General features: G+C 41.6%; 1 long non-coding RNA gene across 4 annotated transcripts; it reads right to left on the reverse strand.

Annotated features, from left to right (window-relative positions):
* Window positions 1-33,362: 33,362 nt before the first annotated feature.
* Window positions 33,363-57,819, reverse strand: LOC135313524 (uncharacterized). Of its 4 annotated transcripts, XR_010373162.1 has the most exons (8): window positions 57,652-57,819; window positions 54,734-55,005; window positions 53,087-53,227; window positions 51,260-51,888; window positions 46,629-46,778; window positions 42,487-42,643; window positions 36,038-36,216; window positions 33,363-34,500 (listed from the first exon to the last, which is right to left on the reverse strand). It is a non-coding gene; the product is annotated as an uncharacterized LOC135313524 (long non-coding RNA). The 4 variants fall into 4 exon arrangements; XR_010373160.1 differs by lacking the exon at window positions 33,363-34,500 and having other exon boundaries at window positions 34,520-36,216; XR_010373163.1 differs by lacking the exons at window positions 33,363-34,500; window positions 51,260-51,888 and having other exon boundaries at window positions 34,520-36,216; window positions 46,629-46,774.
* Between the last annotated feature and the right edge of the window lie 14,270 nt (window positions 57,820-72,089).

Genomic DNA, 72,089 nt, shown 5'->3' on the forward strand with positions numbered 1-72,089 from the left:
CTGCGCCGCCTCTGTTCCCAGGCAGGATTTCAGCCCATTAAGAGGACTGGTCCAGGTCCCGCCTCTATTGTTTTAATCTGCTTGAAAACTCAGACATCGATAAAACCATTAGGGCAGGTGACACCTTCAGGCATTATTTGCCTGTGAGGGTTAAGGTATGTCTTGCTTTTACGTGAAAATCAGACTCCTGATGCCAGCATGTGGCTTTGGGAGCTGTGATTATAGCGAGGGACCTATAATACACGTGCTTTTATCTTGTTATTTTTTTGTACAAAGCTCTTGCAGATATCTAGCATGCATAGATACAGTGTTTCAGTACTAATTTATAATTCATTTTATACACAGTAGTAATGTCAACAACCAAACTGAAATCAAAGACCAGTAAGAATTTGACTTTAGACTGCCAGCCATCTCAAAGCTCATTCAGAATAAATTGAAGGTTATAACAATGATTAATCAAATAATATTATATCTTTTCCGAGGACACAGGCTCCCAGTTTCTATGAAAACTGCTCTGCAGCCAGCTGCTCCTGCAGCTGACATTTGCTTATTGAGCCAAATCCATATCTCAGGGCAGACCAGAGGGAATGTGTCTATTCTGGTTCCTGAGAAACAAAGCAGACGAGGGCTATTTCTAGTGGCCTTTCAGGTCCAGTGTGGGTGGCTGAGAACTTTGAATCAAAGTCCTCCCTTTCAAAATTAAACCCAGTGATATGAATTTTGAACAGGGCTCACAGACTTAAACCCAGTACAGGAGGAGAATGAGACAGTTTGTGATGAAACAAACAACTTCTCCGCTTCTTGGAATGAGAGTATTATCTTCAAGAAATGGGAAAAAGCGATAAATAAGAAGCAAACTCAGAAGAATGAATTTAGATATTAGAGGGCACTAAAATCTAGGGAAAATGTCCTGGCTTGTTTTCTTCAAAATATTTTGTTGAACTTGAACATTCTGATAAACTAGGAAACACAAGAAAAGCTGTCAGTTTGGGCCAACAAACAAAAAAATGCTGGCAGATGTGTGGAACGCTCACTGGTTTTTTTTTTTCTTTACAAAGTTATACAATAAAATCCAGCCAGTGTCTGTGACTATGGTATGGGGGAGGAGGGAAGGAGGGAAGGCAGGGAAGAAGGTTAAAGACTTTCAAACCTGGATGCTTAATTCCAGTTATCTAATTTTATATTTCTTATACAAATGATTCTGAGAAGTGCTTATACATCTCAGAACTTCCCCCCGATAACTTAAGATTGAATTTGTCTCCTTAAAATGAGCTTATCCAGTGTTCTGTATTCAGGAAAGGGAAGCATCTCTAAACAATTTCTTTTTTGAATGGCTTTATCTCTGAATCCTCCCTATTCTAAATAAGATCTGAAATGGTTTCTCCTGAACATTAGAGAGAAGGAGTAGAGCGTATATTGTGTTTCTAAAAGGCAGTCTAATGATAAACGTCGATACGTGTTTTCAATGCTAAAAGTGATATCATGTTCCAGTTTGAAAGCATTTTTAAAATATATACAGTCTACAAAGGAAGAGAGGGAAACTTGTAAGTATTTCATTTTTTATCAAAGACTAGCCATTCATAAATTGCTGAACAATGGCAACTGCATGCAGAGGTAGCCCCTGGACTTAGAGTGAACCATAGCATTTCATAAACTTGTAGAGCTAGGCATAAAGTGCTACCGTTGGGAGTCTGCATCACTGAGTATTTGCTCACTTAAACCCCAGGGTAGAGGAGAAATTTTCATGGAGCTTATAGTGATTTATAATGGGAAGCATAGGCTTTTTCATAGACATTGTTCTCAGTGACAGTGTAAAGAAAGAGAGCACTAAATCTCTTCTCATCATAACTAATGATTAAGTCAGCAGCTTTTTTGGCGAATACAGAATGCCCTTCTACAAAAACAAAGTATTCTATTGTGATGTATTACATTTAAAAAACCCATAAGTATCCCATAAGGCTACTGCAATATTTTTAACTAGATCTTCCCTCTTTGTCACCATATTGAAATAAATGGAATGTGTCAGACTGAGTAATGCTCTTTCAATAAGTTTTTAGGAGCTCACTTAGAAGTTTGGCAAAATATAAAGAAACAAGGAAAACTTTCTCAGGATCCTCTATGGCCTGAATGAAAGATCGGTCCATTAAGGAGAAAGGCTTATGCTGATGCTGACACTAATAAATGGGACAGGGAAGGATACTTCTGCCTAGCTTGGGCTACCTTGCTCCAAGTTTGCTGCCTCAAGTTGCCCTGTGAAATAAATCAGCCAGCTGAAGATGATTCATTGCACTACAAAGTTCCCATCAATATAATGGGGAGATCAGTTTTGTGCGAGTGTTCAAATATGAACCCACCCTCAACTATTAGGAGTCAAAGGGCCAGCAGTTGGTGAAAAATTGACTCCCCTGCATCCGCTTTTCAGACCTGGGCTTGAACCGTGGCATTAGGAATGCCTTTTGCTTCAGAGGGTATTTCTGTTATTCAGTCTGGATACTGAACCTGCTTTAGCAACATATGGTTTTTGGAAGAAAAATATCATTATTTTGTTAGGCTGTTCCTTCTCCAGTGCTTTCACTTCAGATGCGATCTCGGCCCTGTTGAAGGCAGCGATAACACTCCTACAGCCATCGCCAGGGCCAGGCTTTTACTCTCTCTTTTGATTCTTGAGGCAAATTTTTAGAAGGGGATCTTCAGAGTTAGATCTAGCTTGGATTTTAAGTCCCTCTTGTAGGGAATATAAATACATCCTCTTTTATAAATAAGTTCCCTAAAATATTTTATACATCAAAACACTTACAAAAATACCTTCTCAGTGCTCCTCAGATGGGAAAAACTGCAGTGGACCTCATGGACAGCGTGAAAGACTTGTGTTTAACCATGACGCTGTCCCTTGGCAATGGTCAGACTTTAGGACTCCATTCACATCCATGTTGCAAGTGCTGTATTTTAATACCATCCGTCTTTCATTCTTTAGAAAAAAAAAGAGATTAATGAGAATCCTTTTTCAAGAGATTCTTCTGGCGTCACACTGGTCCTACAGTGTGTTCTTATATTAGATATTTTAAACATTTCTGAAATGTTAGGGAATCTTGCCTAGTAAGTCCTTTTTTACATCTCTGTAATACAGACTTTCCTGAGCATCGTGTCTGGAATCCTAGCCACAGTTCACAAAAGTTACGGCTGGGTAAAGTGGGCCCTCCTCAGACTTAAGAATCCTTCAGGTTTCCTTCCCCCCGCCTTTGCCTCACAAAGGTCCTACTCAAAAGTAGGATAGAAGGAAATCCCATTAGAGCCTAATAATGCTGCTTCTTTCCAGAGGGAGTCACTAGAAAGTAATTTATTTCTTCAGTGCGCAACTGGAGGTACTCATTTGTCAAAGGCTCGTGCATGCTGCTGCTATGGCCTTCGTTATCCCAGGAACAAGGGACTGGGGTTGCGACCCAAAAAGCCTGTCCTGGCCAGACCAGCCCTGTTTGTTCCTTACTTGCTCAAACATCACGTACAAGCCTTCTGGACATATAAGGCTGTGCTCATAGCTGGAATTTGTACAGTATGTATAAGGTATGAAAAGCTACAATTCTGCCGCCTTCCCATATTAGCACCAATAAGACGCTACAGGCGAGAGTACTGCTATCAGCTGCATTCCTTCATCTCCTGCGCCATGGGCAGCTCTAATTTTCAGACATGCTTTCCTTCCCAGCCCCCCCCCCCCGCCCCGCTCAGCTTTTCTCTATTGTTATGTCTTTCCCATCAAGGGAATTCGCCCTCAAGTTCAGATCACACACACTTAGGAGATGAGATGGAGAATCGGCCCTTTGTGAGCGTGTGAAGGATGCTTTCCTTGACCTGTCTGAGAACATATTTTACTTGATGAGAAAGAATGCTTTGCCAAATTCCTCCCTACTGTAAGCAGGCTGCTAGAAATGGACTTATATTAGGGCTGAGCATGGCCTACTTTGGTTGGCAGAAGGTCTCCTAAGCAGATGACACTTACTCTTTACAATGTATTGGATGCTTTTACTGCTCTTTTAAGTGATGGTGGGTGTTTATACTGAGCAATGCAAATAGGAAGTCATTTGTTTGTGAGGGACTAATCCTGAAGCCCTTATTTGGTGTTTACTGAAGGTAAATTCTGCCTTTACTCCAGTTGAATTCACAAGGAGTTTGCCACAGGGAGGGCAAGAGGACTGTGGGAGTGTGCGGCTTGCTTTTGGCCAAAGCACAAAGATACTTTACATTAAAAACACATACTGAAGAAAATAGAGGCACACACAATTACTGCCTATATGCATGCGGCACTGTACGTGTACACACGAACACAACTGCACACTAATCTAATCAATACATTCAGTTCTTATTAGAACATAATTACACATCCCAGGAGGCTGGAACAGAAAAGTCCCATTAACCCCTCATGCCCTTTTCAGCTTTCCTCTGCCTTTCCATCTAACAGACCTCTGTGTCACTCCACTCATTAGCAGTTACTGTCTATGACATTGTTACATAAATAAGGATGCCGACCTGTCAGAATGGGTCACCCAATTCAAGGTTGATGATAAATATCTGTCCCTCTGAATTAGGCCAAAGACACCAGAGTACAGGACAGCTACTGTTGATTATTGGATAGTTAATGTATAGAGGACAAAAGGTGCTGAGGCCTGGTCACTTTTTGGATCATTAATATGGATTTAGGCCTATTGTTAAAAAAAAAAGCACACGCACACAAAAAACTAGGTTAGCAAGAACATGCGTAACTTTCAATTCGGGATAGGATGTATAGATGGCGGGTAGATTCACGGGGTTGAAGGTGTGGCTTTTACATGAAATTGATGGTGCTTTTAGATACGCAAACAAAATATTTTGGGGTTAGGCTGAAAACAGTTCATGCTCCCCCATGCTTACAAATGCGATGTAAGTAAAAGGCACAGTGGATGCCTTTAAATAAGCAGAAATGACTCCAGGAAGGGGAACATGCAGTAAAGCAGTATTTGGTTCAGAGGCAGCTAGAGAGCTGCTGCTGAGGCATTTCACATGGTTTGCCCTGAAAACCATCAATTATTGCCAAGACTCTCTTCTGAAACTCTGCTTTATTTTCAAAACACCTTTTTCTACTTAAATAATGAAAGGACTGGAGAGTATCTGTAACCCCAATTCCTTCATTTATGTGATTACTATCTTCTTGCTTTAGTGACAGATTATTCCTTGCAGGTAGCACTTAAGTGTGATGCAACACACTGCTTTGATTTTAATAGCAGATAATGTAAAAAATACCAAGGCAGTTTTGTAGACAGAGGCTCTTGCCATTCCAAATACGAATGAATTAAGACCCTTTTCCAAAAGACTCAATGCTGTAACTCACTGAAAATGTTAAGTGCTGGGCAGGAACATCCTTTAGGTTTTGTTTATTTAAAAGTCTAATCACAGCACCCACAACTTTCCCTGAATCCAGTGTCCCACGGGACCTGGCTGTCGTATCACTCTCTAGAATTTATTACAGCAGTTTGCTCTGCGTGGAAGATCCAGTCTGGCAGGGAGCTAAGTGTCCTGTCAAGAAGTCAGGGTTAAGTTCAGCATGTCTTTGCAGAGTCAGGCCCCACAGTTAGTTTTACTGCACTCATCCCTACCTCTGTGCATTGTTACACCCTTTGCAGTCTTGCCACTGAGCTATGAGAGATGGGCAACAGCGTTCTTCTAGAGGAGGGCTCTGCCAGACGATGATACCAACACGTGTGCCAATTCAGTCGTGCAAGGTAGCTGCAATTCTCTCCGTGTTTCCCTCTTCCTCATTTCCTCCACCCTCAGGGAAGCAACTGTTGCAAGGAGTATCCCTGTTTTCCTGGCACGCTGGCATATGGAAAAGTTCTGCTGGTTATTGTAGTCAGAAATCTCAGTCTCGCTGGTGATGCCAGGCAGCAATCTTATGAGTGACGGAGGATCAACAAGTCAACTCTAGTTTGCTGAGACACTGCACCATACTGAAGTGCTGATTTGAGTAGGGACTGTGAGTGCTGGCTTAGTGGAGTACATTCACGTCTTTATCCACATCCAGCTATGCAGATCTGGAAAAAGAAAATGCAGGCTGATCAGAAATAGGGATACCTACGGCTCATGAATTTCCCTTGCTGGGGTGAGACTCAGGAGACTTACGGGACAAACTCTGGAGCTGGTCTACAGTGGCAGATTTATATCCTCAGTGGATGAGAACCAGAAGAGAATGTTTGATGTATCCTGCACACAAATTGTGTATCAGCAAAAGATACAGAAAAGATTTAGAAGCATACTGTTCCCAAGTCTATTTGTTCCCATTCAAACTGCAGTCACACATACCATTTTATTTAACTGCACTAGATTCTACTGCTTTATAATTATTATTGGTAAGGTTCATACTCCTCCATGAAATCAAGTTTTAGAATTGATTTTTCAGAAGAGATTTGTCTGTGCATGAATCTGCAGATGTGTTTCTGCTGGTATATAAAACATTTTCTCTGAGACTGAAGCCTTTGGGGTCTGAAAGTTGTACAAAAAAAAAAAAAAAAGAGTCAACCTTTTCGTATCACTGTAACAACTAAAGTTTGAAGATGTTTCGATCTGAGATTTCCTCAATGTATTTTCTAATATACATTGAAGATGATGTTATAGGAAAGGCAAGGTTATGGCATGGCTTGGAAGTGCACAGTGTACTAAGATTGCTCGCTAATGCCTCTATTTCTTAAAGGTGTAGACCCGTCAGCGTTCTGACTGATATCATCAGGCATCCTCAGGTGTCTACACTATTCCATTGTAATGGCAGATTTGATAGTCTGTGGGAAATAGGTAAAAACCATAATTCAGAAAAATACACTAAATGACATTCTTTCTTTGTATTTGGTTATTTCCTAAATATTTCCTAAATATTTCACAGGACTAGCATGGCTATATTAGCTTGATGCCTATCAGAAACCGGGGGGAACCACGTCAAAATGCAAGTTAAAAAAATGAAAATATATTTCTTTCCTGTTTAAGGCTGATTGTAAAAAACCTTGTGCATACACACATCCTACAGTTATAAAAATAATTCCTAACACCCTCTAAAAAAGTCTAATCATAATATCTCAAATATGTGGCCAATATATATGGGATTATTTTGCAGCAGTGGGCTAAGCATATTGCTGGCAAAGAACTCCAGGACACGATGATATAAATTCACAGAAATGGTGCTTGCTAATGCAGTAAATGACGACAGCTGCTGTAACTGCTGAACTGAAAGGGAGCTCTATCCAAGAATAATGAATATTTCCCATTGCATTTCAGACGTGCATGCTCTGCACATGTGAGTTTGGGTCATAACTCAGTCAGCCCTATGTATCCCTCCATTTACTGCATGGTAGCATTTCAATGAATTAATTAAAGTTAATTGGGCACATACTCAGAGTGAGAATTCCAGCAAGGCAGCCCCTGGTAGCCACGTCCTCAGCACAGTCATGGGCCAGCAACCGCCCGGCCCGCTCAGAGTCCCTTGCAATGCCTGACCCCAGCCTGCTGAAGGCAACGGCACTCCTGCCGTAAACCGCCAGGGCGAGGGAGCCATTTGGCTTCCTCTTGCAGCCCGGTAACAATCTGCCCGTTTGTGCTGGTGGTTTTTGTGCTGTGACTACCTTTCCAACAGGAACTGGACTGAGATCACTGGAGTATTCCAGTCTAGCCACTGAAAGGCTGCCTGTTTATTAAAACCATACTCTCTGTGAAATGCATCTTTGTCTATGAAATGGCATGGCCATTACATAATAAGTTTGTGACTTATGGTTGTCAGATAGCGTGTTTGCAGCAAGCAAAGCAGGAGGCCTTGAGGCAGCAGGATATGCTAGCCCAAGGCTGTCCCTCTCCAGGTGCTTTCATGCTTGCTTGCTTCATTGAAACGTAATAATCGATGGGACTTAGCTTCTTGAAGAATGAACAGCACTACTTCTACCATTGGATGAGGCAAACCCAAACCAGCAGCTGTAGTGTAAAATGTATCAGGAGCATCTGAAGCACCTGGACACCTGCCAGGGTGACCTGGAAAGCTACCTGGGTTTTCTCTAGAGCTCAGGTATTGGTAGCAGTCTAGCTCTGGTATGTTGGAGCACCATGAATATTAATTTACCCAGCTGAGAAGTGCTTGAAGCTGTGGATCCACAAACATTTTTCTCTGTGGCAATTTTGGCTCCAGCAGGTCATGCTGCCACCACCCAGGGCTGTTTGTGGCAGTCCCTACACTGCCCTCTTTGTTCTGCACAGAGGGGTGGCAGGAGCATGGCAGCAGGCAGCAGCAAGCCAGAATGGACATCGCCTGCTGACGCTGACTCTGTGTCCTGGAGAAATGTGTGTGTAACCACAACCCGAAGGGCAGGATGAATAAGCTTATGTGGAAGCCTGTGACTAAATCATTCTGGAAAATAGGCTTTAGGCTCTTTTGAAAGGCATCTTGAAAATGTTACCCATTGCTAGTAGGGACTAGATGTCTTAAAGTAAAGGCAAAAGGCCATTGAGTCTATTCTTTAAGCACATAGCGTCATGTATAAAAGAAATCACCAGCACAGCTAGCATTAGCTGGGAGATGTGAATTTTCTCTGCAAGTAATTGATGGCCATAAAGATTACGCTGCCCTCTCTAAAGTGGTTCCTGGTGTTAATCTAATCAGTGCCAAGTACAGTAGTTCTTGATCTGTGCCAAGAACCTCTCTCTTCTATTACCTGGTTTAAGCCTGTTCCCGGGATGCAAAAGTAACATTTCATAAGTATTGAAGCCAAAGCAAGATAGGAAAAAGCGGGTATCTTTTACAGGGAGATAGGAGAGAGGTCTGTTGTGTCTGTTGTATCAGTTTATCTGAAAATTCTGGCGGTGAAATGTTCCTTGCTCATTTGATTGTATGTTATCAAAGGGTGTGTACAATGTCTAAGAGCCGCAAACAAAGCTAAATTCCTGTGAGTAAATTATCCACCATGAATTACTCAACAGCTCCATACCAGTCAAGTTACAAATATTAGTATACATTGGCATGCACGTTACCAGTGTGATATCAGCTGATGTTGTTACGGTGCGATGCAAGAAATTGCCTAAATGATTCCATGTACCATTATATGGTAAGTGTGCAAGACCCGCTCTGCCTCCTACAGGTGCCCACCCAGCTCCATGCGTTAGGCCTTGAAAACATGCATTTGCAAGTTTGCCCCTAAGTGGTGCGGCACAAAAACTTCCACTCTGGCACTAAATCCTGGAAATTAGGTATGGAAGAAAGCAAAGACCTCCTGCCTCCTACAGTCGGTTTGGCAAAAGCAGGTGACAAGAGGCTGATACTTTTTACATCACTAAATCGGCCCTTCATCACGGTCCCTATGACAAGAATGTTATTTGCCTGCATGACTCTGCCAGCAAGTGTGTCTTGGGCAGGTACGGCCATGCACTGCGGTGGTGAACAGGGTCAGCAACATCAGTCAGGAGTTACTTGCAAGCTGTCTTTTACCAAAAAAAGCAAGCTGAACTGTTGACAGAGAGATGCCGAAGCCTTTGTAATGCCTACAGCCAAGCATGCCCCATGCTGTGATCTCATCAGATGTCATGTGCTAACTCGGTACTTCATGGAAGGCTTTTATAGGGTGTATGGGAGGCACTGTTGGGGAATAAGTGGCATGCTTTCTTCTGAATCTGGCTTAAACTCAGTATTAGTGGACACTGTCAGTGCTTACTCCAGTGTCAGTCTTGCTGTTAACCTCTTCTGTTGCTGTGGCCATTTTTCCATCATTTTTGCAAAAGTGCATGTGATAATGTAATTAATGCTTCTCAAGGTAGTGGAAGCAGACAAGTGCTTCAGGGTGGATCCCACATCTAACCATACAGGACAGGTGTGCGGTCAGGAAACAGAGGAAACATCAGGCGGTCCTCATTTTTGGCTGGGGGTATGGGGAGTGTGACATGAAAGGGGCAAAGGTGATGAGAGAAGAAAGTAGGAGCAACAGGCGTGTCCTGAAGCTGCAGTGAAGACTGGGTGAACACAGAATGACTGATGCTCACTGTACAAAATCCGTGTGATAGGAGTAAAGGGGATTGGCGATTAGAAAATAAGCAAAAACAGAATCTGAGAAATCACCCTTTTCCAGGCTATAGAGCCAAGTTCAGATTCTTTCAGGAACGGATTCCATTTATATCACTGAGAGGATAAAATACCTGCTCACACTGAAATGTGAGATTTCCATTGCTGAATTACAGTTTTATGCACTCAAACATGTGGCCCATGTCCCCCTGACCCCACCAGGAACACAGTTGCACAGCCTCTGTCATAGCTGGCTTGACGTGTTGGGTTGGCGGGATTTCCAGGTTTGGGATAGAAAGTTTCTGCTCTGTGACCCCACCTTTTTGCAGCCCTTCTGGCGCGTACAGAAGGGCATCCTTTCCCAGCACCCGTGGCACACCGATGGAACGCTCACTAATGTAGCAGTGAGCAGATTGGCTCCGTAGACTTCGGTTTGTCTGCGTTAGTTTTCATGGTCACAGCATACACCTTTTGCCAACAGGTGGGATGCACAGACTTGCAGAGTGTGCGCATTCATTGCTTGCATGGGCTTGCATCCTATTGCATGAACTTGGCTAAACAGCAGCATTTTAGATTTAGCTTAACTGTCAGTAGCACCTTTAACTCTGTCATAATAGAAAGTGTACAGCTCCATCCGTTAGCATCCTTCTGGATCACCGTAGAAATATTTGAAACAAAAGATGTTATTTTAATTAAGTGAAGTATCATACCCAGTTATTAAAAAATAGCATCTTTAATTCAAACTTTATTAATATTTTACTCTAATATGTACACATAGACGTGCACACACACAGTCACAGATTGCTATATGTGTGCATATGTAAAAATATATATATGTATGGGTGTGTTCTATATATATCCACACATGTATGTTTGACTGGAATATATATGAATTCTCAGTGTGTTTATAGAATGTTCTCTAAGACGTTTTGGAGTTCACCAGTGATATGTCATTATTGATGATTTATTCATATTACCGAAGTGCCTACAGAACCGAGCCAAAACAGGGATCAGACTGTGTTAAGCAGACTCTGAATGGTTCCTGCTTTGATGCAAATGTTTTAGAGAGGAGGTGAAGAGGAAGAAAGATGTAAGAACTACAAAGCAGACTAGTGGTTTAGCTGGAAATAAATTCTGGTGTCCTGACTAACACCTTTCGATTCTCACTGGCTTCACGTATTGCAGTGTAATGAACCATGTATCAGCAGCAGAATTTGTCTGAATGAATATTATCACGGATTTCTCTGATGCTGAGCTCTGCAGGGCTCCAAGCACTTGACGGCAGCCTTCAGAAGCTCCTCCTGCTCTACTGGATTTCAGAGTCCTGACACTGAATTTACTCTGCTCGTGCTGTGATCAGATCGGGCTAAGGCCGTGCTTTGCCCTCAGCACTCAGTCCAAGGTCCCTCTGAAGTTCCAAAGATGTGAGTTGCATTTTATCCCCATTATTCCTCATTTTCACATGCTTGTTCACATCCAGGTTCCGGAAGAAACTTCAAGAGGAAGTGCCAGAATCCTATTAGGGAAAGATTGTTGTGTTTTTACTCCCTGAGGAGGCCTGGCAAGATTATAAAGACAGCAGCGTGCTCCTGCAGAAGGCTGAGAGGTGAAGGAAGCAGCCAAGATGGAAAAGTTAATAGGAAGAGGGAAAAGTGTGAGAGTGGTACAGTGCCTGGGAACACGAAGAGAAGGGAAATGACTGATGAGGGAGAATGTGAGTCTTCTCTGGTTCACAGTGTTACAATATCACTGTCTGCATTTGTCACATCATTTAACAGTCACCTGCAAATGATTATTTTTATTGCATTTATGCTTTTCATCGCTTCTTGATGATTTACAATGAAAGCTTGAAAGAGTTCACAGCTTGATTTTTTTTAATATACTCGTTGTTGTTCTTCTGTATCTCAAGCTTTTTGTATACACAAAATTCTTGCCAGCACAAGTAAATTAGTTTGGATTGATTTTGATACATCAATGTACAATCCTTCTCCTACAGACACCCGAACGCTCATCAGCATCTGGGGCACACACTTCGGTTGGTGCAGTCATTTTCAGTAGCTCTAGTTTCTGTCCATAAGGAATGCTCAAACTGGCACAGCTTTTGCTGGCAGACAGGCTTTCAAAATGTCAGGAAGACAGAGATGAGGGAAGGAGGAGAGAGTGGAATTTTACAGGCGGTACTTGCATGTGCTAAATAAAAAATGGGGAGAGGCTTTATTTCCCTGCCTCAATTCCCTTTGCAGTTCACCTTTAAAGGAAAATATTTTTTTAATGCACATGCATTAAATGTGCTCATGTTCAGTTATGATTGTTGTTTAATGAATAGGATATTCGTTACACTGAAGCATATTGAACTTACAGAAACAGCTGGAAAAATATTGTACGCATTCATTACACACAAGTGAAGAAACAAGCATGTATGTGTATGTGTTTATGTGTATGTGCACACGTATATTAAACACCACAGAGCACGTTATCTGAGAGAGGGCCCTTACAAGGACATGGATGACATAAAATAACAGAGCAAGAGGTGAAAATAAATCCAAAGATCAAACAAAAACAGAATAGAAGAGAAAAACAGAGAACGAACTGAGAGGCAGCTATGCTAAAACCTGGCTGTGTCCCACATTAGTTAATTCAGATTTCCAGATTAAGACAAACCAATTTTTTTATTGCTTTCTTTCTGCTCTTTCATTGAAAACAGATACACCCCAACTCAAGGAGATATTTAAACATGTGCTTAACTTTAAGCATACAAGTAATCCCAGTGAAGTTGTTTTACTCAGTATTCAGAAAAGCCGGGATTAATAAAGACATTCACTGTAGCTAAAAACGTCAACAAGTTCCAGGTTAGTGAAGAGGGGGAAAACCTATTACTTTTATATATATTTAATTGTATATGTGAAGAAGAGGAAGCTTGTAGCAATACATACGAGTGAGAAGCCTAAAACTGCGGAAGAATAAGATGAGAAACATGAGGAGAGCAGGCAGATCTGTATCCACCAGGCTCATTTTTTTGATATATTAAGAAGAAAACCTGAACAATGCTAATCTTTTTCACTAGCTTAAGATAGTAGAACAATAAGGTAAAAGGGATAGAACTGGCTTTATTGTGGAAAAAAATCCATACCGTGTAACGAGTATAGGGATCATTAAATGTTTTCCTTTCCAACAGTAACTTTAATAATTTACAACAGGAGCTTATTAAACACAAACTACTGAAATCAGAGTTAAGATCAAAATGTCCATATATCTGTACCCAGGCATTTTAAAGGAGCTCCGTGGGTTTCTGGAGTGCCAGTGCGTGCGATCCATACCGGCTGGGTACAGGCTTCCAGAATCACTAAGCAGAAAATACCATCTATGAAAGGAAGCTGTCAAATAGGGATGTAAAAGGCATATTGCGTCTGCATTTCTCTAGAATAACATAGCGAAGATTAAGGTGGGTTCTATATTGCTGCAAATTTTGAAATCAGAGTATAGATGTTCTGAAATATGTGCTCTAGTATGAGTAAGAGTCCATTTAGGAAACCCCACAGTATACATTATATTGGGAGTAGAATTATGGGACAAATGCACACGCACTTACATCTAACTTTCTATTCACCAAGCCTGACTATGTGAAGTGGCTTCATACTCAATACGCTGGACTTCGTATTTTTAAACACATATATTAGACGTATCTTTCTTTATGCCTTGCATTGCAAAGCCGAGGTCCTAACCCAGGGCTTTCGCTGCACCTCCAGCAGCACACCTCAGAGTGACCGGCTGTAACTTGAGCTGAAGTCTCCTTTGCAAATTTTGTCTTGGATGAGCCAAATGCAGGCTCCTGTATGAATCTATAAAAATAAACATATCGCCTCTGATCTAAACCAATACAAGCTCAGGAAAGAGCAACAGCGTGACAAGCTGTGTCACGGTGGAATAGATGCTGGATGCTCATTTCTTTTGTTCCCTGTTTCGATGCAACACCAATGCATCTATTATTTTATTAAAAAATCATGTGCCACAAAAGCTGGTTGTCTATGAAGCACTTGCTGGTGTCCCCTGGAGAACCGATTAGCAAACAATATTTTTTACATGTATACACCGTATTGCTTTATTACCTCAATACCTTCTAATTTTTAAGTAACTGCCCTTATTCTGGCAACAGCACGGTGAGAGGAGGTTTTGTTACAGTACTCTTAGATCCTGATAGCAGGATTCTTACTGGAGATAATTACCAAAACCTCCTTCAGCCCCAGAGGTCACCATTTGTAATGAATAATCAAAAGGATGTTGCATCCAGAGGACACCATGCTTGAGCTTATGTGGAGTATCAAAGCTGAGACTGATACCGGACTGGTCCTTACCTACCAGTGCAGGCAGCTACCAAGAGACATGCATTTAATTGCTCTTTGTTTTCTCTCAGCTGCACCATGACTTGTTCAAGCTAACAATCATGATATGTAGAACAACACTGATACTCCTTCACTTGCAAGCTTCAGTGAGGCTGAAGGCATTAACACTTGGTCAGACCTTCAGGAGCTACAATATTTTTCTCCTTCATGCTAAAAAGGAGATGAATGAGCCAAAAGCTAATGGTATCTTTATTCGTTGGTCCTTCCCGAAGTCTGATAATCTGAACATGTTTCTCAACTCCTTGCTCCTGTCCTTGAATGAAACAGTATTGGTTTATAAGCTGCTGAAATATAAATGTATTATATGGAGACATCAGAAAAATGGGGATCAGACTGGGTAGGTAGAGAGCTATGTAACATGGATGTTATTGGTTTAATTGCATGAATGAAGGTTTCTAAGGAGGCTTCTGTTATCTTCTGGAGAAAGGGGAAAGAAAAGCAAAAGTACTGCTACACGGACATAAATTTAAAAGAGCAACAGCAAAGAAAATAAATATTGTCATTTTTAGTGGCCTCTTCATTGATTATATGAATTTGGGTTCAACAGAGAATGTTTATAAAATTAGAGCTTTTCCTTTTTATCTGCACAGTCAGAGATTGGCTCTAGGTTGCCAGGTAAATTAAATGGCTGTTGAAAAAGCTTTCTGTGGATGTAGACAGCTCACATCAGGTCCATCCTTAATTTTTTTCAGAACCTACTGTCTGTCAAAAACTGAGGAATTACAAAAACCCACAACAAACCCAAAGGTTCAGTGTAAGAATTACAGTTGGCTGTTTGGGCCTCTAATTGCCTGGTGTCCTTGGCAAGAACAGAGTGCCGTATCATTTGATGTCTTGAACCATAGCCTGCAATAATCCATACTCTTTAATCCTTCATATAGCTGTTGCTATGTCATCACAATTTATTTTAAAATGGTATTCTTTAGTACTAATCTCATTCCTAATCATTCATATTAATGTTAGCATTAGAGTGAATTAGGGCATTATTTGCCTAATATGTGCCATATGTGACACTTAAGTACTTGTAAGTAATTGCATATCAGAGAAGACAGCATTAAAGTGAATAGCACAGACAGTATGAAAAATGAAAAAGACTAATATTAAACTTTTAATAGAAATAACTTCAGCAAAACTTTCCCACAGGCAACAGTACTCTGATATTTTTAGCTGGTTGGGGCCAATGTATGTTAAGAATAGCATTCACTGCAGTGGGAAAATACACAATTTCTATTACGGGGCAGTCAGAATAACAACATACTGATGAAACACTGGTATAAAATATGTAATTATCTAGCATGCAAAAGAATAAATCACATAAACTGTTTACAGTAGGAATTGTGGAAGGACAATGACACATTGTTGTCTTCTTTGTGTAGCAAGGATAAAGTTTGGCTTCTAAAATTGCAAGATCTAATTCATGGTGTTTATGTGATGCTTCCTGCAAGAAGAGTCTGATAAGATTTTTTTTAATTTCTAATAAATTAGGTTAGATATTAGCTTGGTTAAAATGGAAGATAGAACTGGATAAAATTAGAAAGATGTTAGCTCGGATGACATCTTGCGTTTCTTCACATTGTACCATTAGACTAAAATTACACAGAATGGTCCTCCTTTCCCATGCCGCTGCAGCTAACTGCAATTTTGCTTCTAGAACCATTACAGTGTTGTAATTCATAGGGTGCAAAATTCATAATCATACCACAAGTGAAGTCGCACTCTTTGAGCACTCTGCGTGGAATGATTATTCTTATTACAGAACGACTAGTCCATCATATTAATAGTTATTAGTAATGCAGAGAACAAAGCCATTGTGTGTCCTCACCTATCATCATATACAAAAATAACCCCGTCTGTTCTGTGTGCCATTGTTGTATCACTGTAAGTTGTAAAAATAGGGTGAAATCAATATTTTTTGTCTGTCCTCCTTGGTAGCAAAGAAAGACCTAAGCTTCAGGATTAGTGGGCAGATATGAGGAGGATTTCTTTCTTTGTGATACAAATCTGTATTAATTGATTTTTCTTGATGTGGATTAATTGCAGCTCTTTATTAGGAATAATATCACAAATAAACTATAGACAAGTATAGATTGCTAAGCCTAGATTTCAACCGAATGAGGCTAATCAATATCTAAGTCTGTAACTTAAAGCAATTTATTAAGGCCTCAGGAAAAGCTAAATAATATACGTGAGAAATGTCTCATCTGGAGCCTTCAAGGAGTTTCTCCCTAAACAGAATAAATACATTTGTAATATATAATTATTGCAGATTAAGCTTGCTCAAATGCTTTTCATTTGCCAGCTATTAGGCTGAGGGTGCGGAGGAACACCTCAGCAGCTCAGCTGTGGTAGCAACACCCTGATGGGCCAGACCCCCCTCTCTGCGTTTATCATCAGGATTTCAGTTCAGGAGAGGAGGACAGCTGTCACGCTTTGCAATACCTCAAGTTTCTTTTTACCTTTTTGGTAATGAAAGTGTTCGTATTCTCATTTTAAGGAAGTGTAATGTGTTGTATACTCGCTGTTGTTTCTGATGGCCTACACTAGACAAGAGACATATACTTCAGTTGTGGCCAAGGCATTTAAGCACAAATGAGAGCCACCAAGCACAGCCCACAAACTGCTGCTGTGCCAACACGTAGGGAGGAGCGTTTCCCATGGGGATACCAGTCTCTGGTCCCACCCTGAAGGATGGCTCAGCCAGGGCCAGCTGGCCATGCCTTCTGCTGGGGGCTTGCTCACTGTCTTCGGGTACCGGTTCTTTGCCATCACCCCGTACCTGTGTGCTGTGCGTTGGAGGTGCCCAGAACGCAGCTGGGACTCTCAGAATCACTGGTACCTAAAAAGTACACCCACACAGGGTTAATTTTCATCAGTATTGTACGGTAGATACATTTTGTGTCTTATAGGTCATCAAGAACTTTCCTTGGCTATTTTATATGTTGCGTGATTTCAGATAGATGGTAATTAGACAATAGATTCTGTACGATTTGAGGTTGAAGTTAGCCAACAGTTACAAAAAAACCCAGGAGAGCTTAGTGCTTCTGTTAATTTACATTCTTCATGTACAGCCACAGAACACATATAGCAACGCTTGTATTACCATTGTTTTAGACAACATTTTGGGTGTCTGTAGCAACTTTGGCGCCATTCAGTCTCTGATTGGATTGGTGCGTCATTCTTGCTCTTGGTTCAGTCAAATGTACTGTTCAGGTTCTGATCTCAAGCATCCATTTAAAGTTAAATACACGAGCAAACATAATTAAAATTGCTACTAATATGTAGCCTTCAGGAAATTATTTTAGCGACTTGCAGTGAGTGTATAATGCAAAGTGAATTTCAGGGTTCTGTGACTTAACAGCTTTCAGAATATAAACTTATCATAAAAGAAGGGGAGTGGCTGTAGCCATGATTAATGATATAGCCATGATTAACACGATTGCTATAATACTTGAGGCAGATCCTAGGTTTAGAAGCACTAAATGTAAAACCTAGCATAAAACGCCTAAGTCAGCGCAACAGCAATGAACAAAAAAGATGTATTTCAAAATAATGTTGTAATAAGTATATTTTGAAAATGCTTCGACATATTGGCATATGATCTTCCTGGACATGTGGGTGGATAAGACAGAAACAGACTTAAAGCATAAACTAGTCGTTTGACCAGTTCAAATTTTAGCACTTACCAAATTCGCAAACTTCTCTGAGGTTGCAAAGGAGATGCATTTGCCTTAGTAGTTCCACAAGTGCTGCACTTAACTAAAAGTTTCATTTGTGTTGCTTAAGAAACATGGGCTTAGAGCTGGAAATCTCAGATTTGTAGTGCAAGTCCCAGGTGTCAGAGGGGCTACAGCAGGCATAAGTGCAAACAATTTCTGTCTGGAAGACCATGAACAGTGGGATAAGCCAGGCAAAACATTCTGTCAACTCTCCGATGGGCACATACTGGTAACCAATGCTGTTACTGCTCTAAGCTTTGACCTCTTTTTTCTTGACCTAGGCTAGTACTGGCCCTCTGGTTACCACCTTAACTTCCAGTGCTGGAGCCTGTATTTTCCTCCAGTGGAGCTGATAGAACTTGACTCTCCCTATGAAGTTACCATACAGTATTAATTCACGCAGAGTGAAGATAAGCTAACCAGGTATTTAACTTGGTTAAATGACTTGACTTTGACTTCTGGCTCCCATATACACTAGTTTGTCCTTGTCCTTTTATTAAGTATTGTTTTGGCAGCTGAATTATCTAATTCAAAGTAGCTAGTACCTGACCTAGCTAGCCACTTCTTGCAGGAAAGGCTTAGCATGATGTGGGGCTCATTTTTCTGCATGCTATGGTTCCTTTACACTACCATATGGGAAATATTTATACTAAGTATATTTAAGTGCTATAGAAATAATGCCCTACATAATTACATCATGAAAGATGGCAGAGGACAGAAATTTCTTGCTTTTTCTCATTCGTTTATATTTCTTAGACCCTTTCTCAATTCCCTATTGCTTCTAGGGCAGCACCACAGACCAAAGCCTAAATCTGAAGATGTGTGGAAATGGTAGGGCATAAGTGCATCCAGGATAGACTGCTCCTGCGTTTGATAGCTAACAAAGCCAAGAGAATAAACATCATAGTAAGTCGGTGTGCCCTCTATCTGGCTTAGATTATCTGGAGGCCATCTGAATAAACTCTCAGCTGAAACAGGAAGCCCTGGGACTAGATCTTTCACCTTCCTTTGATTGTCATTTTCCAATTGTTTTCATTTTTCAGTGACGCCAGCACACTTGTTCATTGATGTTCCATTTTGGCCTTGGCTGTGCCAGATCCACCCAGAGAAGTCAGAAGCCAAGAACAAATTGGGCCTAAATTAAGGGTGGGCTTTTCTTGAGGCATCTTTACATGTAAGCTCCTGAAGTAAGATGCAGACAATGCTGAAGTTTTGTATAAGTGGTGTTAAGACAAGGTACTTCCAGATCATCAGGCTTCTTAAATAAGGGGAAATATCAAAATCATGGATACCAATGGCAGAAATATTACTGTGAAAATACAATAAAATGTGTCCATGGTTTTTTTCCAAACTAGAAAGCTATCACAACTAGATAGGGAGAGATTTTGCTCATTTTCTCGTCTCTGATGTTAGCCTGGTAATGCAAAGGAAACAGTACCACAAAAAGGTGGCACAGCAAGTTCAGGTATCCTCTCCTCCTCCTCTCCCTCTTCCTCTCCTCCTTCTCTCCTCCTTCTCCCCCCCTCCTCTCCTCCTCTCCTCTCCTCTTATGGTTTATAAGCACTTATGGTTTATGGGATATATTGCCCAGGTATGGAAGTCTACCACCGATTAAAGACAGACACAACATGCTAGCAAGTTCAGCACAGTGATTTCCCATCTCTTCTGTTTTGTTTTGGATCACTGCCAGCCCCAAGACGAAGCGCTACGCTGTCTTGGTGAGAGTGGTTTGCTCGTGTGTGACAACGGAGAGAGAGATCTGGGTCTTTTATGCACATCACTCGTATTTATGGAGTCCTTGTCATCTGACCAAAACTCATAATTCTTTGGGAACAAGAGAGGGAGTGGGGATGAGTGTTGAGAAGGCTGGGTTTTCTTAATCTTATGTGTGGCCTGTCCATTTTAAGCCTGGGACTGGTTGGCAAGGAAAGCAAACCAATGTCCACGCACGCATCTGTTTTTCTTGTGCAAAACATTTCAGTTGTACAGGGGTTGTCAGTTTGGCACTCATCGTTAACACTAAAGTTTAGAGGGGAAAGGCTGCTCTGGAATGGTCAAACAGAGAAAGTCATCCATGTATTTGCATTTTAGTGCTATTAGCGGTGCCTCATTCAGAGCAGCTCTCTGGTCTGAGGACGGATTTGCAGGGTAACTGCATTTTTGTAGGTTTCCTTTGAAACAGAAACAAAACAGAAAAAGAAGCACCAAAACACAATTTTAAAAATAGGATGCTTTAAGATGCCTCCTGAAAGTCACAGGCTGTCCTTATATCGTTCAATTTTTTGAATTCTTCAGGAGTGAGAACAGACTCGGTTGTCAACAGAGTGCTGTTCACAGAAACTAGGCAGGAAAATGAAAGAAGGCTCGCTATTGTTCAGCGATGTGGTGTAGGCTGCAAGAATGCGTTGGGAATGCAGCGCCTGCATGTCAGGCAGAGAGAGAGGTCTTTGTGTGAAAACACTGAAGCAGAATGTCAATCATATAAATAGCTACTATCTCATTTTTTTATCTTGATCATTGCTATCGTGCTTCTTCAATTGGAGGCCATAAGGATAGTTATCAATTTCCTGGAACATACTGGTGTCTAATCGAAGCAGTCCAGATACCGCATGCAGGGGAGCTGACCTACCATGAAGTGGGGAACAGTGTTGGAAGCGTCAAACCTCTCATGTGCCCTCTGCTTTATACCACTTTCTGACATAGTCTTGATCATAATTTACGGATAGGTAACATAAAACCACCCTGCCCTGGTGTCACTTAGAAGCAACATAGTTTTTCCTAAAATACAGATATCTTTATCATTCCCCAGAAGAATGAACGTGATTTGAAATATTCATAATTGAAAAGGAAAGTGTTGGCTTATAGAAAGGAAAGCTGCACACTTATGCAAATGTAAAAAAACCATGTTTTATCTCACAATGGTTGACATTGTGTCCGGGTGCAATGATGTAAGAGCACTGTACAAAATTCCTCAAAATTCTGAACAAAATAGAGACAGCGTGCCTGAAAAGGGTGCATTTGTGATTAAAATAATTCTACTCTTCAAGCGAATTAATGCTTGAAACAGAAGCTTGCAGAGCTGGGAATAACATACCTGTTATGACCTGAATTAAACTGACCTCCTCTGAAGTCCCGCTTCTCCTGGGTTGGTGTTACTTTGTGATGCTTAAGGCAGATCCGCCTCCGAGGTAACATCACTGTTTTGCTTGCCAGTAATGGGAAGAGATCACATACTGAAAAGATCCACCCCACTGGGAGAAGCTGAGTCAGTATTTTATTAGCCTGTAGAACCATGTGCTCTGTAGCAATCATAAGGGATCTGCTTCGGCAGAGTCATTTAGGGCCAGGAGGAGAAAATCCTGCAAGCTGCATTGACCACGTGTGCAGATTTGATGTGGCACTCAGAGGTAAGAGCTGCCGGGTGTATAAGTGGGAGGTAAGCGGTCCTGAGCGGTGCAGGGGACCTACTTCTGCACCATCAAAACCAGGGAGAACGTTGCCAAGAAGTTACCTTTAATCACTGTGTCGCTGGGCACTGGCCACATTATTATTCCCGTGTACCAAGGCCCACATGGGATGGCCTTATCTCAGAAACACTTTTTCCTGACGTGGTAAGTGACTAATCTAGGGAGCAAGGAGTAGAGCAGGAAAGCTAATAATAAATACCTCTTAAGTCATGCTTCCTTAGGCTCCTAGCATACTCCTTTCCATTTTATCCTGAGTATTGACAAGCAAGAGAACATGGGATTTCGTCTTCCTCAGGTATAACTCTTGGAAACCCTTGAAGTACTGGTGTTCCCGCCACGGGAACCTGTCCTAGGTGCCACCACACCACCCCTAACCATTTGCCAGCAGAGGTGAGAACTGAATCAGGAAGCTGACCCATGTTAAAACCACCTGTTCTCCCACCAAGTTAGTTTTAACCCTACACAGGTTTTTTGGGGCTGAGTGACCATCTAGCTGCACAAACAGATATATTAACAAGAGAGGAGGCAGCATGGACAGGAGGAGGCAATGAGCAGCCAGGAGCTAGGGGAGGGCAGGACAGCTTGTGCTTCAGCTCCCTCCCAAGCTAGCAATCGGTACCTGCTCCAGCACACGGTGGCTTACATTTCTAGTGATTCATATCTGTCTCCTCTGATGCACCCTTTAGCCACCATACCTTCTACGCCGTACCTCATGCTCGAGAAGGCCTTCTTGAAGAGAGCCTTAAGAGCGTGGATCTCGGGGCAAACCATGTTACTCCACCACCCAGTACTATTATTCAGTATAGTGAATATTATTATTCAGTATAGTGAATAAACTATAGGCTATATCAAAATCTCAGTTCATTTCAATCAATGTAGCCCTCTTCAGTAGGGCTGTGCTGATTTGTGCCAGCTGAAGATTCATTTCACTGCCGCCTTCTTCGTTTTTACAGCAACTGTAGCTGTACAGCACTTAATAACAGCACACTATTATGTTAGAGTTTTCCATGATTCATTTCAGGAATTCAAAGTACACATAACCATTTGTACTTGCTGCTTAAATGCTTTGCAGAAAATAATCTTGATTGTAGAAGCAAATCTTATTTGTGTGCAAAAATACTATTTGGCCAAAAACTGGCAATTGCCAAAGTGACCAGAACACAGAAATGTACAGGAGGGATGTACCGTTGTGAATGGCCAATAACTGAAGAAAGCCATGTATTGTTTCACTAAAATTTTAAAATGTTTTTCAGACTAACCCATGAAAAATATTCAGTTTCATTCTAGAGGGTAAAAACCTCCTGAGAAAGATTTTACATCTGTTCTATTTTGGTTGCAAAAATCTAATTTATTTTTTTCCCCATTAAAACACAATTCGGAATATATTTTAATATCAAATCCTGCAAAGTGTTACTGAAAAAATGTTACAGTTCCTTAGGGAAGAGGGAAGGGTTATTTCTTTTGCATTTGTCTTGTGTTGTGAGGGCGTAAAAAGGAAAATTTCTTCTAATAGCGATAGTTTAGTCAAAAGCTGTTTAGAAAGAAATATGATTTGACCGAGATAGTGGCCAATTCTTGATTTAGATCTTTTTTTTTAGCTTTTATTAGCACTGTACAAAGCAAACACTCCAGTTGGGGTTCCAAACTACAACTACCAAAAATCTCTGATGACTAATGCTTCCTGGCTGTACTTCATGCTGGCTTGAAAAGAACAAGACTACTTTTTGTCTAAGCCTGTACTAATGTTATATAAAAGGATGTGAAAAAGGTTGTGTAGGTCCATCCACAAACATCCGTCTTTTGCATATGCTTGTGGTGTTTTTGCTAGTGCTTTTGGGGAGAGTTAATCTAATGTTTAATTAAATCATTTAGCTTTATTCAAAGCATACTTTTTTCCCTAGCTGACAGTATTTTTCGTGCAGGGATTTGCTGCAGTCCCCAAAGAAGAATGAATAATGTTTCCTATTTTGACCACAGAGTGATCTGATCATGCATGCTGTCAGTGGACATTGCTACTGACTGGCTTCCAGGGAGAAATAACATCCGTCGTCCACTCTGTCCCAGCCACAAGGTCATGTGGCGGCGGGGTGCCCTGCTGGTGGGGAGAGCATGTGATGGCGAGTTGGGATTCTGGATTCTTTCCTTGCCCTGATACTGAGTCAGGCTGTGACTCTGGACGAGTCAGGCAGGCGGTAATTAAAAAGAAGGAGATAATACCCACATCTCCCAACCATTATGAAGGTCATTTCTGTGTATTTAGGAGGCCCTTTGACCCTCGAATGAAACTGTTGGATGACCATAAATCAAAAATAACAGCTCAAAGTAGGTGCAGGACTGAGCACACGTCTGATTTTCGGTAGGAATCTGGGACCACCAACCCATAGATTCAGAAGCATCGTATAAACTCCTCAAGAAATAAAGACTGAGGAAGATCTGCATGAGAATCCTCTTTTTGCTCAGAAGATACACTGCCTTCCCACTCCTGATCCCTCCCTTCCATCAAGTAAGGACCTTTCATCTAGCTGCTTAATCCCTGCTAGCACCCACCCTCATGCCTTGTTCCTCCCTCGCTCTTCATTAAGCCCGACAAAACATATTTCCAGTTGAGACGGACTGGAAATTTAATAATCCCAAGTGCGCTGCCAGCAATACTCCCAGTCCTTTCCTCTGCTGGCCTCAGCTGCTGTTGCAGTCCAGCTCCCCCAGTTACCCTTCCACGCTGGGGAAAGGCTAGAACTGGTGGGAGGCTCCAGCAAGACCAGGAACACCCAGGGCTCAGGAGAAGGCTGGAAGCGGAGGCTGGAGGGGGTGGGCTGGGTCAGAGTTTCTCCCACCTCTAAAGTGGTCTCAACGTCCTGTGACTAAACTCTCCCCCTCCCCCTGCCACAGCACCCTCCTGTGGATGCTCTCAGATACAAAATTATTACCTGCTGTCCTACGGGGAATTGCAGTTTGTAGGAAACGCACTGGCCAGAAGAGCTGAACTTCTGCTTGGGCACCTTATAATCGCCAGATTTTTAGTCATGTTCAGCACTTTACATTCGTTTGCCAGATACACTCTTGAGAAGTTCACTTATAGTAGCCAGAAAGACAAAGCTTTATGAAAGGAATAAATAACTGGAGAAAGAACTTGTTCAAAAAATCAACATCGTATCCAAAGGTCCAATTCCTATGCGCACTTCAAGATCCTGTGAAAAAGTCACTGATGCTTAGTGAAACACTTTTTTTAACATTCATATCATTTTTGTGTAGTTATATTTCTGTATTGTAGTCTGTCCTTTGGTTGCTGTTTGTACATTAAAACATGGGATCTGCATTTGAAGAGGATCTTTGATCCTTGCACTGTTTTCAGCTAGCAGTTTTGTGGTTATCTTCATTCTTATGCTTCAGATAACTGACAGTTTCTGCAGGCTCCCTTCTTGTTTCTCCCTCAATTTTCATTCTCTCTCAGGTCGGACTTTTGTTTAGACAGGTTATTCTCAAAGCAGAAACTTAACGGAGTCGTATTAGCCTAACGCACGTTAAATTTTCACTTCCCCAGCCCGTACGGCTTGGGCAGGGCTGTACCAAGGCTCACCAGGAGGAACACTCCTACGGAGAGCTGTGGCTGCTGGGAACCGAGACAGCGATTCAGCCTCACAGGACCTGACAGCACTGCCTCTAAACCACAGATCCCCTAGGTCAGGGAAACCTTTGGACGTACATCCTGGGACTAGCTTAACCCTTTGGCACCCCAGAACACGCTCAGGATGCTCAAGCGGGGGGTTATGCTACATCTTAGTTACAGCTGTGTAGTGCGTACACATTTCTTGACACAAAGAGGTTGCTATAAAATGACTGCTCTGTTCTAAACTGTTGCTAGCAAATTGTTGCGAACATGGGAAAGAAATGAGTGTTGAGAGCTGGGCATCATTGAAATATTTCAATATTATGTACGGTGACGCCTGTAATTCAACATTTGCTGTGGTAAACACAGCAGAAATGACTGTAGCATAATGTTATTCCATATTCTAAGCCAGATTCTTGAGGTTTGTTTTATTTATATCACATGTGGCTGGGAGAAATAATTCTAGGAAGGCTCATACCATATATTTTCTTTTCAAGTTGCCAAAATATCTCAGAGAAATCAATGGCTGGGGTCTCTGCTGTGTGGCTAAAGATTTATTTTCAACCTCTCGGTGCGCCAAAATCAGGAACAATTATTCATCTGTCCTGAAACTGCCGATACAACCTGCTAGCAACAGATGGTGTGAATGAAAAGCCAGAAGTGACCATTTTTAATATTCAATAGATTAAAAAAACTTAGTTCTTTAATCTTATCTCGCCTCTTGTGACCGAGGGTCTAAGGTATTGACTTAAAGACAATATCAATAGCCTTGATTTGAACCTGAATCAACCAGGGAACTGGATCTTCTGAGATACTTTGTACCTCTACATGATGCTGCGTGTTCCTAGTCTCTGTTGACCTTGGTGTGAGATGAGCACTATGGGCTGCTCTTCGGCAGCTTAAAAGCTCAGGCCCCGTCGGAGCAGCGAGTGCTGCAGGTACGGTGTGGCTGCTCTCCGGGGGTTCTCGTTTAGGTCTGAACTTGTACAGTAGTTAAGAACCAACTCCTGTCAATGCCTAGGGATGGAAAAATATTACATTACTAGATATTATCTCAGTCTTGCTGTATTTATACATCTCAATTACAAAATCGGGAAGTGTTGCCAGCCATCGTTTGGATACAGCTGGCATAAACACACGCGCACACACACAGAGAACAAAACAAAAAGATCCCAAACTGCAAGCCTGCTTTATTTTTCAATTAGTTAAGGAGTATGGAAATCCGAGTTTTGCAGCCTTGCGGGGTGCCTGGTGCCTAGTTCAGGTACCGTGCAATGGCTGGGTGCAAGTTTAACTGGCTAGCCTTTCCAAAAAAAACTAATCCCAGGTACCGAGCGGGGTGGTGCTATGCTTCCAGTGAGACTGGGTTTTGCCAGTGTGCCACTGCTGGGGGGGGCAGACCATCAGCAGCACGGACACAGAATTCCACAGCTTCCCATGAGAGGTGGATCCCAACCATAGATTCACACTCACCTCACCTATGGGAAAGGCTGTATCTGAATTTCAGGGTTGGGATTGCTCGTTATTTTCCCTAATACCTCTGCAGCCCAGATTTATTTGTGAGAAACGGGCAGGGGGGACACGAAACCACAACAGCAGCTCGTATATAAAGGCAGTGCTATTAACACGGTGCAGGTGAGAAATAGCCTAAAGTTTTTACACTAATACTTTGCCAGGCCCTGTATCCTGTCACTATGTACTTGCCAAGTAACTGCAGCAGATGTGGACAGATGACAAACTTTGCACGCGTGACTCTGGGACAGACACAACCTCTTTCTGCAAACCAAGGGCTGCAATTTGAGAAGCCGTTACTTTCTCTATTTTTAATGCCTTTATTGATACTTGTCTGCATAGACCCCGCAGCCTGGCAGGCCAGCAGCTCCTCACCCGCAAATCCCAGTTCTGGTCCAGGCCTCCCTCCTGCAGTTGTTCTGCTCTACTTGAGTGTGGACCCTCTGCCCCTTTCCGCCTACGTGTCCGCACACAGAAACCACTGACCACGGTCAGGCGGTCCCCTGACAATACAGCATGTGGGAAAGCTCTTCCAGGGTGAACAGCAGCCTTTCAAGAGCTCAGGCCAGAGAGTAAAGGCCGATGCACCATGGGAGAGTACTGGAAGGACGTGAAGTTTTCTGACGAAGGGAAAAGGAGCTCTCCCCTGTGGGTTTTTCTCTGGAGGCTACAAGAGGGAGATTTCTGAGTTGGAGGAGTGCAAGAAAAAGGAAGAAAAACATTAAAAAATAGCCAGCTAGAAAGATGTAACTTTAATTTAGCACATTATCATAGTGATGCTAGGTGCTGCTATGAAACAGAAGACGCTGGGAGGGAAAGATGCACTTAAATATGAAATTATCTTGGACAGCAAAATTTAGTGTGCCCAACAGTGAGACAAAGACCTAATGAACGAGGGCACGGCTAATCTCACATAAAATCACCTCAGTGTTATGTCAGCCTAAGCTGTTGCTGACAGCGGCGGCCCCAGCACACCCCAGCACACCCCAGGGAGTCCATTCCTGCCGCTCGATCGGGCAGTCCCGCGGGGTGACGGGGCGCTGACCCAGCGATGGGCACGAATCGCTCCGCTGTCGGTGTCATGGCAGGGAGAGCAGGCGACGTGGTAACTAACTCACGAACAAGCAACTAGACGTGTAGCGGGCGTTTGTGGGGAAGCAGGGGGCAGTGACAGGCCTATGCGTTGTGTTGGCATTGTGGATTTCTGCTGGAGCGAAACGTCTGTGTAACTGTGGCCTGGGAGGTCTCACCTAATGGTCTGAGTAGAAATCAGCACAGCATTCTTCATGTCTACTTATAGATGAGAGATGGATTCTCTTCTCAACTTTGGATAGGTCTTGCACCTAGAATGTATTCACTCACCTGAAAATGGGGTTGTAAAGTGATTATTTGGGTTTGTAACATTTTTTTTGTCTTTCTGGTAACTCCATTTATGACAGAAAAATATTAAAATGTCTGCCTGTGAAAACTACTTTCTGCCAGGCTCTGAGATGCGGTCCTAAATGTTCTGCGCTGCAGTAATTCCAGATGCCCAGTGATATCTTGCCACGCAGGACATAGGGAGTTGAAGGATGTTGAACACTGAGAATTCTTCCACTGCACGATGATAACAGAAGCGTTTGTTCTCAGTAACCCTCGGCTGATCACCTGTAAAAATGAAATGATTAATAGTCCCCAATATTTCCCATTTTTAGCAGGCATGAATCTGAACAGTCTGAACTTCAGACGAGCCTTCCTTACAAACCGCTTTCCTTACATAGGCCTGAAATGCTCGTACAGCCCCTGCCTTTGTATCAGCGCGTTACAAACGCTCACGGTGTTTTGCAGCGTTCGACTCTGCGCGGTCAGACTCCTTATCCGAACTTGGAGTGTTTCATCTTTCATGTTCTGGATTTTATGATTTGAGTTTATCTCCGATTTCTAACCTGTAGTGAGAAGACCAGACTGCTGCCTGAAAGTGGTGCTGAATGCAAAGAGCATCATTGCACTGTCAAAGTCTCTTTCATGAAGCTGTTTCATTTTGAAGTTGCATAACAAAGTCAGGAGAAACCACTCCTCATGAGCACGTGCAATGACATCTTCAGCATTTCTTACTATCAAGACATACTTTTTGTCATGATTGTGTTGCAAGTCTCTCTGTCTCCCTGGCTTCCAGCAGAACTTCTGCACTATCACCAATGAATGAAGTCTGGCTATCAGAGTATGTATCTCTGCATGTGCCCACAAAACATAGGGTTCCTTAATACAAAAATGGTCTGTGTCCATGCAGAAAATAGCTTCAGCGCTTCTGCGAATGATACAGTCTCCAAAGCACAACCAGCTCTTGTAATCACAACAAGGCGATGCAGAAAAATAAGTGAGGGGTCAAAGACTTGATACGAGAGCACTCAGATCTTTGCAGAAGTGGAACTAGGATTACTTTGTTTGTTTTGTTCTCAGAGAAGAGAGCTTTCCAGCCGATATTAGCATTCTAAAAGAGAAAAGTCTCCAACCAAATACGCCCTTAGAGCTCAAGGGGGACATCTCCAGTACTATCTGCAGAAGAAACAGGAATCTCACGGGGTTCCAGGTGCTGCCCCACCTTTCCCATGCCTAGTTCTGCTGCAAACACGAGAAGCCAGTGCCAGTAAATATCTCTCGCTGCAACGCAGTATGGGACCCAACACTGGGAATGAGCTTGCGCCAGCCGTGGCACAAGTAACTCTGATATGAGTTTAGCAGAGATGAAAGGCCCTTGAACCAATGGGTGACGACTTATGAGCACCAAGGGAGGAAATCAGCCCGCCACGAGCAAATTTTTCTGCTGTCTAAATGTACTAAAGAAACACTGCAAAAACAAAGAAAAAGCCAGAGAATTGGAAATTATTTCTTGGGGCTTTTTTTTTTAAGATCATGTTTCAGTCCACTCTTTTTTGGTTTTATTATTTAAAGAAAAAACCCAAAACAGTTTCCTTTTTCTTTTAGTCTATATATTGAACAATGCCAGGTATGCATTATACAGAATAGCCCAGCCCCAGTTTGGAGTAAAAGGAGAGAAAGGTCAGCACTTTACAAGACTGAATCCCAAGTACTGCCAGAGTGCCTGACATCACGTAAACTGAAGAAAAGTCTGCAATAACTTAACTTCTTTTTTTGAACGAGTGCCTGGTGCTGGAAGGTATCTAGAGCCATTGACAAGAAAGGCATCTGAGGACACTTAGCATTATCCAGGCAATATTCAACGTCTTCCAAGATTCAGTGCCTCAGCAGGCAGGAGCAGAGATGCGGATTTTTTAGCATCCAAAAAAAGAAAGGTGAAGGGTTCATCCTAGTTCTAGGTGGTATTTTAAAGCTAGCATGGTTAAGGCATGCCCAGTGCTGTTGCCAGCAGCTTGCAAACCATTTACTTTTGACTTTTCATGTGTGAAGGACCAGATCAGAGTTGGAGTTGGCATCTAGCACGAGTGCAGAGCAAGCGTTGAGTCTACGCCTCATTTGTTTCCTCATGAGACCATTCGTATTTTCTATGTATCTTGAAAACAAAGTCTTCCATACCTCAGTTCATGCAGATGGCTCTGTAGTGCTCTCGATACAGGTGACGACTGACATCAGCTGACGATCTGTTCTTCCATTTGTAATTCGAGATTTAACCTTTTTGCAACAAAATCACAGAGAATTAAGCCATTTGTGGCAATGACTGTAGTCAAAGACTAGGAAATAAAACTAGGAGCATATATAAAATAAAAGTATCCATGATATGATCACGTATACATGTATATAATTATAAAAATTTCAGCAGCCCACTTGCCAGAATTCTAAAACTGGTGATGAGGTGACAGACAGGTGAGCTATATGAAACTTTCCAGTCAGAGATATTTTTCTGGTTATCGTTCATGTGATTTTATTTGAAAAGCGATTTCTATGGAAATGGGGAAAGTTGAGTCACTCTTGATTCATGCCCCCCAAAAAAGAGGCATATGTATATATGCATAAATATAAATAGGAGTGGGGGACGTGTGCATATATATATAAAAAATATAGATATTAATATCTATAAATAGGAGTGGGGTGTGTGTGTATATATATATAAAAATATATATATAAGACAGCAAGACAGACCATTATGGAAGAAAAACTATATGTATGACTGATGATCCTAATGACCATTAGCACTAAATCCCTTAATGCCTCAGAGAATTCAGACAGAGCTAGTCCTAAATAACAATAAATCTGCTTTTTGTTGGAACTTCAACTTTGTTATTTTCTCTACTATGTTGCTTTGAAAATCACAGTGTTTTCACTGCTCTGCCTTAAACAAAGTTTAGTTGCAATTTAAGTGATGTGATTTACACTCCATTAGTTTGAACTTTCCTGGTAGAATAACAGAAAAATAGAGTGTGATATCCTGGCATTATTTGATTCTGTCTGTACTGAAGCAACGGAGTCATTTCAATTCCAAGCACTGAGCTGGTAGAAATCATTTTAGTAGGAGATGAAACTAAAGATAGCGTGAAACCTGCATTTATAAAACAGAAGTTTTCGGCACACACAAACCCACATTTGCATGCGTAATATAAGTTGATTCTTGCTCAGGTAACATTTTGCCAGTGTAAGCATGCAAGAGTACTGGGTTGGGTGTTAAAATGGTGCCTACGCGTAACTTGCAAATTCTATTTGATCTGTTGTGTGCACGTGTGTGAATCTGAACAGCGGCAAACGGCTGCAGGTCACGAGAGGGAGGTAGAGAAGCAAACCACGATAATAAAATATCTCCATCATTCTTAAATTCTGAAAGGTCTGAGGCAGTTTTGGACCTCTTGCACACCTTTCTATAGTAACCATGCATTTTAACGGGACTTCTTGTATGTGGAATGACATTCCCATTTCCCCTTATTTGGAAGATGTTTGCCCATTCTTTTTTATACGTTGTTAATACACTAAAATTGTAGAGACTTACAGAATAGTTATTGAGAATCTAGACTAAGCATGCCCTAACAGCAGAATACAAACCGGCTTATTTCTATTTTGCAGTTTATGAGAAAACATTCATGCGCAATGCCTGCCCCATTGGCAGGCGCAATACTGCGATGAATGCTACTGATGCCATGGTCAGTAAATGTACTCTGTTGCCAAGAAAACAGACGATTGTTTCTCGGTGCTGTATAATACTCAGGAAATGCACTCGGCAACCAAGAGAATTCAGTTGGTTCTGCCATAGTAAAAGACTGGTGTAGACTCGTCCTTTCCATTAGACAGAAAAGCATCGTACTGAAGTTGAAACGCTTCATTTGTAATGACTAGTGAAAGAGTACAGTGGCTGCGCAGTAAGCCTTATCACACAGGCACTCGTCTGGAAGAATCCACTGTAATCCTACTAGGAGACCCTCCGCCATTGAGCTGCTGGGGGTACCTGAGTTTTCCCTGTATGTAGAGTGAGAATAGTGATATTTACTGTCCTTTGCGGGGTGCTTGTTTATGTATTACAGCAATAGGTATTACTGGATGTATTAATAAGCCTATTTCCAACTGACTAAAAAATTACTTCTTTATTTTTTATCAGTGAATACGGTCAGTCATCCAACAATTTGCTTCTTTGGCACACCCTCTGCTCGCTCTAATGAGGAATAGCCAAGAGTATATCTCAAGAAATATATGGTTAGAAACAATGCTTTTATGTTTTCCATATTTTGTTATTTTTGCCTCAAATCACAGTTCAGTTCAGTGTGATCTGACATGGCTGAAATACTGAAACCCCCACTCCTCCAAAGCAGTGTTTATTATAGAAACCCACAAACTTAACCTAACCTAGAGCAGCTTTTCCAGCAGTGATATAATTACAGTAGTTATTGTTGCAATAAACCAGATGTTCCTGGGCTGGAATGAAAGCTCTTGCCCCCGCATTACATTTGTTACGTTGCCTCTTTTCAAGTTTCACATCAGCTGTTCGGAAAGCTCTGTCTTGGTTGAGTGTCACTTACAGATTCTTGCTGCATGAGTCTTTTAGCATAAAAGAATGAAATACTGGCAGGCTTCGAATTTTCATTGCTTTCCTTAAAACCTCAAACATGACAGTTCTCAATGTCACTAATTCTTGCCCTGGTTTAAAGCCATTTTTGTCCTTTAAGACACTTTTACTTGGCTAAAAAAGCCACTTTGAAAAAACCTACTTATCTTTCAGATTGAATGAGTACATTGTTCTGTAGGAAAAGAAATGTTCTGCTCCTAGAAAATCGATGAAGTTTGCCACAGACTTTGGCGAAGCCGTCGTCCTACCCCGCCATTTTGAGCAACTTAGTTGTTGGGCAATATCCGTAGCTTTGGACAACAGCATCTTTTTTTAACCGCTGCGTCAGCTGTGGTTGCAACTGTGACCCATGAAAAACCATTCAACCTGCGCCATGAATATCTATCATTATTTAAACATAACACATCTTATATTTTTAACAGCGTGTTAGTCAGCATATTTCTAATATTTCCCAGCGCAATCGAGTTCTAACTGTAAGAATATGTTGCCAATAAAGAAATGGAGTCTGTTTGAACTACTAGGACCTTAGACATGAAAGCTGTCGTATATATTTTACATGTGCAAGAAAACCCGTCTAGGAGCAATGAATATGAAAAGCCAAGGAGAATTCAACAGATTGCTTTATTGCACTTACTGTGCCATATAATAATACAATAAAGAAGCATAAACTAGACTTTGGGTTTTGTTTACTGGTAGGTAAGTTCTCATGAAAATACGGGAACAGTAAGAATTAATTATCTTATCAACTAGCTGAACACGTCATGGCAATCCTGGAAGAAACCTTTGTAATGTTCAGTTACACGTGCTGCTCGATTTTCTGTTCGCTAATGGTAAACTATTAGTCAACCCATCCCCGTGGTAACTGCAGCGTAATGAGGGAGGCGAACCAGGGACGCATTTACCCCGTGAAGTGGTCTGCTAAATTTACACTTTGTAAAGTGTAAATATTTCTTATAGAAGGCATTTACATGGCTCTGAAACGGGGTCCAATTTTTCACTGATGTGGTAGGGGATGCAGACATTGTTGGCCTGATTTTACAGAAATCTTTGAAAATGGGCCATAAAATAGCTGAGGAAACCCAAGAGGCACCCACACGTTTGGAAGCAGATTACAAGACAGCTCTGTTGCTCAGCCACAATCAGCTCCCTGCTTTCAAAAGGAATGGTATCGATTTCACTTTTTTTCCCTGCTTTCCTAATGAGAATGTGTCGGAGCTGAAATAAATAAACAAATAAGACCCATGTCCAGGGAGCCTTGACGTCTTTCCCATCACGGAGGCTGGGAGGCCCCTGCGCTTCCTCCCCTGGCCGTGACATGCCCGGTGAATATTTCCACCACCCACACTTCATTCATTCTTAACTCTCCTCACCCACTCATCATTACAGCTGTGCAAAGCATCCATTACAAACCCTGAAGCCATCTGAAACCTACCTTTATAACTTTGTTAGGTGCTTCACACACAGCTGGGATTGGTTGAACTTCTGGTAAATTAGCTTTTGAGACCATCGACCCCCAGCTCCGTGCAAATTTGGGCTCAGGTTAAGGTGAATGATTTATGGGTTGCATATTTTGAAAATCTCTGAGAGAGTTTCATATCACTGCATCATGCCTCACTGCGTAGATCTCTGTCATGTTCATGGAAATCAAAAAAGGTATATATAGAGTACACTGCAAAAGAGAATAACAATAGCAGGCAGATCCCAAATGTGCGCCGTGCATTGCAAACAGTTCCTGGCCTGAAGGACCTGGGGGGAAAAAAAAGAGTTCTTTTTAACTCTTTAACACTTTATTGCTTCAAAGTGTAACTAACTCATAAATTTTTATTACATTCCTTCATTTAGCACATATGCATGCCACTAGCGTTTCAATTAGATAGGAACTCGTGCAAGTAGTTGCTGTAACGATGCTCTCAGACAGGAAGCAGAGGGAAAGCCAGACTACAAAATTCTGATTCAAAGCTAGATTTTCCATAGTCACAATGAGAGATTTAGTTCATTGGTGATAAAAGTTTCAATTTGCAAAATTTGGATTTGGATCCTCACTGAGCTGAGGTTTGGGTCAGCCCGGTTAGCGAAATTAAGTGGCGTCTTGCTAAACAGAGACCCGATAACGCCAGCCCCGCTGAGCGCCGTCTTGCTCAGCCAGTTTTCAGAACCGTGAGGCAATTTGCTCTAAAAACACTGACTGAAATTGCAGATAAATAAGGTTTTTTAAAAAAAGCAATTCAAAGGACAGGATTCAATATAAGAGGCTCTGTGGCTTCTTAGTCAGACAGTATTGAAGAAAATACTTTCACATTTTAATTTTTAAAGGAAGCCCAGACTACTTAAGGCAGGACGACCAACTATGTCACTGAACCTCTTAACTCGTAACAAAACAACTTGGTTCCAGCTCGTAGCGTGACGACATTTTATCTCCAAAACAGTCTCTTTTGTCATGAACGAGTCCATGCAGAAGATTGTAAACGCCTCACCAGATCCCGACTGTGGACAACCGCTTCCTCCTGACACCGAAATATTACTGTAAGTGAAAGCCAGAGGGACAGTTTAGTGTGTGCCGAACATTGCTTTGTCAGGTGACTTCAGTTATTTTTTTGAAATCCTGTAATGTGCCCATTTATCAAAGCACCTTCAAGACAAGCGGGGAAAAGGCTTGAAAAGTTTGTATAAATCCCAAAAACGCCTTGAAGTGCAGTTATCTTGGACTGAAGGTCATATTAAGAAGAGTATCAAGGCACGGGCTTCAGCTGAGCAAAGGTAGATACGCGCAGGGTGAACAACAGTATCCGAACTAGTCGCTGTGGCGTGAGGCACCGTTGGGTCTCAATTCACATTCCACTAAATGTCCGAGATGGGTAAGATGAACCACAGCCTACAGGTGTCTGTTTCGTCCCATCAGCTACGAGGAGAACGTGAGTGAGCAGCTGATGCGTAGCTAAATGTCTGTCTCCGTCCACGTCAGGTGAGATGAGCGCCGTTGCTGGTGTCTGCTGAGTGCCCGCCGCAAGGCAAAATTTGGTGGGGGAGGAGGGGAGGCGGGGCAACCACTCACCGCTGCACCGGTCAGTGCTTAATCCTCTGCCACTAAAAGCAGAATTCTTCCCTTGGCCAAGGATTGTTAAATGAAAATAATACATAAAGGATCGGCATGGAAACATTAACAATAAACGACGGGACTATCAGAGGTACTTTGTGAAGAAATGAGTCACAAAAATAACAGAGAAGCAGCCTAGGATTGCAACATCAGAACCCCAAAGCGTATTTGTAACAGTTTAATCACCACCTTCACCTTGTGCAGTTGTAACTCGTGCCTGTTGGAACATTACATTCGCCTTTTGCTGAGGGCCTGGTTTCGTGAACTGCCGAGCATCCTCATCCCACAGCTGCCACACGTTGCAGACTTACACCCAGGGAGGGATAAAAGATGGCACGTAAAGTTTCGTATCGCGTGTGTGTGGATGGCTGTGAATCAAGGAAACAGTTGCTTTTAAATGAATGACATGAAACTAGAAAAGTGGTAACGAAACGCATGATTTGAGAGCAAAAACCCAGCCCCTTGTAACTCATTTCAATAACAGGGACAAGTGGTGCCACTCACAGTGCTGTTCTGAGCAGTCAGCTGGCATTTCCACTGTATAATCTTGATGCGGGGGGTTGGTATCTCTGTCATGTCAGGCCATGCTGAGCTGTAACTTAGTGTGGAAAAAAAAATTAAATTGCTGAAATGATGGGATTTCTCTCTCCCCCTCTCTCTGCATCACAAAAAATTAAAACAGAATTTACATTTTATGAACTATTTGCCAAACCTCACATCATAAACACTTTCCTTTTAAATGCATAGATAATAAAAAGGAAGACAGAGGCAATAAACAAGTTCAGTATTTAAAAGATTTGCTCAACAGAGACAGTCCTTCCTTGCCACGAGTTTTTTTGTTAAAAAGTGAGAAATACGAGTCTCATTTAACAATAACATGAACAAAAAAAAAATGCAAGCAATTAGTAATGACTGCTCAAGTAAATGTATCTGTTCCAAAAAGAGGTGTCATAAAAAATGTTAGAACTGATATTTACTACCACTGAAGTCAGCAATCGCATTTCCATTGCCTCCAGCTGGAGGAGGGCTTGGTTCCCAGGAAGTTCACTTCAAAGATGATTATCTTTATATCAGCCAGTCTAGGAGCGAGGGCTCCATGGCCTTCTACATGAATGCTAAAGGGCAGAAAGTGCTATAAATCCCTGTTTCTGCAACGATAAGGCCTCTGGCCCCAGTTGAAATATATAAAGTACAGTTATATGGGTTTAAAAATCTTACCAAAACCTCTGAGTAACCACACCTGCAGTCCTACCACAGGTAAATCTTCCAAGGCTCTTGTTACAACTGCGGCTTAAATAAGCAGTCCAGGGCCTGTTTCAGTGTTTGTTGTGATTGTTCAAATATTTCAGTTACGTTTAGTAACTAAAGAAGGTCTCGGACTCTGTTTCGGCTGTATACAGAATTTACCAAACTCACTGTTCATAATCAACAAGTAGAGACTGAATTATCCGGGAATTTTCAAATAATTTTGTTCAGACTGTGACTGTCAGTTAATATAAAACTAGACCTGTAAGGCCTCCCGTAGGTTGACTCCGTTTTGGTATAATAAATAACCAGTCTTTCAAAATTCTCTAATGGTTAAAGGTAGTGGCGAGGTATTTTGACTGTACATTTCAAGAACATAGGTAAGACAATTTCTTCATTCTTCTTCCTCTCTTGTGTGTTTATTCACAATTTTTTGTTACTTGGGATGACTACAGTTGTGTGCAGCTCTGAATGGGACTGAATATATGGTCGCCCGCTTTTGAACCTCTACTAAATCATATATCCTGACTCATATAATGGGAGAAGGATTCCTTGTTCATGTTCCCAAGCTCTTTCCAGCAAACCTCAGGCCTGAAATCCCTCTCTCCAGGCTCCTCCCAAACCTGTGCCCCATAGCTCCTGCAGACAGCCCCCCTCTCCTCTCAGTCTGTTTCTGCGCTCCATCTCTGCTGCTCAACCTGCTCTCTTTTCCACACACATCCCTGCCCAAAACAAACTCAACACGGCTCCCCACCCAGATCTTTTAAATTCCTGGGCAACCTTACATTTGCCTTTGTTTTGGGCAGAAACGTGTGCAGAACTGTCTCCTATGGCTCAGAAGAGAAGGGCGGTGGTTAAACCTACCATTTTCAACAAGGCTTAACCCAACCTATAACAAAACCCTCGGTAAAGATGTAACCACTTCACAACCCTGTGTGTTGTGCAGTATGCGGAAAGGAATTTGCAGATGAAATGGCCATCTTTCCCCAAATTTCCAGCTGGGCAGGAGCCACAATCAGGACCAGGACTCAGGCAGTTCAGTTCATCTGAGAGCTGCCTGTAGGGAAAAATGTTTAATTCCGAGCATTTTGCTCCTGCTGGGACCAGAGATGCTGGCGCCCTTATGGTTTCTGCTTCAGACATGAGAGGACGAGACAGATGTACAGGCAGCCCCACCTTTTTTATTCTGAGCTGACTTGATCTGAGCACCAGTTTGGGAGCCAGGGGGGGCCACACTCAGCATGAAGTTTGGGCACTCACAGGCCTTCTGGGCTGGGACCAGCCTCCGCCAGACCAGCTCGGAGGACGCAGAAGAGCATCACATGGTCTGCCCTTGTCCAAGCTCACAAGCCAACCTGTGTTAGTGAGCCCCTGCCTTCCTGAGACCACGGGATTCAGAACAGCTGAACCACCCGCGGGGAGTGGGTCTCTACCGCTGCTTTGCCACAGAAACTCAGTAGTGCTTATTGAACTTGTGTGTTCCCTGAATTTCCAGCTGTCAAGCCCAAATAACACTGATGATGACGGTCTTAATACGACAGCGCTTTATAGCCCGAGAAGGCTCGTCCGTAGGATGTTCAGGCGTCACTTGGCGGCAGGAGGAGTTCTCTGAAGCAGCGCAGTGGCCATTGGCAATGAAAGGGAACAGGAAGGAGGCGTTCCGTAACTTGGCATCTTCTTACAGAGTTTATGTTAAGGTGGGTTATCACACATAACCAACCCTAATCCCTTTTAAATTAAGGTTCTGTTTATAGCATATCAAGGTCAGGATTACAAATCACCAGGTATAATTAAAAGAAATAACGCCAATTATGTTTTCCAGTCATTTTCAGTACTTGAAACGTGGTCTCTGTACTCCTTGGACTTCTCACAGGTAAGTACAGATGGTACCTTTGCGAGCTCATAGTAACCTGTTTGTTATAGTTCCTTTGTTTTTACCGCTAGCTTGAAATACATACCAGTATTAAACATTGTATATGGCACAACAAACCAGGTAATGCTTTCAGTTTCTCAGCGGTATGTTCAGCAGGGCTTTAGAAGTATTTCCAAAGAAACTTCCAACCTTTATGTACCCTTTGTAGATAAATTCACTTTGCTTTTTTTGTGGTCAATTTCTAGCAGTCATCCCCAGTTCACCAATGAGGATTTCACAGGAATAGAGGGTTTTCTCTACATGTCACAGAATATTTCAAAAACCAGAACGTCTTTAATCTTTTATCACATAACTTTGCAACACAAAGCCAATTCCGAGAGATGAAGTACTTCCATCAAGTAAAGACAACAAAACAAAACATGATACAAAAGTAGCACATGAACTAATCTACCTCTTAAAAAGGTAACGTCTTCATATTAAGTTGAATACTTGAATTAAATGGTTTTTTTTTTAAAAAAATATCTGAGTTAAATAAAAAATCCAAAAGTTTAATGACAAGAAAAAGAGAAAAAAAAGTTGGGGTTTTAGTATTGTTACCTAGAATGTATGCATTCTATTCGTACAGGTAATTATTGTAGTTAGTGCAGCCAGCGGTAGGTAACCAGCAAAAATTCTGCACAGCTAAAGCCTTGGCTTTGTGACAGAACACGCATAAAGCACAGTAGATAGTAGTACTATGTACAGAAATCTTTCATTCTTTCAATTACAGAGGTTTATCAAGCCCAGTATATAACCTTGGGTCGGGAAAATTATAAAGATGCTCTGCAGGTAGAGAGCAGCTTCTGGCCAGGATCCCAAGTCATACTAATATAACGGGGGTACTTTTTTTCCCCTATTTTCCACTGAAGGTGTAGGGGAAAAAATAACAGAGTTGGTTTTTTCCTCATTGTTTGGTGGTCCTTCCTTGAAACTTTCCAAACCAAAGCCATTTCTCACATCTGGTTGGAACACAGATCTTTAAGACATTCAAGTAATTCAAATCAGATGTAAGCTACGCTATATGAAATTCAATCACAGTATAGTTACAGGGCTAGAAAAGTCTGCAATATGGCACCTCTTTTAATCAATAACAGCCTCAGTTTCAGTTTGTCTGTAAATACAAGACTATAATTAAGCATGATCTACTGCATTAATTATTCCAATAGCCAGTATAGCAAGTTGCCAGATTAGTGACACTTTACATCTATAATATTATTAACAACTTCTTGTCCCTGTACGCTCAATGAAGGCCACAGCAATATGGTCTCTATTAGATTATGGTTCCAATGGAAAATATTGAAGATCACTAATATCAATACGTACTTCCTTATCTCAACCATTTGTAACTGCTTGTATTGACTTTCGTTACATTCCAGCAGTTCTGCTTATACCCAAATGGTAGTCGTTAATTTCCATTAACTAAATCACAACTATACATAACTTAAATTATTTCCAATACATGTTCAGTTAATGCCTGTTATCCGCATTTAATTCCCATTGATTCCAAAAAGCTACCGTTGAGCTTAATTGCCGCCGTAATAGAAACAGTTTACCACGGGCATCAGTGGGTCTCCATTAACACCAATGGACAGCTACAGGGAGGGATTTTTCTCTTACCATCAAGCAGTAGGGAGCAGTGCTACACAGAGACTGCGACGCAAATCAATGGCTCAAAATGCAAACAGCTGCAGCTGGACTTGACCAGAGAACGGTATTTATCTCATCAACAAATGCGTGCTCGTTTAGGATACCATTTCAGTTGGCCAGAAAATATTTTAGAGGTTTCCTTAGACTTAGCATGTGAAAATAAAAGTGAACTACAACAGACTGTTGACAGTAACACAGTGTTATGGCTTGTTCTGTTTGCATTAAGAAACGACATCTGATAAAGAGAAGTTCTAGACCAAGACAAAAATCAGTGTAACTTGTCTGATTCTTTTGTTTTCCTTATAATAATTTTGTCCATACATATACTCTGGCTGCCCAAGGAAAAAATCCCAAACCCTTATCGGTGGGCTATTTCATATCTATTTGGATATAGGTTGTTAGCAATGCTTTAAACTCACCGAGATTTGAGCACCATTTTAACGTATTGTTAGGTACTTTACATAGAAGTCAGTTACATTTAGATGCTCAGAAACTGCCAATTCATGAAAACAAAACACCTGCATCAGAGTGATGATCTTGACTAATGTTGAAGAGAAAAGCAAGAGAATCAGCTCGCAGAAAATTAAATGTTACTGTATTTTCAAAATAACTTTTTCAATTTTGCATTGCAATTTTTTTTCCTATTTTCCATACTATTTTGAGTTGAGATCTAAATGAAATATTTTGCATTTAATCAAACAAATCACTTGATTGACCAACAATTGGTCGACTGGTGACAAAGTCTTGGGAAATAGTTACAAGCTTTGCATTTGAAAGAAAAGTGACACCTCTAAGAACCAAACCCAGATGTTGAGGGTTATGGGCTACAGGGTAAGAGGCAGCTGAGCCTCTCAGGCAACCCGGATGTGCAAACCTGCATAACAAGGAGCTGATGCACACGCCCTGTAGAGGACTGATGCTCTCCAAGAGCTCATGTAAATAACTGAACAAAGGAACCCATTTGCAGTGCACAAAAAAGAAGGAATTTTATTGGTCTTAGAGAACTTACCTCCTGGAACCTTATCTATTAACTATTTACACAGCCACAGACATCAGTGGTGATAGATATTATCTGCACTTCCTTTTGGTTGCTTCCCTTTCATGCCAACACTGTCTCCGCCTGGCCAGGTCTGAGCCTCTCCAGCCAGCCCTCACTCAAGAGCCGGTCTCAGCGAGGCTCCTGTAAAGCACCCTCCAGCAATTTAGCACAGAAGACTGGGGCAGGGTGGTTCCTGGGACATCAGCGTTTACACCTACTCTCTAATCATCCAGGTATTCCTGAGCACATTTAGTAGGGGGTCTCACAGCTGACAGTACTTAGAGATGTTCACCATTTCACCCTAGGATCTCTCACAAAGGAACAGAGGCACCTCTTAGCAATGGCATTTATCCCAAGTACAGGTTGAAAATGTGCCACCCATATTTCACGGAAATCTGATTTAATAATCAGAGAAGATATAAAGCAAGTAAGGCTTAATTTATTTCTAGTTTTTCTAGGGCCTTTGTTTTGTGTTGTGGTTTTTGGTGGGTTTTTTTTTGGTGGAACAGAGGTTTATCTCACCCTGCAGCCATTTTTCAACCCAAGCTTCTCAATGGAAACCTCTCTTCATATTCTTGAATCCCAACCATCTTCTTTTAGGAATAAGATTCACAGAGTCCCTCATCCTCCACATGTAACAAAGATGAGATTTCTGTCTCTTTTTAACCTGACAGTACAGCTGAGTCTAACCTTATCCACAAAAGCATGGGGAAGAGCATATTACCGACAAGCACCACAAATTTAAAGCAAAATATGACAGATATTAAAGGAAAGTCAGCTTGATGTCACACTTACCACTTGCTCCAGTTGGTGAAACCCATCCTGTGCTCTGACACAGCGCAAAAGCACTTCTTGTAAGAGCCACTTCTTTATTCAAGGACCCACGGTCAGAAAAATGCACACCATTCAGTACGCCGCTTACCACCTGTGGTAGCCACATGGAGAGCTGTCGCTGTGAAGAGACAGAATTGTAGTCACGTTCAGGTATTTTTTTGCCTACTTCAAACAAAAGCAAAGTTCTACCAGGCTGGAGGTAGGTCATATAAGGAATGAACTGGTAGTCTCCAAAGAGAGCTGCACAGCAGCTCATCCATCCTCAGAATAATGCTGGTAAATAGCAACGTGTAGACACACACAGTGAGTGTGACTAGCTGTTCCTGACTCCCAGTTTATGACAATATAACATACATAGCATCTCCTACTAGTACTTGCACGTCTCAAGCCCATTTTCCCAAATAATTGAACTCTGAAATCACAGACTATGACCAATGTTTTGTTACACAGCACTAGATAAGGACATAAATGTTTTTTCTCTTAATTCCCTTTTCCGAGTTTCTCAGCTCCTCTGGATAGTCAGATTGCCCCTATAAAAGAAAAATAATTTTGCTCTGTGACCTCCAGAGGTTTTAACCTCAACAACCTGGCCCTCAGCTATAAAGTCTGCAGGTTTTCCAGGCTCTGCAACCTGGAAGCAAAGCATGAGGATTAGTTAAGTACTGTGACTGACTCATGAATAGTTGCTGGTTCTTGCAATGCCACAGCTTATGCTGTTTCCCTTTCACACTCAAATCACCCTGGAAGCCCTGCCCAGTGGGGCAGGTGCTCTCAGGAGATAAGCAGCAGCGTAAAAAGTTTGGGAACTTAGCCCATTGTACAATAAACCTGACATATAATCTGCTACTTAGGTTTGTGACACACCCAGTAGAGTTAAACTAATCAGCCACTGTGGTCCCTGCATCCCTCCCAACACCTTCCCGTGGTATTGTAGACAGCCCCAATTTGCTGTAACTAAGGATGCTTCATCTACACGCTTTTCAGTTTCGCACATGCAGACATTCCCTCAGCCCTGGACAATAAACTCAGATGACAGCAGTGTGGAGAATTCCTTTCGCAGCTGGATTCCCCAGCACGGGAACTCCTGGCGTACAGCTCTTGCAGGGTTTTGGTCATACATGTCCTGTCTCGCCACTGAGCTTTATCAAGCCTCAGGTGCCTTTGAGCATATGCAGGACTCCAAAATTTGGACACTTTAAAGCTGGGAAAAAAGGTCATATGATGTTTAAGTACCTTTGGAGCTAGACATTAGTTAAGCAAGGGTTTTCCAGATTTAGTTTTAGTTTGAAGAAATAGTACTTGAATTTGACTTCTGTACCAATTTAGATTCATAAATCTAGTTTCTAACCTAGCCCTTACTGACTAAGGCATCTGAATGAGTAGAAGAGATTAAAATAACCACCTTTGACAATTCTCTAAATTCTTAAATTAAAAGCGCTCCTCTGAGATAAATAAAGGGTTTGCCTGTTTCACATAGACCAGAAAATCAGGACCAAAGTCCAAGAAAAAATGACATATCAAAACATCAGCTGAAACAGAAGGTTCCAGCTGTTTCAAATGCCACTAAACCACAATGATTATTGCTAACATAAATAAAGCAAAATCTTAATCCAGCTTTATCAAGGAGTTACTAACCATATTTCTCTGTTCTTTCAGTAGTTTTATGAGAGACCGCATTTTCATAAGCAAAGAGAAGGATGGGATATTAGCGACCACTTTCTCTTGCACTGTAAAAACCCCAAACGCCTAACAAAAGCATCTAATGAACAACTGAACTTGGTCAATTCATACGGAGTAGAAAAAAGCTGCAACCCAATGTCTAAATTATGCCCTTGCTAAGCGGCTTGACTTGTGGGGGGTTTTTTAATTGGACAGTGTCACTTCCTTGTGACCACTACAAATGATAACAGTTGCAAGAGCTTTATGGTTGCTAAACCAAAGGAATGGCTGGAATTTCTTGAAAATCTTTACAGCTTCAATACTGAGTTCAGGCTGACATGTTGTACTTTAAAAGCTATCTTTAAGCAACTAAATAGGTGACAAAGCACTCCAGACTCTGGCAAGACAAAAGAAAAAAAAAAATCAAAGCCTGGAAAAGCCAACCCGTTGCACTTTTGGTACACTCCATGATTGTGGTGAAGGGTTTGGGTTGTTTCATTTGCAGACTCGTGGCTCCCTTCATTCCAGTAACAAAAATGCCAATAGCATTTCTAAATTAAACCCAGCATCTTGTCCCTTCTATTTAGGGCAGCTTTTTCTCTGCCCCACCACATCTCCAAGCACAATGCCAGTTCTCTCATACCATCTGTGTAAACTTCCCTCCACTATTTCCAAAAGTGCCTTTTTCCACTGCTGGGATCCGCCACTCAAGAACAACGTTTTCAAGATGTGTTCAGTGAGCAATTTTTTTTGCTAGTCAAGTTAAACTGATCACACAAAGTTCCCCTTCCCTTTTTCCTTGTTTCCCCACCATTATGTTAATGTCCAAAATGTTCTCTGAGAACCCTAATTCCAGCTCTTTAGAATACGGGCTGGGGGAGGGGGGCAGGGAGAGGACTGAAGTTTGATGCTGATTGAAGTGTTGACTGCAATTCCTTAGCATTCCAAAAGCCTCATTACTAATAAAGGAAAATATTTTTAAGAACACCAAAGCAATGCCTGCAGCAGGACATGGCACATGGCTCAGGGAAACCTGAGCTTTCTGGAAACGAGTTCACTCTCATCGGAGCAGCGGAGCCACAGACCAGGACTGCTCAGGTCCAGTAGCGTGCTGCCTGGGTAAAGGTGTTCTGCCTTTGGGGTCCAGCGTAGCGTCCCTCCATGGCAGTTAATGAACGGTGTTTTGAATCACAATCATTTTCACCAGGACTTGTGCTTCTGCACCTTTTAGGAGATGCTGATCTCTTGCCTCTAGTTGTTTATCCCGTCATTCCTCTGTAGAGTCTGTGTTGCTCCAGTAGCTACCGGGGACTCCTTGGAACTTGCATGGGGATAAGTTAACAGGGTGCAAAGATTTGACAAAACAAAAATTATTTTTTTTTCCAGACCTACAGAGGGATTTAGGATTACATGTTTCTACTTGAGAAGTGAGGATGACAAAGCACCAGCACAGCTCACCCAGAGATGCTGTGGAGTCTCCATCCTTGGATGAGAGCCTGGGCAAGCTGCTCTGCGTGACCCTGCCTGAGCAGGGAGGTTGGACAAAATGACCTCCAGAGGTCCCTTCTAGCCTCATCCCTTCTGTGAGTCTGTAAGAAATACCAAAGTTGGACTGTTTATTTAAAAAGGCCAGATAGATTTGTGGGATAGGATAAGAGACGTTGACTAGGTTCTCTGGAATGAGAGGACATGCCACTGATCTAAAAATCAAGTCCCATTGTGCTCAGGTAGTGACAGACGAGGTACTCGGGTACCAGAGTGAAGAGCATGACCGGACTGAATGGAAGTGAAGCAAAAAGGAGATGTTCCAGTAGCGCCGTCACCACTTGTCCAATATAGACTCGCTCCTTTGGGCTCCCATGCTAATTCACCTTTCCCCTAGTATAAGCTACCTGGAGGGTTCACTGTTAAAGTGCATGGAAGGTGGGGCAAACAGTTGGAACACACTATCTCTATTTCCACTCAGTAAAATACAATCTCTTGCCCTTAACTAATAAGTGTATTTCACTGTTTTCCTACTGCAACCAGCCTACATGTTTAAGTTTGAATGGTAAGGTAGCTTACAGAGAAAAATATCTCCTCTAATTCTTCTGCAAATGATAATGCTCTTTAATACGAGCACAACAATGAAGTTGTGTTCATAAACTTACTGTTACCAATATAAATAATTACAAAACCATAAAAAAAATAAATGCATGCAATAACCAAAAGTATAAACCCACCACTACGAAATAGCACTTCATAACTGTGGCTCTGAATTATTACCAACGGAGCCACAATATCCGACTTCATAAAATTCTCCACTCTACAAATTAAATGAATTGGATAATTAAGAAAGCCGATGTTAGTCCACAAAGTGAAACCACCATCGCTGCAGCATGTGAATGAACCCACATTTTTAAAAATGGTGAGAATTGCCATTCCCTGGCATGCATGATCCATACCTACTCGCTCCCTGTCCATTTGAAGCTGGGTGCGTTGAGAATGAAGCCGGGCAGCTGGTTTGCTCTCCGTAATGGCCTCAGATGCTCTGCCAACAACTTCAGGTCTCAATTAGAAAATCTTCAGGGCTGGGACTTTGGCTTCCTACCTATCTGCAAGACACTTCGTTGTTAACAATAAATAGAAAATTACAGATTAACTGTAGAAGTCTTGGTGAAAAAAATCCCCAAAACATGGCCCATAGGCGTGCAGGTCTTGCACTAGGACCTGTCTGCCAGGGCTTGTTACGGAGGGGGACTAAGATGGCAGCAGCTGTTCGCACCAGTGCTGTACTACAGCATCTCCTGCCGCCGCAGGGAGAGGAGCCGGCCTCGATGGAGTGGCAGCTATGCTTGTCCCTGCAGGCCTGGCAGAGGGGGAGATAACCAGAATTGCAGGTGTGACCCCACAGAGAACGCCCGTACCCCACATCCCTCTCGGTTAGCCTAGAGAAGGGCGGCAAAGAGCAGGAATACAATTAAAATACTGGGGGGGTGTGATATATTTCATGGCGCATGCTGTGCCTGCTCCCCGTTTGTGCAGGGCGTTGCACGTGAGCGTTCGTACGTCTGCGCGCTTTAAGCTGTGCTCACGCATCCCTGCAGCTGGGCAGACACAGCCCGCGTGTGCGCCGGAAATACTCTCCTGAAAGAAAGCGGGGACGAGGCACGGGGAGAGCGGACATGCCTTGTCCTTTTCACGCTTCCAGGCCTTCCCTCACCTTTCTGTTGTCAGCCTCCCTCCTTTTCTGCCCAGAGTGTCACAGGTTTTAGCTCATGATCACACCCTGCCAGCCAGCAGTGGGCTGCGTGGCTGAGGACTGCCATTAACTGCCCTTTCCTCTGAGCGGCATCATCGCTCCCACTGCTGCAGCTGAAGATAGAGCCTTGCCTCTGTGTTTCCTTACCTTGTGCCAAGAGATATCTATTATAACTCCTAAAATATGTTGGCTGTACAGCATTGCCTGATTACCTTCACATTGCGCTAGCTCTACAAATAGGACAAAAATACACCTACATAGATGATGTAAGAGAATTACACATGGATATTTTATTCTGAACAGCATCCCCAGAACAGCTGCTGATACTTTGCCAGTTGCATTTTACTTGTAACATTTCAGCAGTTGCCAACAAGATTTTTTTGCACGGTATGCAGATGGCCAGGTGTTATTATCACTCCACCCACATGCCTGAATCTAGTAACAGTCCTGCTCCTGGCAAAATTCAATCTTTTCTCATCTCTCGACCCATGTTCATCTTTGTATTGTTTTTTAATTAATCTACGGTTAGCTGAAGCTCCTGCCATAAATCAATGATTCCCTTTCAATTCTTGTTAAAGATTTTTCATTTTCCTAAATTTGCAGCGCGTTGCTCAGAAGCTGCCAACAGCACACTTTTCTCTCATTATCAAATCAGCGAGGAATGGACTCAATGAAGCAAAAACCATAAAGCCAGCACCGAGGACCTTCAGGCTTACGGGTCTTTCTATCTGCTCCAGACACGCTGCAAATGAAAACCTAGCCTTTCGCCACCCTGAAGGCTACAGGCCAGGTCCTCTCTTGGTGTAAAGCGCCATAGCTGCTTCGGGACACAAGCAAAATGTCCTCACTTACACCAGATAAATATTGGACACTGTCTGCTGCCTACTCTCTAGCTGAGGGAACAGCTGGCTGTCTGTGAAACTGCCCCTCAAAGAGGAATTGCTGGAGTTTTCTGTGACTATGTATTTCTAAATGCAAGTTTTCCATCTCTTTTCATTTTCCCAAGCGGTATATTGAGGTCTGTACTGAGGTTTTGGGGGGACGCTCACACTGAGGATGTCTCTTTGTGCCTCCCTTTGCAAACGTGCCCAGTGTGTCTTAGCACTGTTACTTAATAAAGTTTTGTCATGGGGTTCAATTTCCAAGAAAACAGTCTCAAAAATCCCAAGACTTTCTAATCATGTTTGTTTTAAAAAAAGAAGATGAACAAAATACGTGAAAGAGAGTGATGAACATACCTACTTATTCTCTTAAGTGGCGTGAGAGGAAGATCACTCTTTAGTCAATGACGGCAAATGCAAGCTATAACACAGCTTAAGGTAGTTTATCAGGGTGACGGCGTGCGCAGCAAGATCTGTGCACTGCAAACACCAGAACTAGGCCCAGTTACAGCATCCTTTGTGGCTTAAGCCTATGCTCACTATGCACATGCATTACATTAAACTTCCTCCTTCTCCTTCTCTCCAGTTACCCTTCTGCGCGTTTTGGTCTAAATTTTCAGAAAACGGCACGCACAGTTCCTACGATTATGCATGTAATCAATTAGTTATTTGTGTAGACAACTACTGTGACCAGGTATGCAAATCTCCAAGCAGCTTTTGCCATTTTTCAGTAATTTAGCCCTTTGTCATTTATATGTCCACTTTTGTTTGAAACAGCAAGTTCATGGAAATTTAACTCATTTGAACCATATGCGTAGATCCATATGAACTGCCCAAAAGCATCACAAAGAGAAAGGATAACCTTGTTGTTACGGCAGGAGAGCGTGAAATCTGGTTTCCATTCTGAGTTCTGCCACACATTTCCTGCGTAACCTTGGGCAAGTCATGAACTGTAACCTATTGCCGTGCAGCTGACCTACATGTAAAGCGGAGAGAGCCATCCTTACTTCAGGAGGTTATTGAAACATTTCATTTGTTAGTGCACATAAAAAACATCAGAATGAGTAAATGGGAGGTGCTAGAGAATATAAGCTTTCAGTAAGGGCATTGTATACAATCACAGTAACAAACATGGTAGATGATCCGTTACTCAATCGTGAAACAGTAGGTAAAGGGGCAAACATGGCCATTGAGAACTGAGCAAAGAAAATGGCATATAAATTTTATCAGGGAGCTGAATGAGAACCAAACAGTAATGGTGAGCACGAGCAGGCATGTGACTAATTAACCTTTACACTGCAATTTTTACTGTCCTACTTGGTCTTGTCCTCTTATAAAGGGCCAGTGTGAGAAGACATTTGAGAACTGCGCTGATTAATACGGCACCGACCACCTCGCGGTCTGTCCGATCAGCATGCATCATTCTTCATTAATCGGGATAATTCTGACAGTGATAGTCAAGCCAAGTATTGGCCAAAAGCTGGTGGACAACATTGTGATATTGAACCAATTAATATAGCTGTGTTCAGTTATAGGAAAACATGCCCTCTTTGTTCCCTTATACACCAGAACAGAACTGGAGAGTCAGTTCTGTTGCTGTGGTTGCTTTCTTCTTCTCGGGTAAAATGCAGTTAGACTTGCGTGGCGCTTCACTGAATGTTTGCGGTATGGCCTTGTGGGAGCGCCGTAAATCATGACATATTCTGAGAGAATACACCTCCTTTTAAAAATTACTTAATTTTGTAGCTGACCTGAATATGGCACTCACACTGACATCATTAAGAGTCTAGAGTACACTGATTGTGGTATCTGGCCCAAATTTATGACTTAATACAGCAAAATGTTCAGTAACCTCAGATCCAACTGGGATAAAATGTTATATCTTGGGCCCCATGTAGGAAATTTCTATTTTGATTAAGAAAATCTTTCCTTGTGAGAAATGAAGCAAAGCTTTTGAAAATATATTAAAGATTGTACCTCTTTACCTTCACAAAATAATTTGATGAGTCTTTATTTCACGCGTGATATTTCTTGGGAGGATTTGGAAATCAGAATTAAAAACTAAATAGAACAAAGAAAAACCTGGTACATTTACATTTAAGGTTTTCTGAGCTACAGGCACATGTTTGAAAATATGCCTTGATACATAGCTCTAGAGGTGGCTGTCTTCCTGCAAGTCTCTATTCAAACTGCAGCTGAGGAAGCAAGCCTACCCACAGTACATTTGATTTTGCTACAGAGAGCTTTGTACTTCCAAAGCAAAATGTTCAGGTGTCCACAGACTGAAAAGCCGTGAGCTGCTGCAGCACGTCGGCCTCCAGAGTTCCCTGGAATTCATCCCCGTTTGAACTGGAGCATATCTTTTGGAAAAAGATATCATCTTGATTTAAAATGTTCCAGTGAGGGAAAATACACTGTAAACTTTGGGAAATTATTTCAATGGCTCATTAAACTCAATTAAAAATCTATGATGATCAGAAGGGAGCTTCACAGGGGTCCTTATCAGCTACAGAGAAGGAGCCCAGATTTACTATCTTTATATGTGACTTGCACCTATGTGGTCTTTTTTTTTTTTTTTTAATCACCAACTGCAAAACAAAAATACACTAACTGTAAAAATCTGGCCAGCAAATGATTAGAAGAGTAACTACATTCCCTTCCAGGTCTTGTGAAGTGTTTATTAAACCTATTAGACATAACCTGAAAAAATGTAGATAATAGGCATGTGCCGTGGGAGTCATTCCACCACACTTTAACTGGTCGTCATTACAGCTGGGCTACAGTCAATGGAAAAACACAGGCACTTCTACAACATGATTCATTTGATCGTAGGCATACACCTATCTCAGGTTTGATGGATGAATCACATTTGTAGTATGTGTGCAGTTAAGAAAATTTGGGCCATGGCCCTAATTCTGCGCAACCGAGAAAAGGCCTGATGAAACAGTTCTACCTGATGGAAAATGATCTGCAAGGCAACAGGGTGGAGGGAGTCAGTCTTCAGCTCAGCTCCACGGTGCTCCCCTGCAATCGCTGGTCTGGTCGCTGCAGTGCTGTGGAGAAATGCCCTAAAGCCGTGCCGCCACTAGTAAGTGCTGACTCCTGAAAGGAGCAGATTTGTCCAGCAAAACTGTTGGAGCCGAGGTTCCAAGGTCCGTGCTTCCAGTGCTTTAGGGATTTTACTCTGGGCCAGATGTATTCGAGTCCCACTGGCTGCATGTAAGTTAGGTTCACTCCTGGAGCTGGAACAAACCTCACTGTTTGCATGAATCTAAAAGGAATGGAGTCCATGTGCTCCACGATGTGAACCAGAGCACAGGAAGGGGAACCACAGGGAGACTCACTTCAGAAACAAACTCCAAGTCTGTGCTAGTGTTAGTGTAGAGACATCCCAAGTGTTTGCTCTTTGTGACAATAAAGTATGTGGCTCTGTGCTCAACACTTGAGGCTAGGTCTCTGTTAGTGGTCATGATCTTCTCCATCCTAGTCCATAGGCTGCTAGAGGCATTCAGTTATGTGTTCCCAGCGCCAAAGCCAGTGGTCTGCTGCTTCTTCTGTCCTGGGATGCGTGGTTGCTGACTCCTGTCAAATACAGCTAGTAAGTTCAGAGCTACAAAGCCCACTGACTTTGGCTAAAAGTGCCGAGGGAGCTAGTCTAACACCCGGTGCCTGCTAGTGAGGCATCTGCCTGGGTTTCAAACTATGTTTTAGATGCTGCATTCTGAGCAAGTGTTTAGTTGGCTATGATTCACTCCAACCTGAATCCCTGATGAAGCTTACAGATCAGATTGGCTTGGTCAAAACCAGATGTTCAGCAAATCTAGGCACTGCAGTCTTTTCTTCATACAAATCCTCCACTTCAGCACAGCAGAAATACCTACTTCCCTCTCTGCTTGGGCTTTTGTAATGCTACGGGCTTAGAAAGCATTTGTCACTTTACAGTTTGATCTCAAGTAGAATTTCTTCCAGCACTAATGGAGATAACTCTGGGAATAAAGTTCCTTAAACTGCAAGTTCCATCAAGGAGAGGTTCACCTTTCATTTTTTTCTCTGTGTTGTGCTCATCTACAGGCTCTAGAGAGTTAATATAGAGAGAGAGTTAATAATAACAATGCAGAGTTACACAGGTGGAAACTTAAAACAAGAGGTCAGATGAGAAACACCGCATTCATCAATGTCTGGGGTCATCACTGGAATGCAGAGAGATCATTTCATTTGTAGAAGACTTGGTAATTGTAGGAGGAATATTGTCTACCCCCTTCTCCATTCTCCAAAGAAATTACCTAATAGTTTCCAATTGAGGCGGCTTTCAAAAGAATTTGGGTTTAATTCTGTCATCATCTCAGAAGAAGGAAAAGTATTTTACTCTTAAATTGTAATTTTCATAGCTGTGTAATGCCAGCCGAAATTCACACTGTTCCTCAACTAACATATGCTTCTTAAATTTTCTCTCCCTTTGATATACATCTAGTGAAGTAAATAGGTGAAAATAATAATCTGCCATACTTCTAACTCAAGATCCAAAAAGGTCCTTGAGAAGCTGGGTTTAGTTTCCAGACAGGGAAGCTGAGGCAGAGGGAGCTCTAGGGCTTTGCCTGGGATCACGCGGCAAGCCAGCAATTGACCTGGTAACAAAATCCAGGTGTGCTGTTTAATTTCTACATGCAGTCCTCTAATCACTGCTACCATCCCAATTCCTTCTCTCTGCAGCTATTTCTGATTTCTAACAGGGTTGGGAAAGTGTTATTTTCGTGCAAGGTTCCAAAGCAAGTTGTCTTACCTGAACATACTGAATTTTAAAATGCTGTATTATTTTGCTTTTACGGATGAGATGTTTATTCCACCTGTCAGTTCCTATCACAGAACTGATACGCTGACAAATCTCAGTGCTCACGAGGCCTGCTGTCAGAAGATCGGGTCACTGAAAAGAAGAAAAATGTCATTTAAAATGGCAAAAACCTTCAGCTATTTATATGACAAATACAATAGGGGAAATTTTCTTCCTGAGTCCTCTGACGAGGCTTTTTAAATGTTAGTTGTTAACTAAAGAGTGGCCTGTTGATGTACACATGCAAAAGTCGTATTCAGAGTACTTGTCTGACCTAAGAAGGAAGGGGCTCTTCCGTTTAACGAGGGCAAGGCCCAGCTACAAAGAAGTGATAATGGAGATGCCATTGACGACAGGGATGCATGCAGTAGCCACAGAGATTCCTCCTTTTGTCTCCAGCCAGATCACAAGGACCAGGATTCTTTCACATACAGAAAGAAACAACTGCTGGGCCCTTGAAGGAAATTCAGTTGAGTCCCAGATAGTTTAAACTAAGAATCTGTTCATTCATACAGAAGAAAAATATGCCCGTTGCAAAACTTCACATACATCAAGTTGTTGGGTATTTTTAAACCGAATTAGGGAAAAGTTTTCTCTGCTCCCTCACACAAAATGCCTTGGGAACTTGCTGCAGATCCCAACTGTCAAGTTGTTGCCTTTTTCATTCGGTCTAAAATACATCTATATTTTTCTCCTCCCCAATTAGATAATCTTTATTTTTCATTCACCTCAGGTCTAGCTGCATCACTTTGACCTCTCTGTGAGGCCTGGGTAAATCCTGAAGATGCTGGGCCACAATTCTTAAGAAGGAAACTTCAAGTTCTTTCCGCTTCACTTCCCCTTCACATGTCTGAGGCAGTTAACGTTTCTGCCCCATAGTCTGCGTGGCAGGAGCTGTGTGCTAGCTGTGGCACCTATTGTCTGCATTTTTCCTCTCGTTAGTCTCCTTGACCTTTTATTGTCTTACTCCTGCAGTGTCAGGTCAGACTTAGTGTAGGTCTCCCTTCACTAAGGACCCCTTTCCTTTCGTGGATCACTAAGCAGGACAATTGCTCTATCCATCTTTTCAGGGTCTATTGTCGAGCCCCCCCTGAGCTGAGAAAGGTTTGATTCACTGGGAAACCATTTTGGTCAAAGGGAAGCCTGACTATGTGTCCTTTTAGGAACTCTGTCTTAATCACTGACTTTTTTATCTGGGATATGAAGAGGATTCAGGAGATCAAAAGGTTTGGGAGTACATGGGTTTGACCACATTTTTCCTGGAAATAATGGGAAACCTCCACTGAAAAATGAGCTCCGTTACAATGGGCAACAAGAAGGAAAGCCACATAGTGTTCCCAGCGCATTCTGAATCATCAGACCTTCAATAGCTTCCATAGAGAAGGGAAAAAGTAAACAGAAAATGTAAATGGAATGTAATAATTAATGGACCTAAAGAAACAGACTCATCTGATTTGCGCATAATTGGTGCCTTTAAAAAAAAGATAAGTCAAAAGAAATGGACAGAGCAGATGGAGAAGGCTGAAGACTGGAAGTTCAGTCTGGCTGAGTACGCGATGGACATGTGAGTGGTTACTCAGAATTAGTAGCTCACCTCACCTTCACAAGTCATTCGACATCCAATGGCCCCCTGTATTTCCCAGGACCATGAAGTGTTACAGACATCTTGCTGGAGCACCACAGTGGAGCTCTGTTGGTTTTGAAGACCCTGTGTCACTAGGTATTCAGCCACATTCTTGCTAATGCCTTGAAGATTTCTTCCTGCATGGAAGCATTAGAAGGCCTTATGTAAGATGACAGTCATGAAACTTCAGTTGACTGTATTTCCAATGAAGTTAACCAGCAGCAACGATTCCCATTCAGGCAATTTCCTGTAATAGAGACGTAGGTACCTCTTTAGGTGCACAAATTTGAAAGCACTTGGTTCAGAGACTTAACAAAAACCAGTAAGAATAAAAACGCCTTTTTCCTGCAATCTAGCTAGAACCCTTTCACCTACTGGTCTGCCAAAATGCTTTTAAAATGAACATTTCACTCTTTCTTCAACTAGCCATTACCTCTGCACAGAGTCAGCTCAAGCCTTTTCAAGACACAAAGCTGAATATTGCTGTGTAAGGATAAAAGAGAGGAAAGGGACTGGTCTCAGGAAGGGAGGCAAGCAAAGGGAGGAACCTGGACAGAAAATCTTGGAGAGCTGGACTCATATTCCTGCTATCAATAAGATGAAAGAAAAAAATGAAAGAAGCCTGCACCTCAACTTTTCCCTTTGACCTAGGCAAAGTCAGGAGGGAGCCAGGCTGTTTTATCTTTCTCCAGCAAAGTACCCTTCCTCGGTATTATCTGTGCATTTCCTTACTTCTTTTCATACTTTTAGCATGAATAATTAAGGATTCTGCTTTGGAAAGCACCCCAATTTAGGCAAAAGTTTGTATTTAAACTTCAGCACATGCCGAGATCTTTACCTGAGTCAAAGAAAAAGAGTCAACTGGATGTAGTGAGTACCTAAGCACTGGTTTTTGGACGAGGAGCTACAGCTGGCTTCAAACAAGGCCAAACTTTCAGATTAAACATTTCTTCTCCAATAAGAAAGTGAGAAAACAAAGGCTTAAAAAAAGAACTAGAAAACTCAGATTAAAAGAAAAAGTCATTCCAGCCATGAAGAGTAAAAAGTGACACCATCCACGTCTCTGATGTTTCAGGGAGGGCTTAGTGTGGAACTGAATGAAATGTTAATCATTCCTGTTTACTACAGTGAAATTGCTGAACCTGACATTTCTTGGTTGGTAAATAGACATAATCCCTGTGATGTTTACATTAAGTATGTCCAGGATGATTCTTTTTTTTGTTCACCTGTCTATATATGTTATATATAACAGACATGTTATAGTTGCATATACTGTCTCTAAAGGCACAAAAATATCTACAGTAACTTTTGTGCCACCTTAATTTGCTCCTGCCATTTGAGTTCCCAGTGCCAACCAATCACTTAATGTCAGCATTGTCACCTTCTGTCAACATTACCAAGTAGAAGTGTCCAGGATATTAAATATGCTTGCATTTACATATAAGAGGAAAGGAAAAAGTGATCCAAGCATTTCCTGTACTGTAGAAACAACTGAATATTGTTTCAGTTGAATTGTGACTGACTCATCAACGAAAGTTCTGCTCCAGAAGAGCCTTTAGCCCTGATCCTTAATGACACTAAATATTGATTTGTCTATTAATGAGTCCCAAACATATGAGGGAAAAAAAAAAGTGATCAGTGAATGAGAACACAAGTATATCTTGCAGACCTGGTGGAATCAGTATAGCTGCACTTTCACGTTCCCAAAGGCAGAGAGCAAGTACTGTGGGATATATTTCAGCCACATCAGGGAAGCCCTTTGCATAACAGAGGTGCAGTCTCACACGGTTAAGCTTCATGTGGAAAGCGGTTGAGTTTTATGTACTCTTTAAGCTTGATAGAGGGAGCTTTGCTGACTATGTCTAAGGACCTAACCACCCCAGATTCTGAGTATGTGGCAATGCCACCAGCTTTCACCTGGCATTCTGCTATGTAAATTGTTTTCTCTCTACCCCTTTTCGATGGTTGTAAGGGAGGAATCGGATCCAGAGCTTGCAACTGTGGTGTGTCTTGTGTGCTTAAAAACGTTAGGTCAAAACACATGCCAGTGGAAATACCTTTGAGGATGAGGAATTATTTTCCATTTCTCTGGTGACTAACAGTAAGGCTATTGATAGAGGTTTCCTTCTGGATCCCTCTAGGTTGTTTGACACCCATTGAGTATAGCTCGAGTGACCTGCCACTCTCTTACCTGCGAAAGCAGCAAGTTATCCTAGGTATCCTCTCACTTCAGTCTTTCTTCATGAGCTAACTTTGGTAAAATTTATTATAGGCCTCAGGAGAAATGAATTTCCCTGATAGAGGAGTAGATTGAGAATTTAAATTAGTATAGCTAATTTGTCCCACGTAATTTGGAAGTACTCATACTGCCTTCTCTGTCAGCAGATTGGCAGAGGCGGGACCTCCAACAAAGTGATGGTAAAAGGAGGAGGGTCACCTCTCCCATTAGCACATCTGGATCAGGAACAGGATGATTTACTGTCCCCACCCCAAACTCCTATTGAAATGAACAATCCCGTTCCTCACAAAGGGCTAGTGGCTCTGCTGCATATTTAACTGGAATGGTAATATGGTCAGTTGCATAGCTGAAGATGTAAGAATTATAATATGATTGAGCTAATTACTTCCAGAGGGAAAGAAACAGAAAGAAGCTATAAAAAGGTATGCAATATTTGAAAATCAGATATTTTTCCCCAAATAACACTGTTTGCACCACTTTAAATGCCAGGTGGAACATAAATTATTAACTATTCTTTCTTGTAATCATGTACATTTTCTGCCTTTTGTTAAATCTTTTCTCCAACTATTGGTTCATGCTAATAGCTTCCATAGTAAAGTGCAGGACATACAGGTGGGCAAAATTCTGCGTAATTAGTTGCAGTTAGTAACTAACCTTTGATGTGTTCAACCTTGTAATTTTCTAATCTTGAGACACTGAGTAAGCGCAAAGCTGTATTAACTCTTCTTTTGTAATAGCAGGACCAGTAGCTGGTTAAAGTCAAAGGAAAGATTCCCATTAACTTTAGTGGTCTGTGAATCAAGCTCTTGATATATATAGAAGGCCCCTGAAAACAAAGTTTTATTTTTTAATGTATTGTCTCATTTGTTGAATAGCATGGCTTACTGCCCAGTGTTATGGCAGTTCACAATGACTATTCTTCCCACCCATTCTCCTTCTCCTCCTTCCATTAATCAGTGATGGGTCGAATTCAAATGTTTTGGAAGTTCTGTCTGGTTTTGATGTGACGTTACATAAAAATATCTACAAAGTAGTTATTAGGGTACTTGGTGTGGCTGCATTTGTCCTGGGGAAACCTCCCCCTCCACTCTGAGAGCAGCAGCACATTTTGTGGGAAGGTTGGCAGCTCTACAAGGTCTTCTTTGAGGCGGGCTCCACTCCCTCTGCCCCAGTGGTACATCCATCATTTTTGGTTTTCCTTTCCAAAATGCTTTTCACAAAAGTCACTTCCTTGTTTCACATTACTCCATGCTTTGTGAATTCAGACTGAAACATGCTGCGAACCAGATCCATATCTGGTGTAAATCAGCATCATCCTGCTGCTCTCAGTGGAGCTACAAAATTTTGTGTCCATGGAGGATCTTGCCCATGAACTTTCCACACAAAGAGGCAGTTTTGGTGGAGTGAAAAAGGGTTCATGTGTTTTGGGCAGAGATATTAGCAGGAACAGCACATGGAAAATCCCACCTAAACAATGAGGTGCTTAACTTCACAGATACTAACATCTCAGTTTTGCCTAATGAGATAATTCTGGATGATTATTTTTGCTCTGACAACTCTCATATGGTCCATTTCTGGGTATGAGAAATGGGTGCAGAGCAAAAAAGGACTGGGCTGCTGACTGTATAAGAGAGCTCAGCTAGTATCATAAACTAAGCCTATATAAATATATCCTTTGCACTCCCATTTCCGTATATAACTGACCACCCTGAGCACCTTTTTAAAAAGTGGCTCAAAGTTTATTCAAGGATGCATTTGGTTAGATTTACAGTATTTGTCACTTGTTGGCCAAAAGCGACATGAGGGATTTCAATGTGCTACTTTTAACGTGGTGACACTGCCTTTAATTTAGGATAAGTGATTATATATGTTTGACTGTCAAATCACTGTATGTAGCTTTTGTGGTTGGGGGCTTGTTTTATCAAAGAATTCTGCTGAATGTCTTCCAAACCAGAACTCCCATGTGCATAATTATATTGTATTTTCATTATATAAACTTTATTTTTAAGACTGAAAACATATGAAATTATTATGGGAATGTGTATTCTATATAACACCACCACGTACTTGTGGGAAGAGAAGTTTATAACATAAACCAAATGTTGTCATTAATATACAGGTACAAGACGCATCCATGTGACCCATAAAACTCATGATGGAACAGAGGGATCTGAAAATACATGCAATTGCACTTCAGATTGAAAGAAATTTATAGCAACCTTTATTCTGCACTGAATAGCACCTACTTGATACTCTGTGGAAGTAGATGTCAAAGATTCATAGCCTGTGACTGAAAGGCACTGGTATAGCCAAGTTAGGTGCTTCCACAGTATCTTTCAAAGCGTTACTTCAAAAAGATTTTATTACTCCATTAATATGTTTGATTGGTGCAAATATAGTTCTGTTAGAGATCTATTTCAGAGACCTATTTTGTCCTGGGACAACTGTTTTGGTGTTTTGCCCTAAAATTTTACACCGGGATTATGTGCTGAGTTTAATTTCATTGTCTTCTGCCACAACCCAGTGAAAACCTAATTCCAGTTTGAATAGGTGCCACAGAGACCAGCATTTTAAGATATCTGCAACAAAATGTTGTTTAAGGCAGGACTAAAAATTATGTCCAACGGCAAGGTCTGGCCAGGAGGGGTAAACTCTGTAAGTTCCGAGTAAGCTGTCATCACCATCGTGTCCACAATCCGTACTCATTCATAGACCTTTTTTTTATTAACAAGGCTGTCAAGCGTTCTCCCTATGTTATAAACAGGCAACTGAATCACCATGTAGATTAAGCAATTTACGAAGAACATACTAAGCATGTCCACATAATTCAGCACTTGAATTCAATTCTCCTTCTGCACCCGTACTCCATCGCCCTAAATAATAAGCTGTCCTTTATTTCAAATATCTTTGGTAGCTCCTTATGTAATCCAAGTTTTTTTCTCTCTGCTTCAGTAACTTGCTTCCTAATAGTGATTCTTTAAAAAGCAATACTCAGAAGAAATAAAGACTCTATAGGGTACGTCATGAAAGCAAACCATTTTTTATATATATATCTCTCTCTATATATATGCACATACAAACGTACACACATAGAGAGCGAGAGAGATCCATGCATTCACACACAGAGCAAACATCCATCATCAGAACACTCTATGAGTCATCCCAGATAAATGCTAACTCTTTCAAGGCAATCCTATACAATAGATCAATAAACAATATCTTCAGTTTGTGGCTGGGAATTCGGACCCAGTCATTAACAAGCTAAAAAACAGGTCAAGGAATAAGGGTGATAGCTTGCCTTATCATCAAGCAGTGTGACCGACCGTTGTCATCTGTAAACTACTGACAAGCGTGCTCACGTGGGCACTGATTCTTCTGTCAGGGTGACAGCAAAGAAGTCATTGACGCCACAGTGTTGTAAACCTGAGAGGAAAATCAGGGCCAGGGTCTAAATAAAACTCTTATTCATAAACTTGTAAGTTAAGATGTAACAAACTTTTAAAGGGACAACAAATGGAGAAAAATACCTGAGTCAAGTGAACACAGGGCTTCCTAATCACCAGGGAAGTCAGCTGAAGGCAGTTTTGCAGGCTCGATGTAGCAAATTCCTGCACAGCATTCTCAAAGTCCCCAGCCTGAGTCACTTTGAGCTCAACTGCTCTTGAGCAGAGGGAGCTTGGAAGCTGATGAATCACTGTTGAGCAGTATGTATGTTTTCATAATCTTCACTTTAAGGAATGTCCATTCAACATCTAAGCTAATGACCATTGGATAAGGGTGCAGATGGAATGCGGTTTCCACATTTGGAAACACACTGTGATGAATCTGTTCTTTAAGTGTGTTTATGTTTGAGGGACTTTGCGTGCAGGCTATCTCCTCGATGGCATGTTAAACCCTGCTCTCCAAAGAGAAGAGTACAAGAGGCGAGGTAGCGGAGGGGGAGGAGAAGAATCGAAAAGGATGGAAAAGCTGCAAAATACATTTCTTTAGAAGCACTGGAATTGAATTTGCAAGGTTTGAAGAATCTTTCTCATTTAAAGGAAGAATAATAAACTCTGATAATTCTTCCAGACTCACAACAAATTATTAAATGTTGAGGGGTCTGGAGCTGCAAAACAAGACACCGTGTTTTCCAGTATCTCTACAACAGATCTAATTTGCCAGTACATCATATGTTCAAACACTGAAACCTCTCAAAGTGTTTGCAGATGATTTTTGCACATTTTCAAAGCTCTACTAATTTTACACCATCTCCTTCCCTCTTTCCATATCTCCCTGTGCATGCTGATGTATGCTGTCGCTGTTGTTCGTTAAAATTTGACTTTCACAGTCTCAGCAATGAATTTTGTTATAAGGGACGAGTTTGCGAGCGTACTGTATTTCAGCATGGCATTTAGGCCTAGCTAGAATTAGAGATAGAATTATTCTCAGCTTTTCCCCCAAACTCATGTAAACAACTTCCCCACTCCCAAAATAACTCACGGACTACCTTTCCCCCTCCTCATACTTATGTATCCCTCTGCATTTCCTGATCTTGGCAGGGATATTTCAGAAATAGCTATTACAATGGTGTTTCCACTCTGAAAGAGGAAACACTGGGTGGGAGGAGTTATGAAAGGAACAGAGGAAGCAAAGCTGTTTTCATACCATCTCAAGCTGCACTTTTACAGCAAAAAGGTGGAAATGCATCTGGATGAAGTATGCTGTCGAGCCATCAGAGCCCCATTGCTGCAGAGCACAAGGCCAAAAGTGAATATGCATAAACCAGAGCGTGTGTGGCTCCTTGCATCATTCAGCACAGCTGACGCTGACAGGCAGCTCTAAACTGTTGAACAAACTGAATGAATCAAGGTCAGGCCAGAGTCAGCAGCAAGCTTCCCTCCCTCCACGACTCACTGATACATGAAAGGTACTGACTGGATGGCTCTTTAGTGTGGCTTTGTGCAGAGCAGTCGTACAGTAGAGGCTGCTCTGTCACATGTTTGTCAGCAATCCAAGATTTTAATTCTGAACTTTTCCATGAAACCAATAGCTATATTTTCTGGCTCTGGCCCGCTCGAGTGCTTGGCCAGGGCTATGGGAATGAAATGTCAAAGCAGCCTGTCTATGAATTGAGATTGCTTTCATGCGTCTCCACCTGCTGGCTGGCATTTCACTAATTGCAATAGCCTGTAGAGATGACGGCGTACTTTTTGAAGTAAAGAGCTTATGTGGAAAATGTAACTCAGTTTCACAAGAAGATGAGCAAATAAGCACGACAGGAGAGATTATTTTCTAACTTGATAACGAGCAACATCCGACATCACAGGTGACAGGGAGAAGGCCACTGAGATTTTTCAAGTCAAGCTTTTGAACTTCTGAAGCTTCAGTTGAGAAGATAAGCAATAAGATTTTTGGAAGGAACTCATGAAGTGTGGAAACGTTAGCATTTTATTTCACTACCAAAACCAGATGCTAAGAATGTTAACGTGCTCTCATTGACACAGTGAAAGAGGGAAATTGTTTATTAATATCTGGAAGCATGAGCATTCTGGGGCCCACAGCTTAGTTTCTGTGTGGTTAGGAAAGCAGTTACTTAGCAAATGCAGGCAGGCAGCTGTTTCAAATGGAAAGGAATAGAAATGATTAATGGCTTCTATGCTTTAAAGAAATGAACCCACAGGATTTCTTTCTTCTACTGTGCTGTCCCACTTGGCCATTTCTGTCATGTGCCCTGGGACTTTCTTTGGAAGTTTTCAATGGTCTGTCGTGAACTACTCTTTAGAAACTTACTGGACCAGATCTGGAGCCAGACAGATGCCAGCTGTGGATCTGATCCATTTGTACATACATTTACAGACTCCAAGCACAGATTATCAACACTTGATATTCCATGAACTTTGCACTGCAACAGCAATAGTGTGTCTCGCTCTCAGGCACTGCAGTGACGAGCACAGTAGGAAATCCTCTTTAGAGTAGGATCAGTGTTACCTTTTTCCTTTTGTAGCCACATTTTATTCAGGTTATATTATACAATGTAGAAGGCAAGGGACGCTCTCAGGAACTGAAACAATACAAGGAATGAACCCTTCCTCTGTTAGTCATGTCAGATATCAGTGCAGATTATTGGTATTTTACCATCTTCTGCACTTCCAGCAACAGTTTGCTTTTATCCTGCCCAAACTGCTAACTCTATCATCTCATTCTTATGTATGCTTTCATTTATGTTCTTAGGTCTTCTGTGCATAGCACTGGAAGGTGGAGAAGGTTAAAAAGAGGATGAGGAAGAGAAAGAGGAATATGGAGAAAAGAAAAAGGAAGGTTATATGAAACAGATAACATTTTCACTGAATTGTTCACAGCGAATCATCCAGCCCATTTTGTTAAAGCATATTTACCAGGGAGAGTAAGTTCTCCTCTGATTTGACTTCGTGGAATTATTTTGAATTCAATTCTATTCCAAAGGGCACATAATTTGATCCACTAAAAATTCTTTTGCCATAGTTTTGACTACGTGTTCAGAACTGCCAAAGCATGAAGCATGACTGTTGCTATTCCAAAGGATTCTCCCATTTTGAAAGCAGGTTCCATATTACTAAGCCCTGGGAACAGGAAACTAACTACAGAAAGCGGTAAAGGTGTCAGTTGCATATCTGTATAATTAAACACAGCTAAGCACACTTATTACATAGTTATACAAGTAACATTCCTGGCAGTTCAGCATATTCAGCTATTATTAGCACTAGAAATCTGACTAAAAAACCATCAAGTAGTTTGGAAGGTGTATGAGTTGAATACATCCTGAATGCGTCTAATACCTTGGCTAAGCGCAGCCATTCAGCTGAAGAGAGTGCCCATAGATTACTTTAAGACACAGCAGGACTGGAAGATGATATTTCCTTGCCTACAAGTATATCACTCTCAAGTCAGCATTTCAACACAGGAAGTTATCTGCTACCTGGAGCAACAACATGCTCTTGAACACAATCAGCCTGCTGTCTGATGATATTTAAGAATTAGCCACATAAGGCTTTCTTACAAAGTTGTCAAAAAGGCTCAACTGATTATTTTAACTAAACCTATTTAAACCACCTGAATAAACTGATGCAAAATAAAAGCAACTTCTGCACGTTTGAACTGCATGCTTCTTTTACATCACTTATTTCCAGAGTAGGAATAAAGACCAGCTCAAATGGATTTTGTTTATCTTTCTATATCCCTCTGCAGATCTCTGTCAGGTACTCAGGTGAATTAGTACTGATGCCATTCAAAGCTCACAGTATAAGGACGAGCTTTATACATGTTGGTACACAAAATCATACATGGAGGTATAAATTCAGCTCTATGTTCAGTCCACTTTACTGAAAGCAGAAGTTGGTCCAATTGCCTGAATCTTCTTTCACAGGCTATTTTTGAAACTGATATAACTCAGGCAGGAAGCGTGAGTGTGCATGTGTGTGTGTGCATATCTGTGCTGCTGAACACCATATGAGGGCCAGATCTATCTTCTGAAGTTGATTCTTACTCCTGGTTTTGGTTGTGGTTTTTTTTTTTTATTGCAAGACACTTCTTGAAAACTTCTCCCTGGTAATCCTAGAGGGTATAGTAACAAGTACTGAGGTTTCATTCCTACCTGGATCATCTAGCTGATATGCATATGAATGAATTCCTCTCTTGTTTTCCTGACCCCTTTTATCTTTCAGGCCAGTGCATCACATAATTATTTAGTATGTGTTCTCATTTGACCCTGTCTCAGTTAACATAATATTTTACTGTCGTATTATAAATTCTTTTAAAATAGTGCTCAGTTGAAGGTCCCTCAGTATTGTAGTACAGTATTTCTGCTCTGCCGTCCGTCCATGAAAAGCATATTAAAAAAAAGGCTGTGAATTTCATATTCTTGTCTCCAAAGTGCGTTGATGCTCAGCAGAACGTCAGGCAGGTGAACAGTCATGTGCATCATTTGCAAAGAGATCATACGTCAGTTGGTGTTCTCAGGCCTTAGAGCTGCACTACCGGTGAAGAAATACTGATTTTGAACATTTCGCTGTGAATACCCTTATTACTGTTTCTGTTTTGGCAAGAGAATTATTGCCTGCAAATCCTTTGCTAGTCTCTGAGTATAATAACAAACTATTACTACGGAAAATAAAAGTCAGTGAGAAATTGATTGTCTGAGAAGCAATTCAGAAGTGTCTGGTGAGCTCTACATTAGCCTGATAGTGACTACACCTTATCGAATGAAGGACTAGAAAAATTAAGCAAGAAAATCAGCATGATGTAACAGTCTGAGTAGAAAAACAAGCACAAAGCTCTCCGATAGTTTGTGCATTGCTCTTGGTATTAACGTAAAAGATGCCTGACAAGACAGGCAGTCATGTATATCTCTGCAAAATGACTGGCAAGCCAGTATAAATGGGTGGCTATGAGGTGACTGTTTACAGTGAAACGCCACACGGGCTACAGTGGTTCCCGTCTCACTTGGGCAACCGAGGTGTCAAAGGCAGCAAAACGCCCTTTCCCAGGTTAGTGACACCTTGCTCCTGGCACAGACCCTTATTCGTCTTCTTTCTGTTCTGCAAGCTGAGGCTTGTAAGCACAAGGGGAGAAGTAAGCTTTAGTCTAGCAGCACAAATACCAAAGTAACTTACTTCCCTGGCTGGAACAAGGAGGAACCGTGGAAGGAATTGCAGCTCTCTGAGTCATACTTCCTCCTTGGAGTTTCTCTTGGAGTAGTGCAGCTGTGCACCATGCCTTAGGCTGACATTAGAGTTAAGCTCGTCCATCCTCTTATCCACAAAGTGATAGAGAGAAAGAGAGAAAGAAGGGAAGACAGTAAAGCAGTGGATTATCATACCCTCAAATCTCCTGATTGCAGCTCTAAATATAGCCAAACAAGTAAAAATCTGTTTCTGGAAACAGTACAACTATTTAGCTCCCAACGCTTCAAACAACATACATGGAAAAAAAAAACCAAAAAACAAAAAACCCCAATCAGTTCTCTCCCAACCAAGATCCTGTATGTAGAGCCATGTTAAGCACATTCTGATCTCCAGCCAGAAAGTGAAAAATTCCCAACTGCCACACCTATCCAGGGTGTGACTAGAGACTATCAACTAGTTTATATTTGCACTTTGATACACAGCACATGCTTAACATCATACGGTGTATCCTTGGAAAAAAATAGCAACAAGTTTCAACATTGAAATTGTGTTAGATTAGGAGGCCAGAATAAATAAGAGCCAATGAGTTGTAGAATGACTTGAGGTAGCGTATAAGATCTCATCTCAAAAAATAACAAGAAGGTAGTACATTGCAGATGAAACACATAATGAAAAAACATTCCAAACTTCTCATTTGAGAAAAGATTACAAATAAAATAGGCTCGGGCATGCCAAGTGTAAAATCTTTGATATGGAAATGCAGTAATGGTTAAATGAAATGGGCTGAAAATCTATTTATCAACATTCTGTAAAGCCTAGTTGGATCGTCCCATGAGAAAAGCAAATAAGGAGTAGTAGGAGAATATACACTGTTAAAAAGTTTACATACCTCCTGCTTTCATACCTCAAGATATAGTCCTTCACCTTAACTAGAGATTTTGAGATTTGTGGTATGAAAACACACCTCAAATGATTCAGGAAACATGCCCTGAGACCCAGGTTTTCAGGAGTCATCTAGTATGTTCAGCCTGAGCTACATTAAAGGGACCTGGTTTCTAGACAGTGGAAAGGAGCCCTCTGGCATCAGGCCCCCATGAGCATCTTGGATCCATATCCCAAACAGCGGCACCGCTGCTCACTTTTGAAAACCTCAGCCCAGGCTACCAGCAACTGAGAGGGTGCTCCATAAGGTATGTATTCATAAAAATGCTCCTGTGAGAAAGACCGCCAGATCGTGCTCTATGTGACACTGCCCAACTTCAATGAGCTCCGCACATCCAACCGACTACAGAATTTGGCCCATTACTGTTACCTCCGATTCATTTTTCTTTTTATTCACACTAGCCTTCTATTACATTATTGCCAATGGGCATGTAAGTCATTACTGCGCCCTACATGTGAATCACAAATGCAAGTGCCATGGAAATTAAACTCCTTGACCTGCTCACATTTTTCTCTTTGATGTCAGTCTGAATAGGCATTTTTGACTGGAACATAGTTTTAATTTTGAGAGCTGGCAAGACAACCACAACCTTTTCTGCAAGGAAGTTTGCTGAAGAATTCTTTGTTGTTCTTCCCGAATTACTTTCCTAAAGACAGAGTGTCAGCAAATAGCGTTACAGAAGGCCCAGATCATATTTTCACCATGTTCAAATGCAGAAAACAGAAAAAAGCTACCATGTTCCTGTTCACACCAGCAAAGACGCAGCCCTAACTATATCAGTCTGAGCAAGTTGCAAAATTTCCATTCAACTAACACGGAGCTGAAAATGGAAAATATTTTTCATTCACTGCTGAGGACTTCTCTCCACAGTGACAATCTGGATTCAGGGGCATCGCGGCCACGTGCAACCCATGAAGGCAGCTGCACGCTCTAGGTCCGAGCCCCAAATGTCCAGAGAGGAGCTGGGACAGGTGGAGGTGTTGGGACCCAAGAGTCCTCTTCCTGCGGGAGCTGGGTAAAAGGCAGGAGAGGAGCCGCAAAGCAAATGCCTGTAACTCCAATCCTTAACTCAGGACGCAGGCCTGTGAGACAAGATCCCCTGGGAACCAGAGCTCTGGTCTCCTGCGTGCTGCGTGCTTACCGCTGTAAGCTGGGAGGTGCTCCTGTTTTGGAGACTTGGGGTGCCCACTGGCAAAATGCTAGGTAATTTGCAAGGGATCCAGGACCGATATTAAATTTCCATTTGAAATCATGCAGTGTTCTGCTGAAACGCTGTAGAGACATCTGTTTTGAAATCTACAGTTTCCCATCTCACTGTTGCTGACCTGTTTAAAATAATAAAAACAGAAAGTTTTCCAAGATGGATGACACTGGGGCCAGGGATCAAAACCTCACTTGTGTTTCTAAAGGCTCTTTCCATGCTTGGAAACCTGGTTCTTGCATTCATCAAACACAGAGACTCTTTTTTTTCACTTTCTCAGCCAGGAGACTTCAAAAGGGAGAAGTCTAGGCCATCGATTATTTTGCTGCTACTCTTTTTCTTCAGTCCACAATATGTTTCTTAAAGCTGCAGGGTTTCAGGTAAATAAATATTCCAGACCTAGAAAATAAGCACGTATTCAAATTATACATCCATGCTATTTAAAGGAAGATTTTGTTTCAGACATGTGGCTATCTGCAAAATTTGTTTGATACACTGTTCTGTAATTTGTCAGTTAGGCCTTTCCTAGAACCTTCAGTCTGGCAAAGAGGCAGAAAATAATTTTACAGCCAGGAAGATGGCACAGACGTTGACTTGTTGGAGTTCCAGACGGACTCAAGGTCTCACATAAAGTCATATTTTGTAGCTAAACCGCTGCAAAAGGAAATTTTCATTACTGAATCATTACAAGTAACTCCCTAGTTAAGATTATAAGAAGAACAGACTATTTATTTTGAGCAAATTTGTCAAACCTCCTCAAATCCACCAGTACAGTTGATTGACTACAAAATGAATCTATCAAAGCCTGGAACACAAATTTGAGGTTGTTTGGTAAAGAGGTAAGAATAGTACTTTTGAAACCTCATGATATTCAGCTTTCTTCTGAGATATGTTTTCTGCAGAGGAGGGGGAAAGAAGCTTTGAGAACTATCCACTAGTTACATAACTGCACTTCTTGTCTGGAGATAGAAGAATAAATTCTAGATTAAGTTAATGCCAGCAACATTTTGTCATTGATTTTGAAAGAACCAGGGTTGACAGAAAGTAGACAAAGAGACAGGCCAAAGCAAGGATCTTGGGTTTAGGTCTGTAACACCTGAAGATGCCACTGCAGGCTGTCTCTTTAGAAACAGAGTAGAGTAACCACGCACTGGACACTCTGTATTTCTATTTCTGTATTTTTGTCAGCAAGCAGCACAATTTCTGCTTTGATGAGTTTATATTCTATAGGTGCAAGTACATAATGCAGAAGAAACTAATCAGGAAAGGCTAATGGTTACAAAAGTAACTTAGTTATTGCAGCCAAAGTATTTGCTATGGAAGTTTTTGAGACGTATTTCCAAGACATGAGGCTATAACTGTTGGTTGATCTGACCTAAAAGAATGGGCTATTTCTGGATTTAGAAGACACGTTTGCTCCCCTTGCAATGAGATTTTAAAGGTTTTATCTACATAGCTGATTTCCAAATGTACACAAAGGAGGCACAGCTTGGCTCTGGATTTGAGGAAGAATGTATATGAGCTATTAAACCAAGTGAAAGGAGTCAATGGAAATGTGGATGCTCATGGATTTGTGTGTTTGAGGCCCTGAGTTTCTGCTCGTGAAACACTATTCGTTCCTATAGAGTAGCGGTGTGTTACACACTGGTGAGATTGATGGGACACAAGCTCAACGGCCACAGGAAACCAAAACCTCTAGCTGTTATGTACTGTGCTGCATTTGAAAAAGAAGGAATGTAATGTAAAGAAACAAGAGTACAGAGCTGTCCTGTGCATGAGAAGTCTTCTGGTAAAAAAGGAGTTTGTGCTAGAGAAAGGGCGGGCAGACTCGCAAAGAGGAAACTGATGGTCTCTATTTGCTTCTCAGTCCTGCCAAATAATTCTTACAGAGTGTTGGGCAAGACAATTCAATTTCTCTGTTTCTGTGACACGGAGATAATCGATTTCTGTCTCCAGTCCTTTGTTTCTTTTGTCCATATGAACAGCAAGCTGTTCAAGACTGGGGTTGTGTCTTAACTGGATGTATTTGCAGTGCTTAGTATGGATGGCTCTCAGTCGCAGATGTGGCCTCTAGGCACAATGGTATTACAAAAATAATTAACTGAGAATGTGTATTTATTTAGTTAATTGTAGGAACTTTAATCAGGATATTGGACCTAATTTTAGCTTAGTGTAAGTCAGTTCATATTCATTGATTGGTCCGTTCTTTCTGAGCCTATTGCTTGTGACAATATTGGTTCACAAGCAGGATGTCAACATGCACATGGTTATTTCTATTGTTTGGGTTTTTTTTTTCCCTGTGAAACGAGCAGGTGAGGATGCCTTACTGCCTGGAAGTTAACTGACTTAGAACATATTTTAAACATAACCAATGCCTCCCAATTTGTGAAGATGTAGAAGGACATAACACAACAACTTCAGGAAGAATGCATTAATTACTAAGAGGTATGTGGAGCACATGCTGGATCACCTTCACAGAGGCATCCGCCTATGCCTTATCTCACTGTCACAATGTCTTTATCTTACTGGCACATAAACATATTTTATTTTCCTGGAGAAAATCATGTCAAAGTGCAAAGCAACAATTCAGCACCCTATGAAGCCAAGCAGAATTATTTCTCTGATGACAATAAGCATGAGGATTTTGAAGACCCTTCCTGTGCCTGCTGAGCACTTTCTCTCAAGTCCTGCACATCCTCAGACTCAGTTGTGTTTTCACAAGATGTACTTAGAACCTCACAGTTTTCACTCCTGACATATATAGATCTGTTCTGTTTAGTTGAGAAGGGTGACCGAAATGTTTAATTAGAGAGTGCTAAACGTTATCACTGTTTTCCAGAATGCTGTCTGGTATGCTGAAAGAATACAGAAGCTCATCTTTGAGAGTAAATTTCCATAATGTTTAGCAGAAGATTTATCACATGGTTCCTAGTAGCATCCCAGTTTGGTGTTGCATCAAACTTACTTTTTCTTTTATTAAAAGAATTCAATGAATTTTCCTCTCCAACAGTGTTCGGCAACCTACAAGTTACCCAGAGACATCAGAAGTCTTTAATGCAGGTTTTCAGAGTAAATGAAACCTTTTTTCGGTGTGGTTGCCTTTGTAATAACAGTCTTCTTATTTGTTGGATACTTATGTAACGTAAGATGAAAAGACATTTTATAGCCTTCTGGCAAGAGGACTTAAAATTAACAGCATACCTGTGGCTGCCCTAAGCCAGGGAGGGAGTCATTTTCAGGCCATGGGAAAACTGCAGTTTTGCATCCTTTGCTTCTTCTGACTTACTAGTATTCAGTATTTCCATAGACTTGTTTTTCATGAAAGCATCATCATCACGCACAAAAAGAAAAATTAAGTAATTGATTCTGATGAAAGAACAAGAGACCAAGGTGGGAAGTGATAACTGGCACCATTAGCATTTCCCCAAAGAACGTGGTGGTTTAACTTATTCTTTCATTTTGTATTTTCATGCCTGTCTAGGCTCTGACATCGCACACAGTCAATTGGCTCTCTATGCAAAAGCTATTAACTGTCTGATTACCTCTGGCAGCAAAACCAAACAGATGCAGTGCACATCGAGAGGTACAGAATCTTCAGCCTCCCGGTAACTTTATAGGCCATACCCTGCCAAGAGTCGGGGCAGGCAGACTCCTTAAGGCTGACCCTTTAAGGGTATTTTACAAAACAATCAATGGCCCTTCACACTGACTCCCTCTCAATCTGCAAAAAGGAAAACCACAAAAAGATAACGATCTGGGTTTTGATCTCACCCATACTGGGCTGACAGTAGGGTAATCCCTTTGACTTAAACTGATGTATTCTGTCACTCAAATTACTTTCACAGGCTTTGGGCTGGGCCTTTAAACAAATGTAAACTTGATCAGAATCAAGCCCAATCACATTCATGCCCATTCTTGCTTTGAATATTTGTCTTCCACAGCACATTTCCACCTGGAACACGATTGACCTCAGCACAAAGTTTTATTATTTACAATTAAGTTGACAACCACTACTCTCCATTATAAATGCAGAATGCTTTTAATTCTTGAAGAAGCGTGCTTGGAGATAGTTTCCTACTCATCCACATTGATTACCAACAAATTGATAGGCCAGTGCTACAGTCCCCAAAGTAATGCAGCTCATGAAGACATGCCTGAGCTCGTCAGCTCGGATATTGCAGTGTGGAGCATACCATGGCCAGCAGAACCACCCAGGCCCCTGGGTAAATACTTGGGCTACTACTAGCCTGTCCTGAGCATTGGGCTGCTCTACTTACACTGCTATCGATACTTGTGCTAGCTAGTT

The sequence above is a fragment of the Phalacrocorax carbo genome, chromosome 5 (genome assembly GCF_963921805.1).
Source record: "Phalacrocorax carbo chromosome 5, bPhaCar2.1, whole genome shotgun sequence".
Lineage (NCBI taxonomy): Eukaryota > Metazoa > Chordata > Aves > Suliformes > Phalacrocoracidae > Phalacrocorax > Phalacrocorax carbo.